Source organism: Atheta coriaria, unplaced genomic scaffold, assembly GCF_025399875.1.
Source record: "Atheta coriaria isolate IRGN ID8LTWV9N9 unplaced genomic scaffold, Caltech_Dcor_3.1 hic_scaffold_7_pilon, whole genome shotgun sequence".
Taxonomy (NCBI): Eukaryota; Metazoa; Arthropoda; class Insecta; order Coleoptera; family Staphylinidae; genus Dalotia; species Dalotia coriaria.
In genome coordinates, this window is record NW_027045449.1 from 197,979 (window position 1) to 260,435 (window position 62,457).

Genomic DNA, 62,457 nt, shown 5'->3' on the forward strand with positions numbered 1-62,457 from the left:
GGAATGCATCTTGCAAAATAACGCCATAAACATCTACCAACAATATTACACTGATGTAGAACCTACTCCTTTGGTAGAACCCTCCACAGCACGCACAGTAAACGTCTTCAGTGATCAATTAGCAGGCAATCCCCGTCCGATAACCCACATCTCATGGTACCCAGAAGATTGCAGTAAATTGGTCATCACCCACTGCAACATGGTCTTCCATGCAAAAATCCCACCAGGAGGAACATGTTCCTACATCTGGGAGTTAGAAAACCCAAACATGCCCCAACTAATCCTCCAACCACCTGATCAATCTGTTTGTATTGAATACAACCCTCGCGATCCCAATACTCTCGCCAGTGGACAATTCAACGGACAAGTTGCAATATGGGACGTGCGTACCAGCAATGAACCCGTCGACTTCACTCTCATGGAGGAGTCCCATCGTGACCCTATCACTGACCTTATCTGGACCCATTCAAAAACCGGCACCGAGTTCTTCACAGGTTCCACAGATGGAATGGTAAAATGGTGGGACACGCGTAAACTCAACGCTTCCTTAGAATCACTGATAGTAGACATGACTAAAGATGAACAGATCTTATCCCGGGCAATGGGTTGCTCAGTCTTGGAATATGAACCGACTATCCCAACAAGATTCATGATAGGTACCGAAACCGGGCATGTAATAGGAGGAAACAAGAAGGGTAAACTCCCACAAGAGAAAATGATTGCAAAATATCAAGCGCATTTAGGACCTGTGCTTGCACTGGAAAGAAATCCTGCTTTTGTTAAGAATTTCTTAACTGTTGGTGATTGGACAGCGAAAATATGGTCAGAAGATTGTAAGGAAAGTCCAATCATGTGGACGTGTTACCATCAAGCGAGATTATTAGCAGCTACTTGGAGCCCGACAAGATTCTCGGTGTTTTTCACATGTCGCTCTGATGGTATTATTGATGTGTGGGATGTTCTACAAAATCAGGAACATGCAACGTTGAGTATCAAAGTATGCGATGTACCATTAACAAGCGTGCGTGCCAATGAACTAGGCCGATTGACAGCTGTGGGATCCCAGAAAGGCACTGCGTATGTCGTTGAGATGTGTGAACATTTATCATATTCAGCTAAAAATGATAAAGCATTACTCACGGCGGTAAGTTGTCATCAAATGATTGTACAATCATACATAACCTTACTCAATCATAATGTTTTTTTGTGTTTTATAGATGTTTGAAAGGGAAAATCGACGTGAAAAGATCCTCGAGGCACGTAATCGTGAATTACGACTCAAACAAAAGGTCGGTGGTTCTGCTATTTTGGGCACTAGTCGAATGATGCTTGATAAATACAGTGATGAAACCGATTTCTTCGATGACATCTATATAAAATCCGCTGAAATAGATTTCTACGCGTACGTTGATAAAATGACCAAGAAGGATGAACGTAATGCCTTGACGCTCTTTAAAAACTTTTTATCTCGAATTGTTTATATTATTTGTAGCCGATGAAGAAGAAGAGGAGGAAATAGTCGAAGATTACGACGCCGCTAAAGATTAACTTAAAGATGATTGATTACAATATCTTTAAATTCAGTAATTTATTCATTCGGTGAGAAAGAACGAAACGTACGCTTTTATATAATATATATACACAAACATTTCTCCTCTTGAAAAATCTCTCTTGTAAATGTTAATATTAATAGTTAATATGTATGGTAGCATATGTGTATTTGTTTGCATGACTTACTGGTTGCCTACCTTAGATAACCCCCTGGTGTATAAATATGGCGTTTAGTTGACTTCGTCATTCTGCAATGGCAATAAACCATCTTCGGAAAGATTCTTTCCGTTTGTTAGCGGGCTGCCGGCGATGTTATTCAGCGACGGCGCTTTCGATTTGTTTCTGAGCTCAAATACTTGCTGGATTGCTTTGCGAAAGCACAGGAAGTTATAGTCAATTATACCTAAAACAAATATTATGCTCATAAATGCCACCATTTTGTTTTTGAAACAAAATATTAACCTTTATGTTCAAAGTTATCCTCGCGTAGGATGCACACAAGTGCTAGAAATTTGTTTACTTCCCGCAGGTATAAAACGGTACCGTTGTTAAGTTTAATCAGAGATGAACTTTGCTCGTCGAATGCGGCTGGTTCTTGATCTTCTCGCACACTGAAAATGAAACAATTCAAACAAATATTTGCAGAAGTATTATGTACATATTAACATTCCGTACGGAGATAAATATACATAGTGCAAATTTGCATAGAATTTAACCTAGATAACATAAAAGTTTCCACTCACCCATAAATCCACGACACATCTATAACCACATCGATCATATCACAACACAATTCATAACTTTGCATATCTACCGGTGTGGAATCAGTAGCAATGTAGATTTTTGAGACAACATCAAACAGAAAACTTTTTTCAATCGCTGAATTCTATTGAAATAAAAAACAAAGCTTTATTTTATGTTTTACTAATAAAAAACATTAAATTTTTTAACTTACCGTATTCAAAATGTTTAATAAATTTTCTAACGCGGGTAGTTGTGGTATAAGTTTCTGTACAACCTTAGAAAACGCCTCGAAAATGGAATGATCATAAATCGACGTGAGATGAAAACTAAGATGAATCTGATCGTAGCCTGCGTCCGTCAAATCATCCGTAGCACGTTGATGAATATCCCTTTGCGATTCCATCTTGTAATCATCACCCAGCCCATCCACTTTGTGAATAAACACCTCAAATTTGATATTTTGATTTACTTTATACGCCTCTGTCACTGTGTGATTCAATTTGTTCAGCGCTTCTCTATAATCATCCTGCGCGTCAATCACAAAGACCAAAGCTGCACATCCTCCACAAATCAACTCTTTATCGAATGTATCATCGAAGAAATCAATCTGGCCAGGGAAGTCCCAGATTTGAAACTGTACAAATGATGAGTTGTTGATGTCATCTTTGACTATCTTGTTGGTGCTTTCTAGGAAAAGTGTCTCATTGGGAGACATTTTGTGAAAGACAACTTTTTGAATTGATGACTTCCCAGATCTAGAATATATTTTGTTTATTTTTATTATTTTAATAAAGAAATGAATGATTTATTCTGTTACCTTCTGAGACCCATGAGAAGTATCCTTGGTTTCTGCTCCCCTGTGGGTGTGAGAGGTGCATCTGCATCTCCATCAAATGGGCCGTACCCAAACTCTTTGGGAAAAGAACTTGGCTGGCCATCGAAGGGGCCACCGTCGTCATCATCCTGGTAAGACTAGAAAGACGCAAACAAACGAATAACGCTAGGAAATAGTGAAACGTGCATGCAATTCGAGGTTAGTTTACTGCGTTTTGATGATATTTACCATTCTTTTGGTTGAATGTGGGAACCTCGGTGGATTGTGGCGATTGACAACGGAATTATTTGTATGAATACAACGACCAGTTGTTTGCACTGCGTTCGTCTGCACGTCTGGTTATCATTTATCTATTTTATTGTGATTGTTGCGCGCTGGCGTACACATCATATGATTGCTGCTTCTGCTGCTTATTTAGGTTGGCGCAAGGGGCGATTCAAATGTTGTCATCAGCAATTTTTGCAGAAATAAAATCATTTTCTTCAATCATTTCATCAATAAAACATTTATCATAGGAAATTGTTATATTCGGGTATTAATACGACGTAATTAGGAATAAAATACATAAATGTAATCTAATTTTGACAGTATTAACACTACATCTACATGATCTACATGATGTTTACTATATTTATTTTATGTAATTTGAGTAATAATCATTATTGACGGTCATTTTATGTCGGATAGGGTTGAGGTGACAAAAAATGGACGGAATATTTCGTGGAAATGTGTGAATATTAATCGAATTCATCAAAAATCATAACACATTACTCACTGTTGCAAGTTTTTATAAAATGATTGTGCAATCATTCATACATAACCTTACTCAATCAATCATTTGTCATAGAAAAATGCAATTTGCGCATATTAAATACAACGTAATTAGCAACAAAATACACAAATGTCATCCATTTCGATAAAATCCTAATTTTTCTGACTTTCTTCGCCTAGAATTAAGTTTTGTAATCAACCAGGGCCGAAATAATCATCTTTAACAGTCATTTTATGTCTGATTTGGATGATGCACCAAACTGGATCATATATATCTATACAATATTCATCCAAACAATCTTTTCACATATATATTACTAAGTAATAAATTTGTATGATACTATACCAACAATAACAAAGTTTAAACATTAACTTTATAATAAAAACAAGATAACTAAGTCTACAACCCGAGAAAAATATGAAATTATTCGTTGAAGAGTTTAAACTGATAAAAATAATCAATTTTTTAACCTTTCTGGTTGCGCTTAGATTTACTTGAACTTCGATCCGCATAACTCTCAGATGGTTTTACTCGAGCCAATTGTAAATACTGCCCAGCCATGAGTTTCAATTGTGTACGCTCACGAATCTCAGCATCAAACTCCTTACACACCTCCATTACCAACGGATGCAAATACTTCAACATTCCGTGGTCCAAAGTCGGGAACAAATGATGTAGTGAATGTTCTCCGAAATTCGTAATCACCAAATAATGCGACCAGTTGATATCTGAGCGCTCAGCAACTGTATCTAGTTCATGTAATCCCCAATCCAATGTTTCACTTCTAAGAAAACAAAGCAAGACCCAATAAGATGCGATTATAATACTTTAAAGTTGTTAATATTACCTGGGTTTATCCCCGTCGTGGAATATCTTCGGATGGTGATGAGCTGCATTAATTCCAACGGTGCTGAAATGCGTCCCGCCGGCAATTGCGATAATCCCGAACAAGATGGCGACCTCAATTACCGTTCTATTCGATGTTAAGTACATTAGAATGGGGATTATAAATGGTAACAACGCTTCTTTACGAAATGTATGCAAGCCATCTTCGTGTACCTGCAGCAGCCTGTAACAAGAAAACAAAAGCGTCATTATACGTTCAATAAAACTGGTATTGTAAAGAAAATTGCACTCACATGCGAATATACGATGCAATAAACGTCAGCGCAAAAACAACAGGACCATAAAACCATGATCCGTAGCGTACCAAAAGTGGTTTCTCCATCGGTAGGTATTGAAAGAACGGCTCAACGAATGATATTTCGTAATCATACACAGTATTCGTGTAGATGTGATGACTGAGCGCATGCGTAATACGCCACGATCTAACAAAACATTAAAATTTAATAATTTACACATTTAATGTATAAAAATGAATAATACCTGGACGACATCAAGCTTAAATCGAAGTAATACATGCGGAAGTTGTCTTTGCGGTGGAAATAATTGTGTGCGATGATCGTAGTCATACTTAAGAAGAGTCCAGCAATGGCGGCGATGATATAACTGTCTGTTTGCGCCGCCATCATGGCGAAAACAACATATGCAGCCAGTGTACCATCCGCGTACTTATCACTGATTTTCGAGGCTTCTTGAGGGACATCTTTCAATACTTTCCTCACACGACGCTTCAATGTTTTATAAAAACCGTCCTCATGGAAAGTAAACGGAGAATTGCGTGGAGTTGTTGCTTGTTCAACAAAGTATATCTTCAGGAGTGTTTCAGGATATGCACGGATGTGATGCGCTTCGAATGCTTCAGTAATATCAGTTCCCTGAACAGAAAAATATAAAAAATTAGTTTAAGTATATTAAAAATGTGAAATTATATAAACTCTTACTCTTGTCAGGTCAATCCAGTCTTGCCCACCTGGATGTATCGATGCAAATTCGCTGAAGTCGTACAACCCGTCGTGAATCCGCCATAAATTACCAAGCTCATCGTCGATGCGTTTACCTTTCAACCAAATGTCGCCGGTGTGCCGCGGATGATCCCGCAGCGCGGGGAATTTCAGAAACGCCAAACTCGACTTTACCTCCGCATCGCTCTTGAAAAGCGACTCCATTATCCACTCAACGCGGCGCAGTTAATTTCGGTCAACAAAACCCACTCACGAATTAAACCGTAGCACGCCGAGCAGCGGCTTATAAACATCAACCAATTCTCGTTATCGTTTAATCTGGAATACTTTGACCCGACGGAATGACTCGCAACATGTTACTAAACATCATTCGATCGCGTTCGTAATCAAATTATAAAAAAATCCACTCCCAATTGAATAATATATGTGCATTCGCAGTGCGCATGTTTTTATTACTTAATGATCAGCAGCGACGAAACCGCCGAAACCTTGAAATCAATCCACAGACAAACTGTAATTAGGCAGGTAGGTTGATATTCAACTTTTGCATCGTTTCGAGCAAAACTTTCTAGGCCAATCAAATCGTTATGAATTTTTATGTTTTTTGTACAGTTACATATTGAGAGTTACAACTAGAGTTACAACCGCTTACTACTGAATTACAAGTAAAACAAACAGAATTCAATGGTTTTGGTGCAACAAATAAGATTTATCTAGTTTACAAAATATTTATACATTTGATAAATCAGAATAATGCTTGTAAAGTTTCAGTTTTCTTGTTTTTTTCGTGCGCGTCTTCATTTTGTTTGCTTGTACAAGCAAACTGTTCAATCAGCATGCAACAATCTTAAGGTATATCTAAAACAAATTGTTTCGCATGATTTGTCGCACTTTGCATTATTAAATAATAGGTACTAAACGTTCCTAGAAGTAATTCACATTCATTTTCATGTCGCTAAAGTTAATTGTTTGCTAGTTGGAATAAAAGTTAGTTACTGTTGCGCATCTTGCACTCGGTGATGGCCTCGTTGAAGCCTTGGCAAAGATTGAGATCGCTCTGGGAGGCGGCGCAGTCGAGGAACTTCTTGATTTCATACGCGCATGGACCGCTCGGTTCGGTGTTGCGATAGTTCGAGTATTGCTCTTGGACTGGTGGGGCGGCTGCCTGCGCACTTCCACCACTTCCAGTCATCATACCTAAAAAAAGTTAAAAATTAATTCATGTGATTGATGAATGTTGTTTTGAAGCTTACTTCCAACGGCGTGTCCAACAGCTGAACCGACTGCAACGCCACCAGCGGTGGCTGCCATCTGTGCGAAAAGGCCAGGTTGTTTTGGCTGGGCTGCTGCTGCTGCTGGAGGATGAGCCGGCACAGAACTGTAAATAATGTAATTTTTAATAAAAATACATAAATATATACTTAATTTATTAATATAATTTGCGTTTTTATGATTTTTATGCAAATGAACTCAAATATTGCGTTCTAAATTTTAAAAATTCTAGAATTTTCTCTTCCGTTAGGCAACCCGTTATACATCAAGAGACTTTGTACCTTGCAATAAATTGCACAATATATTAACTTCTAGATATCCGCTAATTAAATTTTCACGTCTTTAAGCCTAATTTTTGTTATTTAAAAAATACCTAGGAGTTGGTGCTGGTGCCGGAGCCGGTTGCCTTGCCGGTACATATGTAGATTGCTGGCGAGCCATTGGGGCCGCACGTGGCGTTGGCGACGGAGATCGTCCGCGTCGAGGCATGATGTCGATTAAATAATTCACAGAAACGGACAAGAATCAGTTCGATCACAGTGTACGCTTCACAGGTACACGTCGCACAACAAAAAAGCGTTACGTAAATTCGCTGACGGTCAGCGCGATCGCTACAGCACGAGTGGATTTGACAAACTGAATGCTCGCGCACGGCACGAGGCGAGAAAAATGTCTAGGTTTTGACAATCGATCCACGACGTGTACCAACTACGTTTAAATCAATTCGCAAACATCTAGAAGTTTCTCTAGCGAGAGTTCCAAATACGCATTGTTGACTCATTGTCACGAGCCAAAAAATTATTTTTAACTAATTCGCGTATTTTTCTAAACTACATCTGCGTATACCATTTAGAAACGCATATATAACACGCAGAGCTGTATATTGGGTTGCATATATTACAAGCGTTAGTTGAATTAATTCCAACTGAATTTATATTTTCGAATGCGTCATGAAAAATAAGTCTGGATCTCACTCGATCTATAAATGCGCATTTAAATAATGTTGCGCGTAAACAACGGTTTTTGCATCATTCGGAAATATATGGTTTGTTGTTGTTTTCAAACCTGTATTGTCGTCTGGGCGGCGGGGGCGGGGATGCCGGTCTTGGAGATCTCACCGGCGGCGGTCTTGGAGGCGGTGAAGCTCTACCACCGCGCATTGCACCGCCACCTCCTCCTCCACCTCTTTTCGGCATTGTTCTTATTCGATAACAAAAAATTTACAAACGAATTTTGAATGCGAATGAAATGAAAAATGAAAATGATTAACAAATATTACAAAATGTGACAAATGTCATAGTTTATTTAAATGTAAACATAACATTCTTGATATTTTACAATATAAAATATTGATTTACATCAACTTAACCTAACCTAACCATAAATAAATGAAAACAGGTCAAATAAGAAGTTTATAAATAAAATAAGCAGTTGTCGAGTATATTACAGTAAAAATAAATGTTGTTAACTTGTCTACATGTCCTTAAATAGCAGATAATGTCTTTATTGCACCTATTTCGGCAACAATTTGCCCACCGCGCACGCGCAATCGCGTAAACAAACAGAAACGTGAATAATGCATGTTTATAAATACACCCGATTGTTTATTTACGAATGTAGGCGAGCACGTAGAAAAATTGTTTACTCATGAATATCGTAAAAAGATTAATGCGTCGTTTTTAAGTTTTAATCGGCTGTTATCTGTGCAAACGTGCCCGACGTCGTCGTCCAGGCAAGCGCACGCACAATGGCCGCCAGTCAGTTACCTCTCCAAAGCGCATCATTAAGCGCATCGCAGCCCCTTTGTCTAAAGTTCCTCGAATACGCCCGTGCGGCTAATGCTTTAAAATGCAACCCCCGTTAGCAAATCGGGCAATAAAAACGCCGGCGCGTCTCGTGGACAATGTCAGTCGGTGTAACAAGTTTGCAGAGTGCGCAAAAACGTTTTCGGATAGATATACACTCGTGTGGTAAGTTTGACAATAATTTCATCAATGTTTACACCTACGAAAAGCGCTGATAACGGCGCAAAACACCATTATTTGTTTATTTATTTGCGTTGCGCAACCGTGACACATTCAGACGTGTTGGCACAATCGCTTCTTGGTAATAATCGATGTTTTTCTTCAATGCCAGCATTGATAAGTCGGCGTCGAGGCAGTGGTCCGCCGTGAGTTCGATAATATAACCTACGGCAAATAAAATCAAAACATTCACCTTCACTTTCGTTTTGATTTTTTTTTTATTTTTATTTACTTGGTATGAGTCCTAGGTTGATCACGGTGACCACCAGCGTCCACATGATCAGCCTCTGGAGGAGTAACATTTCGATCACTTTCTCGATCTGACACAATCGACGTAACACGCGCTCGGATGAAAGTTGTTCGAAAGTTTTGCGCGCCGAATAATTTATTCGCGCATTCAAACAACGCGGTGTTTCGGTATTGTCGCGTGCGCAACGCCGTTCGTCTGCAGTCGTCGGTGAGCATCCGTCAAGTACGCATCAAATGTAACAACGCGCTGGTAGGCAACCAAAAAGCCACCACTAATAAATAATAAATACGTTTTTATTATTATTAATACTTCAAAATGGATTCGGGCCGTCCGGATGTTTTAATCGCGGTGTTTGCGTGCGTTCTGTGTTTCATTATTGCCGTGGTGAAAATTTACACGAAAAATGATGCATCGCGCGGCGGTGGTGGTGATCGAGAAGTCAAACAACGCGCTGGCAATTCCAACGGAAATTCAGCGAAAAAACGTAATGAGTCATCTATTACCGCTTGTATTTTAGCATACGACTGTCGATGAAGTGATTCATTCGCCGTTCGCACGCGTGCTTGAGCGAACGTAACTGTAACCTCACTTTCAACTTACCGTACACATGTTTTCGCAGATGCGCACGGAGAAAAACCCAAAGAAAAGCCCAAATCGAACCAGCCGAAGACGAAGAAACAGCCGGAAAAGGATAAGGAGAAAGAGGTGAAAGATCCTTGGTTATTCACCACCTTGAAAGGTCATACAGGCATCATCAACAGCATGGATTATTCAACCAATGGGAAATACCTTGCAACATGCGCAGGCGGTAAGATTATTCTTATTTTTTTCTATTGCGCAAGCGCAAAACAACTGTCATTCTTCCAAAATTACAATTCAGCATAAAATTCGATTTAAACTTGCTAATTTTTTGAGCAAATTAGTATTAGAAAGTTGCTAAAACTCAATAAATACATAAATTACATGTTATTATTTAATTATACAAAAAACACGTTGAGAAATTTATTCTGGATTGTTCTTTTGAATGATTTTATAAAAGTAAGGCCCACTTGTTACAAAAAAGCAACAAATACACACTCACAGGTGATAGGGATAGAAAAACAGACGATTATATGCTTGGTGATAGTGTTGAGAGTGTGAAATTTGAAGAAAGAGAGTTATCTTCACCACTTTTCTTTAGTTGTCCATCGTCATCGCAAGCCACCGCCCCTGGAGACACTTCTACGACCCTATGTGCTGACCCCATCACAACTCTGCACATTCGGCTACCCGATAGAAAGCGGCCTGCATCCTGGACAAGTAATCATCTACCGCCATGCTCGCCGCCAGAGGAATTTAGTCACCTACAACGTCAAAGCCCAACTGAATTCATCCGGTGGATCAAGCGCCAGTAGCGGTAGCGGCAGTGGAAGTGATTCCGACGATGGATTCACCAGCATCCCAACCATTCCTAACTTCATCCAAGGAATGACCACCGAAAGAAAATGCACGCGGTGTTTCCGCGGGTTTTTCATCACCAACAACGAGTATCTAACACAGGAAAAGTGTGTTTATCACTGGGGCAAGTTGCAATCGCATGGATACACATGCTGTGGATCAATGCAGTCTGCTGGATGCACCGCAGCAACTTCCCACGTCTGGCAGGGTGTTACTTCTGGATGTAACGGCCCGTACGGAGATTATATCCGCATGCCACCGCCGTATCCACTGCAGCCAGGTCATCAGTCTGTGGTTGCGCTCGATTGTGAAATGTGCTTCACCGTCGAGGGTCTTGAACTATCCAAGGTGACGTTTATCGCCGCTGACGGTAGTGTGCTGTACGATAGCTACGTGCGTCCGGAGAATCGAATCGTTGACTTTAATACTCGCTTCTCGGGCATTACAAGTGATGATATCTACGGGCCGACTTCATGTGCGAAGTCGTTGAGTGATGTGCACGCGGACATGGCGCGGTTTATCACCTCGGCGACGATTCTCGTCGGCCACGGGCTGGAAAATGATCTCAGAGCACTCAAACTCATCCATGAGTGTTGTATTGATACGGCGATTGTGTTCCCGCATAAATTTGGTGTGCATTGTCGCAGGAGTTTGAAGAGTTTAGCTGCCAGTATCCTCGGATGGGATATACAGACATTATCATCAGGACATGATAGTCATGAGGATGCTTTTGTTGCGATGGAACTGATTTTGTGGCGTGTGCGTAAAGATCTTCAACAGATGCAAGTGAATGTGCATCATGGACCGCAACTGATCGCGTTTAAAACTTTGTAATTCTGCTTAGTGATTGATTGACTATGTGATGATTTTGACAATTGACAATTTTTTTAATTTAATTTTTAACTTATTTATATTGTGATTTGTTTGCGCAACAAGTTGGGCCTTACGAAAAAGACAATAATTTTTATACACTCAAACACAAAATGGCTCACTGTTTATTTGTAGATCGTACTGTGCTGCTGTGGGATGTGCGCGAAGTCGCCGAGAAGCAGCACACATCCTGTAAATCCTTTCGTGTTAACCTCGACGGTGATTCCGGTGATTTGATTCGTTGGTCGCCGGATTCACGCGCGTTTGTTATTCATCGCAGCATGGACAATTCCTGCCAAGTGCATCGTGTCGAGAAAAAAGATGGCGGTGGATTCAGTACAACACCGACGAAAACATTCGCAAAAAGCGGTGAGAATGAAATCATTGCGATTAGTATTGCTCCGGATGGGAAATTCATCCTCACTGCGACTGGTTGTAATGAATTAACCCTGTGGGATTTGAAAGGACCCAATGAAATCACAAAGATTGACACTGGATTGAATCAGATGGCGTTTGCGATGATTTCTCCATGCGGGCAGTTTATTGCTGCTTGCGGATCGGATGCAAGTGTTTGGACGGTTTCTCGGAAGGATATTTCAACGTTGAAGAAAGCTTTTGATTTGAAAGATGTTTGTTATTTGAGTTTTAATCAAACAGGGACCAAATTAGCCACCATATCACCATCAGGCGCATGGAAACTTTATGATATTCCACCGGAGATTCACGCTAGGAATCCCATCCTACAAGCATCCGGAAATGTTGTTGTTAATAATGGAAAACAACCAAGAATTGCTCTTTCTCCGCAAGGTGATACACTTGTCATTTCATCAATGGAAATGATTTCTTTTTATAAAATCTACCGTCCGAATGAACCAGCTGAACTTCATCGCAGTATCAATCTTGGTGCGACTGTTACGCAATTACTTTTTGATCCGCAAGGGAAATTTTTGTTTTGTATTTGTAAGGATCGTCATATCAGGGTGTTTACCAACGCTACGAAGTTTGCATGTGAATTGGATCTTGCAAATGCTAAGTTGAAGGAACCGCAGACTTCTGCAACGCGTGAAAGGCTTACAAAAGTTGTTCAGGAGGCACGCACACGACTGAATGAATTGTGCGCTTAGGATATTTCATGTAGGCAGTGAAAAATCAGGAATCTTTACATGATTTTGATACGTAATGTTTGTACAATGCATTTAAACACAATATATTTGAAATTTTTTGATATTTCGTTCAGGAAATGAGCGAATTTCATAGATTTTATAATATTTTAAATTTTTTGTCTTTTTAAAATGTGTTAAATGAGCTCAAAATAGTTTTTAATACGTTTTTTTATATTTTAGGTGAGTTTTTGTGATAATTTTTGTTCCGTTTCTCTACTACGTTGAACGATAAGCGCTTCTGCGCAGAATAGTGATACATTTCGATAAGAATTTTTTGCATTTGTTACATAAAATTAAAAAACACCTTATAAGGTGACACCGTTTTAAATTTTGCGTCGAATCGGGAAACAAGTTATTGCGAACAAGTGTTTTTATAATTAGATATTGTATTTCATGCTGTGCTAAATTTTCCAACTTGAAAGTCTCAAGTTTTTAATGTTTTAATGGCGTTAAATGGCTTTTCGCGAGTTTTTTTCGTGCGCTAAACGGTAATGTAAGGTCATGAGTGTTAATATCAGTTAATATTGATTCGCCCTACTTGACCTACTCGAATCGATTTCACATATTTCACATTCAACTTTACTACATCAAATCTTATTCCGTTACAATGTGCGGTCTGCGGCTTTCATTTCCTCTTTGCGGAGAATCACACGCATCTTATTAGAGGTGCATACCTTGAAAATTTCAAATATTTAACTAAAGCAATCGAAACTAAACCGGTACATTTTCCACGAAATTTATCACCTAATTAACGTGGACATTAGGATTTTATTTAAGTAATAATGCAGTTTTTGTGAGTGCTGAGTCATTTTGAAAATCGGAGCAGAGCCTACTTTGACAAAGCGGTGGATTAAACAAAAGCAAACAATTACATTAAAGTTTACTATTAGTCATAAAGCGCATTACTGGCGACATGAGTTTAAGCATAAGCAGATGGTTTACAGCGTTGTTAAATTTTACGTGTTTGCAGTGAAGACAGGTACGTGAAATGTTAATCTATGGGTTTTTGTGCAGCACGGTTTAATAAATGGGCCATTAAACATGAAATTTAGGTGGTCGTTTACTCAGGTAAGCGAAGAATTCATTGTTAATCCGTTGATTTTCTACGAATTTTAATGTTATTTATTTTTGGATTGCTTGGATGTACCGTTGGTTGCCTACGTTACACATCAAACATTTTTATTTATTTTTTATGATAAATGTTTTTATTAAGCATAAAATAAATATTAAACCGATATCAGTTGTAAATTTAGTGATTATTGGTTAATGACTGCATGCAGAATTAATTAATTTACTCAATATGACTGATTACAAAAATAAATATTATTTTTGTATGTGTATATATTATCCAGACGAAATGCTATTTTTAGTGCGTTGAACTGGCAATAAATTACAATAAATTTGTTGTAAATACATGTGATGAAAACATAAAGCAAGTTTATTAATATAATTTATTTCATTCATTGAATGTCGATGTTTTATGCTGTGGTAACGCGTTAAAATCATGCGGTGAATAACCGTTAATCGAACTGCAATGTTTTGATTGCGAATGTATTTTTCGAGTTTGATTTGAAAGCATTAAATGGATGATTGCCCTTGCAGGAGAGTTGCAGGACTCAACCTTAATGATTAATGTGAAAGAAGTGATCGTATAGATGTCAAAACAGAAAGTTCAATTTGTTTTAACGCACGAAAGGAATAATTACATTGATTGTGCATTAAAACTTACTTAAAAACATTAATTACGAAGATTTTAACAGCATAGATCATATAAATTTTGATTATTATTAGAAAAGTCGTAATTTTTACATTATTTGAAGAAATTTTTGCTTTTATGTTTGAATTTACATGATATTTTCACATTGTGCTAAATAAAAACAGTTTAGATGTAGCCAAACATAGCGGTGTCATCCAAAACGGAATAAATTAATAAATCCCAATATGTATATGATTAGTTAAACTTGTTTCAGTTTCAAATTTCAAACCAAGCCAAGTTTCGGAACCAAGTTTTGTGCCGCTGACCAGAAGCTTTGATTTACTAACACGTTATGTGTGTCGCATCCCAGGAGGAGCGCAACAACCGTTAATTTCAACTTAATTTTTTCCACATATTTATATTAAACATATGCGCGGCGTTTGTAAATAAATTCGAGTCGAAATTTTTTACGCAAACGTATTTCATGCGATTATCTTGCAATATTAAACCTATATTTACATTATTTACGTGCACTTTCGAATAATAAACATATTGCATATTGAATAAAGTAACGAAAACCAAGCAAACATTACACAGCTTTATTTTATTTATATTTTGATTGACAGTATATTGAGCAGATGGCACAGCATGAAATCTTTTGTTGTGATACTTCTATATTGCATTGCAATTGCTACTCGTTCTCATAAAATGCTCATTAAGTGAAGTTTAAGTATGTAGCTGAGTGACTTGCGACTCTTCTACGAGGTTGATGTTATTATTACTATCTATTGGAAGGTAAGTGGTGAATGGCAAACTGGGGCGCATTACGGTCCAGTTGTTGGAAGAAAATGCGATTTGATTTGGAGCAGCAAAGATTCGATATTGGCGAGAGGTCAGCGACCAAAAACGCCAACGAGAAGTCAATTCAAGGACTATCTATCATACTCGTAGAAGCGGTAAATCCGATGATGATTTATTGAGAGCAGTCACTGGTAATTACAGAATTAAATTTAATGAACAGAAATAAAATCAGTTATGTTAGGTTTTATTTTAGTATGGTAGGCAACTTGATATACACCATAACAAATACTGTCATAAAACATCCAGGTTGACAGACATTTAGTGTTTTAATATACTCGTCATGTGTGACAACGAAAAATATTTTCATTTCTAGTGATTATGAGCTAGAATATTTTTTCCAAAGACATGACATTGATGGTAAGATTTGAAATATTGAAATGCATATTACTATAACCTAAACATGATTTTTCAGCTAATTTGTTGGCGTACACAAGCAGTTACAAGAAAATCATTTAAACATAACACAAGTGAATACAACTGAACGACGTGGAATTCATATTTAGACTTCAGGAAATATTAACCGGCATTTTTACAAGAATAATTGAGTTTAAAACCAGCTAACAAAAGATTAAACAGATGTCAATCCCTGTAAAATCTCAATATCTCCATATAGGCAACCCAAAATACAACATAACCAATATTCTCATAAATTACAAATCTTTGACACATTGAGAACCAGTACATATTTCTTATCGTACTTTCACGCCCGTCTTTCCATCGACATCCGGCACGAGTGGGTGAGGTGAGTCTGAACGCCACGGACAATTTCGTGCTATCAATTATACTCGGCGGTTTTGTGAAGCGTGCATAATCTGAGTGTTTGCACATTTTCTCGTACCACTTTTTGTCCCCACAGTTGTCCGCCGATGAGATTGGAGTAGGCGAAATTATTATTATGCACGAAAGTGGGAAGCGGCAGGGCATCACCGCGAATGCTTTACTTATTCTCGCATGTTGTGGCTCAGTTCTTCGCGAGTCGTTGACGTGCCGTGTGCGCTGCCGAAGAAATCAAATCATCACTCACACTCACACTCATAAATAACTTAAGTCTTCTTTGAGGTTTGATGGCGGCGCGACGCGACTATTCCACTTTCGAGCGTCGAGCCACTAACTAGTGTGTGTATAATGAGACTTACCGGTACCGTTAATCCGCGATCGCTCGCTGGAATTACAGCATCACAATATTAATAATAATAAAACCAAATAACAACGTTATCAATACGAGTTTCAACGCGCGCACGTGTTTACATTCAGATTGATTTACAATTGTAAATAGATGTCGCAGTCAAGGTGAAATTAATCGTCGATTTGCATTCGATTTGCATCCGATTACGACATTCGTTCAACAGAGAAATAACAATAATAAATAAGTTCAAGACATTGTCAAGTTCAAGATCAGCACGCCGGTATGGATAGCTACAAACGACGAATTGTGATTCCGAGAAGGTGAGAGAGTTTTTATGATTGGAGAATTTTTCTAGTTGATTTCCGGTCTTGACTTAAGTGGTTAACTGGTAGAGTTGAGTTGACTTCCATTCGGGCGACCGGCCGGCGCGCGCGGCCTTCCATTTACCTACTTGTGGACGCGATTCTGGTTTCTTGTTCTTGTTCATCTTCCGCTACGCTCGCCGATGAGGAGATTTGGGTCAGCGTGTGCGATCGTATTAATGCAGATCGAAGCGCATGTGAACTCGCGGTGAATAAAGCACGAAACGCGCACGTAATTTTAATTTAGCCGGATGGATTCTTTCTGTAACAAAGAGGATTGTTACCGAATTCATGGTTACGTGTCGAACAAATGAAGTACAAAAGAATTACAGAGTTTAGAATAAATTAGGATTTCGGCTTTTTATCATTTTTTGTTTTTGTGTTGTATTCACAGAATATTACAGTTTGTTTCTTAATTCACTTCATGTTTTACTTGATTTACCGACAAACTCAGGATAATGGCGTATTTGTTTTACTTGATGGGTTTACCTTTAAAGCTACATCTCAATTTGCTCGATATAGTGTTACAATTCTTTTGTGTAACGACGAAAAATATTTCATTTTTAGCATTTCTGATATAGAAAATTTTTTTAAAGACATGACATCGATGGTAACATTTGAAATATTGTTGTTATTATAATCCCAACATCCCTACAAATTGCAATGCAAATTTCTATAACTTAAGCACGATTTTTCAGCTAATTTGTTGGGGTGCATGTTGCGTTACTAGAAAATCATTTAAACATAACACAAGTGAATACAACTGAGCGACGCGGAATTCATATTTAGACTTCAAGAAATATTTTCCGGCATTTTTACTAAAGTTATTGAATAATCAGCTTACAAATGATTAAAAAGTTGCCTATCCTCTTAAAATCTCGATACTTGGCAATTTTTCAAAAATCCGAGCCGAAATAATCATTTTTGAGCGTCATTTTTGCTTCAAAAGAAATTATCTTGTAAAACTTTTAAAAATTATTATTGTTTCGTTTGACCTCAGACATTTGTGCGTGAAATAATAAGCCATATAAATTACCAAAATATCCTACACGAAATGAATAGAAAGTGAACATAATTACTGCTGTAAATTGCTGTCCCGTTTGTAGATGCTTTATTTTAACTTAGCTCTAACAACCGAAATAAATCTCAGTAGCAGAAAGTGTTTTTTAATGACAGCGATTGCTCTGTTGCTGATGCCGATGCGAGATGTCAATGGCCACAACCCACGCTCGTAAAACTCTAAAATTGGTCCGTTTGGCAAATTTCATTTAGCATTTACTCCAAAAACAAATTAAAATGTTCTCACTATTCTTTTCTTACCATACGCAATTTACGCAAGTTCATATAAGTACATTCCTAATGTACCTACGTCCACTGCGCATGCGTGGATGACATAAGTGCAAACAAAACATGGTTAAGTTGTTTATAATCTTTGTTGTTGTGTCACACGACGTGTGAATCTGGCGAGAGATTTCAGATTTCCGCATCTTTTTCCAAATTAATTTCATAAACAAACCTTTTGTTTTCGTTGGTGTAAATAATGCACCGAAAAATCCAATTACTACACTATAACACAATGTAAAATTTACATTCGATAAAAAGCGCAATAATTTAATTTTTGTTACCGATAAGAATTCAATTAAATCTGAAGTAAATCACTAATATTACTATTATCAACAACAGTATGGTTAATATGCATACAAACGTCCAATGAGCGAGTTATCAATTTAACGCTTGTTACCTGCAATCATGCTCATTGTTTTATTTATATTTACCTTTCAGAATTAATTACTTGCCGAATATTTGCGCGTCGTCTGTGGTGAGTTGTGAAAATGCAAATAAAATGATTTTTTTTTCTTGAGTTTTCGATCGTAATTTGAGTCGGTCGTGGCTATCAACAGTTTGTTTTTCCACTTTTGTGAATAAGTGAATGTGTGCCTCGTGACGATCATGGTGTTTGATGTGCTCGTGCGGCGTTTCAGCTTCGTTAGGTAATTGAATTGCGTTCGATTGGCTTTCTGTTGGTTGCGCGCGTGCCACTAGAAGACACAGCGAAGAGAAATGAACGGGAAGTTGATAAAAATGCACTGATTGTGACTTGTGACAAGAATTTATTAAGATGGCGGTACCTTTACCACAATTTACTTGTCGGTGCATTATTGAAATGCAACGATAAAGACTTTCCAACCCGTATATAGATGCACACGTAATGATTGTTGCTAAAAGCATGCCATTCATATGCATTTTAAAAATGAATATATTACTTGATTGTTTTGCCAGTCAAAGAAATTCATATTTGGTTTTATTAATCAATTTTATTTTATGAGTAATATTTTATACGTCGTTACAACGAGGAACAAAAAATAATAAAATTTTGGGATTTTGCATCTGTTTAATCATTTTTAATCTGGTTATAAACTCAATTACTCTTGTTAAAATGCCGGTAAATATTTCCAGAAGTCTAAATATGAATTCCGCGTTGCTCAGTTGTATTCACTTGTGTTATGTTTAAATGATTTTCTAGTAACGCAACGTGCACCCCAACAAATTAGCTGAAAAATCGTGCTTAAGTTATAGAAATTTGCATTGCAATTTGTAGGGATGTTGGGATCATAATTACAACAAAACTTCAAATGTTACCATCAATGTCATGTCTTTAAAAAAATATTCTAGCTCATAATTGCTAGAAATAAAAATATTTTTCGTCGTTACACAGTTTTTATTTATTTATCGTTAAAATGAGGTTTTAATGTGTTTAGTTTTATTGTAGACATAAATAGTGAGTTTGATGTATAGTTGGTTGCATAAATCAATCTAGCCGTCACTTAGTTTGAGCGTGACTCGTAAAGTGTCGTCACTGTCGCCTGTTTTTCGCTCTCGTTTGATTTGCGATGCGAGAAAAGTGAACGCGTTGAAGATGTTCTTCTCCACGTGAAGGGTTAGCGCTACTTTCATCATTTAAGAACCCATTGCGCATTACATACCCGCACATTTATCGCATTTCACTTTTACTATAACCTAATAGTCATACATGTCTGAATCTTCCTCCGCTTTGGACAATCACCGGCGTGCAATGTGTAAATTTCTGCGTAACTAAACACACACACAGCGTTGAGTAAATAATTTATAATTTGAGATTAACTCGGTTTTACTTTCACTTAACTCGAGTGTCGGTACATCAACGTTTAGCAGATTGTAAAAAATCTTTTAATTTTCGGACGCAGCTATTCATTATGTGCGGATTGTAAATAAAAGGCGTTCAATTATGACGGACTGGGAAAAGAAAGTGACCGTTTCTCATATTCAATTAGCGTCCGAGCTGTATTCATCTGTTAAGTCGAGCAGAAGACAATTGTTCGTCTGTTTATATGCTAAGTGCTTGCTGTCTTGAATGACAAGCGCAGTGAGTCGTGGATTATTACCTACGCGCCTCAACCGGCATGACAATGTAATTTTATTCTTTGGAGCGGCGTATCCTTGTGAGTCGAGTGCACTGGAGCGCTGAAACATCTGCGCAATCGCATTAAACTGCCTCGCCACGCGAAAAATCGTCAATTTTCTTCGCATCAAGATAATATCTTCTCGATCGTAAGTAAGTACTTACAGCAGCGCGGTGCATTGACGCAATTTTTTTGCAATGTGCGCTGAAATGTTGACTTTGTTAGTCAATCATTTCTAGAACTCATGATTTACATTAAAATTTCTCATTAATTTTACTTGGGTTGATAATTGCTTATTCTTGGACTGGGATCACTTGTATTTAAAAATTGTAATATTTATACTAGTGCAAAATTTGAATGACATTGATACATTCAAATATATCGCATTTTTTTTGTCGCACAAACTTGCAAACAATTTTAAACACTCTGTAAGTTATATTTTTGCAACATACAGTAGCCTATGTTATTCGCCTAGGTCCAAAATATCTCCAAACAAAAATTTATTAAAATTGTTTCATTGGTTTTTGTGTAGCAGCATTACAAACATACAAATTTTAAATAAAGTTACTTATAGGATAGCAGCTACTTGGGTAACGGTCAAATGTGTTTTCACATGCGTCATACGATGAAGGCGAGGTATTTGCCGTGGAATAATATAATCAAACTCGCATTTATATTGCTTTGCAGTTACTGAAACGAGTGCAGATAATGAAGCCGCTTCGCGAGCTCCACTCGGTAAAAGATGAGAAAGAAGCCGACATTAGAGCAGAAGAAAGTGCCAGGCGCAACTTTCTTCAATTTAATATTTTCTGCGCTCATAATGCTTTTATTACGCCGACGAATATTATTCGGCGCTGGACGGTTGCAGCGCCGCAAATGTCAAAACGTTTTCAGCACGCTTCAATTGCGGGAAAATCCAATCTAAAGGAAAACAATTGAATAAAGTGTAAAGTGCGGAAGTGAATGGTCGATAATTAGCCTTGCAGAAAGTCTCCGGAGCGTTTAGATTTATTTCTTACACGCCTAACCTTAAACTTACAATCGACGAAAACGAATCGTTTTCATTCTGCGAATGTATGACGAATGACGAATTGATTGATGCTTCTTATTGTAGTATTTCAATGTTGGCGGCGTGAATACTTTTCTTTATCCGCGGGGAATGGATCGAGGATATCTAATGATATGTTTAGTGATTTGAGGAAAGACGGGCGACATCGTAATAAAGTGAAAGACGCGAGATGAATGCACTGAAAAAAAGAATATGCAGCTAATACGTATTAGAAAGTAAAATGTTTTTTTTTTCATTCTCTTCATAAGCAGCGTTTTTCTTTGTGTTTGCGCATTGTTTTTGCAAAACCGCGGACCTCAACCGCGAGGATGTTCTAAGGTTTTATTAAAACGCCTATTGCTCCGCCATTGTCATGTCTAGTTAATATTTTTATCTTTCAATTTCCGCTATGGAAAAATATAAAAAATATGTGTAACGACGAAAAATATTTTCATTTCTAGCAATTATAAGCTAGAATATTTTTTTAAAGACATGACATCGATGGTAACATTTGAAATATTGTTGTAATTATGATCCCAACATCCTTACTAATTGCAATGCAAATTTCTATAACTTAAGCACGATTTTTCAGCTAATTTGTTGGGATGCACGTTGCGTTACTAGAAAATCATTTAAACATATCACAAGTGAATACAACTGAGCGACGCGGAATTCATATTTAGACTTCAGGAAATATTTACCGGCATTTTTACTAAAATAATTGAGTTTTTAATCAGCTTATAAAAGATTAAACTGATTTTAATACGCGTAAAATTCCAATATTTGTTTATTTTATGGTTTTTTGATACAACGACAGTGAATTGATTGTATTCATTGTAAACATTAATTGTATTCGATATTTTCGATAAATTTATAAAATATTTATGAGCCGTGAATTAAGTATTCTACAGATTTCAATACACAATAAAATAAAAAATAATTGCCGTGTTGAAATTTATATTACAATACTTATTCACAACATATCATTGAATTTAACTCAAAAAATTTATTACTTTTTGGTGATATATACTTATTGATTTCAATAATCATAATAACAAGCTTCATGTTTCAACGAAATCACTAAAACCAATTAGAAAGTAAATCTGTAAGTGTTAAATAATCGTAATCATTGCGATGGGTGAAAATGATTCGGTAATATTCATAACATTCTAATATTTATCATAAATATTTTTTTATTCCTTTTGCAGGACGAGTGAATTGATCGCGCTGGTGGCCATCTCGACGACGCTGTTTCTGTTCTTGCACACGCGCGACTTAAGTACGCGACTGCGCGAGATGGAAGTCAGACTGCAGCCGGGCGACGATGGCGTTTCCGCTAATCAAATTATTTCAGGTAAGTAGTGAGTGACTGATGAGTGCCTGAGTATTCATTCCGCGCTGCGTTGCAAATGTTTTACTTACGCTCATTGCACGTAACAGTTTTGTTCAGTTAACAAGTTTATGCAATAGATGGGCAATAAATACTCGTTACACATACGAGAATACGCGTTACACTTGCATGAAATTAGTGGGTAATATCAACAGACGAGAACATTTCGAAAATAAACCTAGTAAAGTAAAAAGAGCGCACTTACACAACATTTAGTGGAACTAGTTTTATTTTAATTTCTATGTTAAGCAAAACACATTAAAATTTTTATTTTTTATTTTTGCCGAAATAGTTGTAGAAACCTTGGAAATTTTAGGTTGTGACAAGCTAGGTGTTGAATTTTATGACTTGATCTTGTCACTTGTTAGTTGTTATTGTTTTGCAACTGTTAATCGTCGAGATGGCTGTCTAATCTGTATGATCTAGTTTTATTTTTGCTGCGCATGTTTAAAATTATAAGGTGTTTGCATCTTGATAGCGTGTTGTTGTTTTTTTGTGTGGTGTTGTTGGAGTTTGCATTGTTTTACTATGTCAATGCCAATTACGGTAGTGTCTTTGCAGTTATTTTTGCAACTGTTAATTGTATAATTGGTTCGTGAATTGCAGGCGATAGCGCACCGGAAAATCACAGCAACAACGGCAACAAGGCGTCGATGAAGTTCATTCAAAGTGCTGGCGAAGTAAGTAAAATTTATTTACTCATACAAATGAAATTAACCGCTAAAATTTATCGAAATTTACAAACAAAACCATCAAAAACATTATTGTACCCAGTTCTAATATTTATTGAGATTCTCTTATAGCTTATCAATGTATAACCTTTTGAATTGCGTGTAGATGTCGCTAGGATGCATTTATTTGCATTAAATTCCGATCGCAGTTTTCGCAGCGCAAGATTTATGTTTTTATCAGAGAGTTGCTTGTTTGTTGACTTGTTTCAAGGTGTCCCGAGTTACGAATACAAATACCCTCATTGATTTCAATTAAATTTAACTTTTAATGTTAACAATATCTCTTAATGCGCTTATTTGTATTCAAATGTAGCTAACTAAAGTATTTATTGAATAATTTAAAACTTTTACATTCTACATAATCTTCAAATGCCCAATTTTCTATTTAGCAAATACGTAAAACTTTAAATTAACAAATTAAACGAATTAAACACGATGTTTAATTGCGAGTTATTTTTAGTGAACTTGAAATGGCCCGTTTTAGTTTACTTTTTTCGTCTTTACATCGCGATTCAATTGCCTGAAGCCAAACAATGAATGGAGAGTACTCATACAAGCTTTTACAACTCCAACGTTTACGACCCACACGCGGCCGGTAATTAACTTCGATTTATTACAGCGTGTGTTCCACTCTTGCGATTCCAGTGATGGCAAACAACAATTATCACACGCTTCCAACACAAAATAACAAATAACGCTTCTAATTCAATTTGCTATTTTCGACACGTTTCGAGCCGAAAAATGCACTTTCTCCAAACACACCACCAAATCCGAACCAGTAGTGAGTAACTACTAACCAGTGAGCAAATATTGACGTGCGTATTCTGTCGCCATCATCATTGTTCGGCTCGTTTTCACGTTTTCAGCGTTCGAATTTATTTCGTTCGCTATTTTTTTCAAACTATTTATTAACCGTTATGCCTTAAATTGCACACACACGCTTATAATAGATGATCGAATTGTGGCTGGGTATAGAAATGAGGTTATGTTCGCACGTACGAATTCGGAGCTGGATAATCTCGCGAAGATTGCGCTCGCACGTCTTATTTTTTTCATCCGAGTCGTTGTGTTGTTCTTTCTGATCGAAATTGATCCTTCATTTTCATCGCGGTCGTCTCTACGCTCGCTTCTTCGTTAATTTATCCCATCTGTAACGGTACAATGAAGTAACCGTTTTGTTTATGTTGAACAAATAAGCGACGTTTTGCAATAGAGACGTGCGGATCGCTGGTGGGTAATAGATACACGCGGCTTGCTTTTGTTGAACGCACATTATGCAAAATGGAAATAATGATCGGCTCGCGGTGTTTTGCCCGACTTCATTATCTTTATGGTTCTTCGATGAATTTTAATTTCGCGCGTTTCGATTTACGACTTATCGACTTAATACGTTTATCTTCGTAATGGGTTAGCTATATTTGGTATGAGTTTGGTATATTAAACTGTGGAATGTCTGAAAGTACATAAATTATAATGTGTAGATGAAGCAGAAAATTAAAAAGTATTTTGATGATAATCGTTTTTTTTTTAATGCTCATAAAAGTGAATAGGTATTTGTGCTAATTATTTTGTTTAGCATTGATTTTTAAATTAGAATTTAAAAACCACTTGGTATAAAAATGTTTCTATGGGTCAGTGAGGCTCATCCGTGTCAGTATGAGTTAAATATGTGAATTTTGAGTTCATTACTAGTATTTCGAGGTTAATTCAGTATTATTCGGTATTTTTTGGCGCCAAATATCCATATACTGATAATACCGGTATTTATAAAATAATTAAATTAAATAATTAAAAATATTTTTAATTTTGTAAGTATGCTAAATAAAAACAATAAAAGATAATTGATTAACTGCAGATTAATTCTTAAATTGGTAAATGAGTCAATCTTGCAGTTAATTGCTAGTGTCGAAGTATTTATTTGCTATTTTTGGATTTGATGAATGTTTAGCATAATAGAAAACATTATTTCCCAAACTACCCAAGTTGAACTTGTTTGTTGTTCTTTATAGTTTAAAGTGACTACTGTGTTGCAGATTTTTAAAGTTTTCACAATTACGAAATTTGTTTTTAACTCATCGATATTTATCGATATTGCAATTGAGATATCGGTATACCGGTATATATCACAAACCTTATCTAAATATCACTACATTCTTTGTACATAGATGTCACTACCATACACATATTTGCATTAAATTCAGAACTATTGTAGCAATACTATATTTGTGTATTGACCAGAGTTCATAGAATGTAGCGGTAGTCTTTTATCCTTCAGTTTTTTGCTTGTATAAGCAAAGCATGTTTACATGTTTTACAAGCATGTTCGAATAACTAGCCAGTTTAATAAATTTTATATGTTTGTATTATATTTATGGTATGGCAATTAATTTTAAAACTAAATAAACCTTATCATCATAAATATTAAACTGTAAATTATCAGGAAACCACATAAAATAAAATCAGTTGAACCAGAAAATTATAATCAACAAAAAATGGCCAATAGGAATATTCGGATGTAATTTTACTGGTGCAAACTGACATGAGTAGTAATGGGTGACCGCAGTTTCAATTCCTTCGAGGTACGCGCATGAAGCATTGAAGCTGTTTGCTCTGGTTTTCGCATGTTTCAAAACGTGTTCACTTTGCGGCAGTAGAGTGCCAATTGTACAGCACAGCTAACACAAAGAGACGCCATGTTGTTGTTTTGATTTTAAGATTTCAACATTCCAACACTATTCGGCACTGCTGATAACACACACAATGTTATTTTTTATTTTCAATCGTTTCACTCTATCTGCATTTATTCTTTAGTTTGTATTCACTGTAATTTCTATTTTAGTTTAGTTTCTGCTAGCACCCCCATGCTACGAGTATTACTGTTGACGTTGAAGGTGTGTTGTACCTTCCGTTTCCATGCGGCTTCAAAATACGTTCCAGTTATCCATCGCAGGAGTGTATACTGAGTATTTACTGTTCTTATATATTTTATTCTTTGTACTTAAATTTTCCTGCTGTTGCCAGAGATGACATTCTTAAGGTCAAATGACAAGATGTCCAGGATTAGCCATACTTGCCCAAGAATAGGAAACAGGTTTCAACATTGCTTTATAAAGCTTTTACCTTGTCTTCACAATTTTTAATTTTCTGTTACCACTGTTCTTTCTTTCTGCTTTGTCTTCAGGTACATATTCGATTAATTTGCATTTTTGTAATTCAAGCAAGTTCAAGTCGGTTTATTTACTTTTTGTGTTTACTAACACCTCACACCTTCAACTAGTTACTTCTTCATATTTTAATTATTCAATTCAAGGTCAACGAATATATTCATTTAGACTTACTTTGTTTAATTTTTCTAATCCTACAAAATTTAAAACATTACTAGTTTTTTCTTGAGGGTTTACTTATTTGTTTTTAAATATTTTTCTAATTATGCTTTTCTAGCTTATTCTTTAAAATGTTTTTGTAGTTCCGATTATCTACCTAATCATCCTTACCCTTTGTATTTAATCTTTGTTTTTATTCACAGCTATAAGTGATAAACGTTATTCGCGAGATACCTGGAGAGGTGTAACGAAATACTCATCGAGTGCGGGTCGCGACGCGGTTGGCTATTTTAACCATTTTATAGAATCACGATTAATTAGCTACCGAAGGAGGGTCGTGCCATGTCCCCTTTCACCTGTTAGGGAAAGTACGCGGTGTTTATAAATATTTATCCGAATATTCGACATATCGAATGCAATTCCAATTCCATGAGAGTTTATACGGGGCCTCAACGGACTTCAAGCATTCTACCAGCGGTTTGGACTCAAGATTGTATTATAATATCAACGCCTTAAGTAGTGAGTACACCTGACACCAAACTGGCTGTCTTGTATCTGTATCTGTCTATGCGCCAACATATGCACGTGCATGCAATCGTCGGTATAGCGCCGCTTTAAGCAAATACCTAAAGAGAGAGATATAGGCAGGAGACTGACCCCAGGGAGCTGCGACTGACTGCTGGACGACTTAGGCACGACTGAGCACTTGGCCCTCTGCGCGCACCCCTTCTATACCTGCGGCTGACCTTCTCAAAAAGTGGAGGGGAAGTGTTCGCGAGGGTGCGAGCTGCAGGGACCGGTTCTAGGGTCGAAGGAACCGCGGGCCTTCCCCCACTTCTTTTCTGTGCCCCACCACAACACTCTGAGTACTTTGCAGGTATAAAGGGCAGCGTACAGTACGTTTTGCGTTCCATCGGTCCTGTGGTGTTCTCTCTTCCTCTCTTGGCTCGTATTGAATCGTTTCCCTGCGTGTCGCGTGAGCACAATCGTCGGTAACGTCTACTTTAGTTCCGCGTATAGGCAGGGCAAAATTTCAATTTTATTTCATAAAATGCAGCTGGGCATAACTCAAACTTATAGTTTTAGTTTTTTTTAATAAGTTGAGCTCAGCATGCAGTTCTGAGTGTCAATATTTTATTTTTCATAACTTTTTTATTACTTTTACAATAGTTGCGACTATAATACCATAAAATATAATATAAAAATAAATGAAATGTTTCTATAATAATACAATTAAAGTTTCTATTTTCTTCGATGATGCATCCATTTTAATTAATTAATTGGATATATAACTATATTTATCGATAAAATTAAGTAGTTTTTAGTATTAGTATCTGTATTAGTATATTAGTAGTAATTAGTAATTTTTAAGTAGTTACTGAATTCAGTCACTGAAGATGCCTTCAGGGCGAAACATATCTAACTCACCAAAATTTTAAATCTAAAATCACGATCTTTTATCAATAAATATATTTATATATACAATAAATTAATTAAAGTTTCTAGAATTTACGTTGAAAACATAAAATGAATCGAAATAAATATTCAATGCATTTATTTTCGTGTTTATCAGTTTATCTCTCAAGCTGATACTACACACTACGGGTTGCGGGGTGAGACGGGGAAAGTCGCGCAGAATAAAATAACAACTCACACTATCTCCTAACATTCCAAGAGACTTGGACTGGAATCATGTCATGCAATATGCGATCTTAAAGTAATATAAAATACGTGCATTGTTTGTGTGTTTTTGTTTTCGGCTTTATCAATATCACCTCAACGTTGAACTTTTTGTGCGCAAGTCCGGCGCAGGAAGCGACGCAGGGAACCAAGTTAACGTTCTTCCGCAACGCACGCTCAGCAACATCATTCAGTGTGCGAGATTCTCTGCAGTTATAGCTCCGCTAATAAAATCTTTAAAAACTTAGCAAATCAGTAAAAAAGTGTTGCCACCAAGTGAAAATCATTTTTCGAGGCATCCACAAGTAAGTTTCTTGCATTATTTTTATTTGCGCCTTTTTATTAAATTTGTAATTCGTAAAATTTGCACGCTACATTGTTTCATACGCCGTTAGACGCGATTTTGCAATAAGGCCGCGATTCAAACATCGTGTTCACGATCGCAACCACCAAGTTGCCTCATCACATAAATGAAATCATGTACTTGCAATGCGTCTAATTAGAATATTCGAATGTAATTTTATTGTACAATCGACATGAGCTACGGGGGACCACAGTTTCAGCTTCGCGAGGTGTGCGCGGCGGCCTTATCAGTTGTTTGTCTGCTTTTCACATATTTCAAACGTTCACTTTGCGGCAGTAGAGTGCCAATTTTACAGCACTGCTAACACAAGGAGACGCCATGTTGTTGTTTTGATTTTAACATTCCAACACAATTCGCCACTGCTGATAACGCACTCTTATTTTTATTTTCAAGCGTTGCACATTTATCATTTAGTTATTCTTTAGTATTTGTTACATTTTAATTCTGTTTTATTTTCTGTTTCTTGTGTGCGACGTCGTTGATGGTGCATTCCGATCGGATTATCCACCGACTTCTTGAAAACGTTCCTGTTTCTCATCGCAGACATGTATATTAAAAAAATAACTGTTCTTTCTATTATTTCTCCTTGTGCTTAAAATTTCCTGCTGTTTCTAGATGACATTCCCCGGTCCGCCACAAGATGTCAAGGAGTAGTCATGCTTTCCCAGGAATGGGAACAGGTTTGAACATTGCTACAAAGTTTTTACATTGTCTCTAATAATTTTGATATTTTCTGTTACTAATTGTTCTTTCTGCTTGTCTTTCAGGTACATATTCGATTAATTTGGGCATTTTTGTAATTCGGGCGCGTTCGTTATCGGTTTTGTACTTTTTGTGTTTACTAATACCTCACACCTTCAAGTTTTAACTAATTACCTCTTAATATTTTTTAAATTATTCAATTCAAGGTCAATTTATAGATAAATTAAAAGACTTATCCTGTTCAAATTTAACAATCCTACAAAATTTAAATCATTTGCTTTTCTTGATGAGTTTATTTATTTGTTTTTAAATATTTTTCTAATTAAGCTTTTCTAGTTTATTCTTTTAAAAGTTTTTGTAGTTTAGAATAACCACCCAATCCTCCCATTCTTGTTAATAATTGTTTACATTCACAGGTAAAAGTGATAAACGTTATTCGCGAGATACCTGGAGAGGTGTAACGAAATACTCATCGAGTGCGGGTCGCGACGCGGTTGACTATTTCAACCATTTTATAGAATTACGATCAATTAGCTATCGAAGGAGGGTCGTGCCATGTCCCCTTTCACCTGTTAGGGAAAGTACGCGGTGTTTATAAATATTTATCCGAATATTCGACAAATCGAGTGCGGGACGCGATTAAAAAGCCCGAAAATATCGTGTAATCCGTATCGCTACTGTAATGGAGCGGTAAAAACGTTCAATTCCATGAGGGTTTGTACGGGGCCTCAACGGACTTCAAGCATCCTACCAGCGGTTTGGACACAAGATTGTATTGAAATATCATCGCCTTAAGTAGTGAGTACACCTGACACCAAACAGGCTGTCTTGTATCGTTATGCGTCATAAATGCACGTGCATACAATCGTCGGTTTAGCGCCGCGCGAATTAAAGACCTAAAGAGAAGGAAAGAGCTCCGGGAGATGCCTCTCGCCATTCCGGTCGTACTCGTAATTACAGGTCCTCGCCATTTTTAGTCCTGTTTACTAAGTAGGGTTTCTTTAAGTCGGTTCTTAAAAATCCCACTCTTCTATCGTTTAGGAACTTTAGGAAAGTGTAAACTATCAGCGAATCATTTCTGCTTTCAAATTCTTGCCTTTATTCATGATAAGGTATTGAAGGTTATTACATATAAGGCTTAGTAATTAACAAAGTCGAATTCCCGGTCCATTACTAAGGTGACATTTAGAATATCCGTATCACTATCAAACTTAGCATCGCCCAACTGCGGGTTTACAGGGTGCGGCAGCGACAGTTTTAGAAAATACTTCGATGAATTCAGCTTCAAGACAGTTTCCTCAATCTTTAGATCAATGCTCTGACGTTTCTCCTCTGGTAAATTGATAGCAATTACCATATTCTCACAACTTGAAGTAGAATTTGTTTTGTTTCCCATCTAAACAAAATATCAATAGAAATTAAGGTATTTTTATGCTACAATAAATAATAATTACTTGTAGAAACACATCGGAAGCAGTAACTGCTTGCCGATAACTTATTTCGTACGTAGGACAGGTTTTCCATGTACTTTCATCCGTCAATTCATTGATTTTCTGCATGTACTCATCTTCGTAATCAAGCTCAGTTTTCTTCTTAGCCTCTTCAGTCTTTTCATATGGAGATTTTTTAATTTCTTGCGTGGATGTTGATTCAGCAGAATCAGTGGTGACTTTATTCCTTGCAATATCAGTAGGATTCAAATCTGAATAAAATAATTAGGTTTATATTAATTGAATAACTAAGGAGTTATTTTATACTCACAAGTATTTGTTGCTTTCTTAGTGACGTGTTCTTCATCATCAGATGAGTCATTATCCCTGCGAGGGAACAACAATTCACTTAATAGTTTAATATCATTCGGAGATGAATAAAAATCAGACATTTTGGTAAAACGACTAGAAATTCTAGTAAAAACCTGACTGATATTGATCAAACATCAAATAAACAAGTTGTCATGGAAACAATTTCAACACGCGCTTTAATTTTTAAAACATTTATTGAAACATAGTTGTCACTACAATAAATAAATACTTCCAACATAAGTATGTGATGAGCAGATGAACTATATACATTCATTTCATTTAATTATCATTCAGAATCGCTCTCTTGCTGCGCCTTCAAATGCTTATCCTGGTACGCTGCCTTTGCGACAGCGAACAAAGTTTTAGTCATGCCAGCGCCTGTCTTTTCAACCATTTTCAAAAAGTGCCCATTTTCCTTTTGCAACAAATTATGCGGATGATCAAATTCAATTAGTCTTCCAGCATCTAATACCATCACCTTGTCAGAGTCCATAATTGTATTCAATCGATGCGCTATTGTCAAAACTGTGCATTTGTTAAACTTTCTACGAATTGTCTTTTGAATTAACGCATCAGTCCTTTAAAAACATAAAAATAAATAATTTTAGTATATTATTTAAATAATTACGAGTATTATTACTTAGGATCAATATTTGCTGTTGCCTCATCCAAAACCAAAATGGTATTGTTTCGTAGAATAGCCCTAGCTAAACAAATAAGTTGCCTTTGCCCCACGCTGAAATTCGAACCACCTTCATCCACAATAAAGTCCAAAGAGTTGATGGATTCTTTAAGTTCAACTTCTTCCAAAGCACTCCACATAGCATCATCGTGATATTCACCGAACGGGTCTAAATTATAACGAAGTGTAGCAGAGAATAAAATAGGTTCTTGTGGAATAATTGAAATTTTGCGTCTGAGTTGAGATAAACCAATATTTTGTGTGTTAACTGCATCTACTTCAATGATGCCTTCAATCGGGGCTAAGCGGAAGAGAGCTGTCATTAGGGAGGATTTACCTGCACCTGTACGACCCACAATTCCTATCTAAAAATAAAAATTAAATTATAATAATTTTAAGCCTAGATAAATACTAATAATAATAATCATTACCTTTTGCCCCGATAATATTTGAACATTCAAATCATTCAAAACAGGAGCATCATAGGGGTTGTACCTTAAGTACATATGATGAAAAGTAATATTTCCGGTACTGGGCCAGTTAGATTTAATGTTATAAGTACGTCTTTCCTTTGGCAGTTCAAAAGGCCCTTCTTTATCCAACATAGTATACTGTAGAATTCTCTCTACACTTGTCATCTGATTAACCACTTCTGCAGTTTGCCTCATACCATGTTGTAACATACCAGTTAAAATCAACGATTGTGAAATAGCAAGACCCACAGCACTACCCGAAACAGTCCCCGCTTCATTCAAAACAATAAAACTAAACGTAACCACCGCAGTGAAACACACACACAAAATATCAATCCATAACCCAAAAGATTCCGTGCATGCAATAGTCAAAAACCATGCAGAAGTATGCACATTCTGATGGTGATCAAATTCTTTCACCAGAATCATTTCGGCATGTGATGCTCTGATAGTTGTGATCCCATTTAGAGATGAATTCATATGTGAGAACACAGGACTTTTTGTTGATCCTTCAATGTGTTTGAGCACTCTGACAGTGTCTAGGTACCATTTTCTTAGTAGAATAAACAAAACCGCGAAGAAAGCTATAGCTGCTACCATGTAATAATTAGATACGCAGATCATAACTAGAATACCAGTCATAACCAACATGATTTGCATTGCTTCCATTGCCATCCTTGGCAGGAGTTCATCAATAGCTCCCATATCTTTAGAAAATCTGTTTAGAATACGCCCACTTGGGTTGGTATCAAAAAATCGCATCGGGGCTTCCAGGAGAGCAGCAAACATGACAGCATGTAAACGTTTGGCTGCTACCATTGTTACTTTGAAGAAGGCAAATGATCTCATTAGCGTAAACACGATCAGACCCACTATGAATCCTGTGTAGATGTAGATAGCCATGTCTGTGGATATTGTTGGTTTTTCGTGGACTCGAGGTGTGCGATATTCAAACTCATCACCGGTGTATCTCTCGCGTTGTAGGGAGACATAGATTACTTCTTCATGTGGGACGATTGGGCCAATTATTCTTTCTATTAGAGTTGGATTGTAGGTGCGGTTGGTGTTGTATGCATATCGGATTGCTTCCTGGTCAGTCCTAAGAGGTAGAAAATGTTAGTTTTATTGTTATGGGAATTCAGGTCTTAGAATTGAGGAATAATATTGGGGTACTTACCAATAACTTGACCAATAATCACAAGCGCTACTAAAAACTTGTCCCATAATGATAATCACAGTGACTATGAAGATAACACAGCAGTTACCAGCCGCGGCTATGTATTGTCGAATGGCGGAACGTCCGGTCCAACCAATTTCTTCTTCGTTTTTAGCTGCTTCTTCTTCTACTGATTGTATAGTCTAAATAGATAAAAATAACATAACTTATCTTTTTTATTTTAAATTTATTATAACTTACATTAGTTGATTCTTTTCTTTCTAATTTCGTCTTTTTATCTTCTTCGGGCACTTCTGTTTCCTCTACGGTCTCATCAGCAGCTACCACCATCTTAACAAAGTCCAACTCAGATTTTTGTAGGTCCGCGAAAGTCCCCTGAGCTTCTATTTTACCCTAAATATTAAAAATCATTTAATTCACGTACTAAACATACTAAAAATACAATTTTTGACTTACATCATTAATAACCACAATCAAATCAGCTTTCTTCAAATACTGCAATTGATGCGTAACCAAAATACGTGTTTTCCCTGCTAGATAATTACATATACACTCTTCGAATAAATGTTTTCCCACGTGGGTATCCACAGCACTCAAAGGATCATCCATTAGATAAATATCAGCATCCCGGTAAACAGCTCTTGCTAAATTGATCCTAGCACGTTGTCCACCACTCAGGGACACTCCTCGCTCCCCGACTATAGTTTTATCTCTATTTGGCATTTGATCAAAATCAGGCAGCAGCGCACATACTTTGGTTACTTTTTTATAAAGCAGTTTGTTATACTCCTGTCCAAATAGGATATTATTTCGTACTGTAGCTTGAAACAACCAAGGTTCCTGTGAGGAATAAGATATAGTCCCACAGACTGATACCCTTCCATTTTCAATCGGTAACTCTCCAAGTAATAAATTCAAAATTGACGATTTTCCGGATCCCACAGGTCCTACTATAGCACACAGTTTACCCGCGGGTACTTCAAAGTTGATATTTTTGAGTACTTGTTGATTATCCACCCAAGAAGCGTTGATATTCTTCAGAGAAATTTTATTATCTTCCGCTGCTTCAATTTGTGTATCAGTTCGTTCTTCTAACAGTAAAAATTCTTGAATACGTCGTACGGATACCACAGATTCTGCTCCCATTTGTATAGCCATCGGGATAAAAATAGCCAACGCGAGTTGCAGACTGTTGAAAAACTGCGATAGCGAAAATACTTTATCAGCGGTGATTTCATTCCCGAGGAGGACATAAGTGATGACTGTTAGGTATGATGTGGTACGTTCAATGAACACCATACAGGAGAGGAAAACACCTCGAATGTAGGCTGCTTTTGTGAGTACGTCAACTTCACGCGCGCGTAGTTCTTTGACCAGTATTTGAAAGGGTTTCTCCCATGCGTACATTTTGATTACTTGAATACCGGAAACTATTTCGTTCATTAGGCGGACTCTGGAGTCTGTACAAATTGCGATTCTTCCACGAAGGATTGTTACGTATTTTCCAAGGGCAGCTGAAATTTTTATTTATTTATTTTTTTAATTGTTTTTTAAATATTAAAAAATACCTTGTAGAGGTAGAGTAAATAGTATCATAGAAAGCACACCAGCTAGCGTAGCTAGCTGCACTTCATTCCAGATGAAGTAAGTAACAATGGCGACTTGAAAAGGTGATATCCAGATGTAATGAATGGCTAGGGCGACATAATCAAAACGAGACACATCGTTTGATAACAGGTTTACAACTTGACCGGAAGCTGTCTGACCCAAAGCTTTTTTGTTCAGTTTTAATAACTACAGAGAAAAAAATAATTTTTTAAAATATTTCTTAAAATTTTTCTTGAATTTCTTACTTTTCGGTACATAAGTGAGCAAACAGCAACTCTGATCCGCATTCCGACTCTCGCCATACCAAAATTAGTATGATGTTGTAAAAATATTGTTCCGATACTGAAAGCGATCAGAACGGATGCTGAAACATACATCTTCACAGTCTGATCCTCCAGTTGTGCTTCTGGTGAAAACAAAGCAATCAGATAGGCCAAGACCAGAGGTTGACATGACCTAGAAATGTTTTTATCGTTATCATTTTTTTATTTTATGACGCCTGTTGAGTTAAGTAGAGTAGTAGCGTTGCAGTAATTGTCCTTTTTTATTTCGTTTTTTTTTTATTGCTGAGTTTAAGCTCGTTAATATTTAAAGTGAGTTGATAACTTTTACTCACCGTAAAAATACGAATTGTATGAATAGGAATATGCCGTATATCATGTAATTCCAAAAGAATACTTTTGTGATGGCTGAGAGTAAACTTGGTTTTTTCTTCTTCTTCTTGCCTTTTTCTTTTGTTTCTTTGGATTTTTCTATTTGTTTCATCCACACACTTTCTAATTTATCTCCTAACATTTCTGACTTGTCTGGATCTAGTGTTTTGTAGATGTCTAAAACTTCTAGACCCTGTCGTACTCCTCTATAAAATAATTTTACCATCCATCTACAACGCAAAAAGTTTTAAAAAATTTGTTTGGAGTAAATTAATTTATATTACGTAAAAAATAGTTTTGAAACAATATTAGCCTTCCGCACAGGATTTTCCCACTTAAGTTGTATGCCAGCATCCATTTTGATTCACTTTTAATTACACTATATAAAAAAGTTTTTAAAATATTTAATTTTTAATGCGTAAGTCACTATTTGAAGATAGAAACACGACTGAGTCTAGTCCGGTGCACGCAGTACTCATATTTATACACACACTCGCTTATCACATCGCTGAACATAAGTTATGAAACCGTTTTTCCACTTTGTTCAAAGTGTCGTAGCGTTATGCGCGCATCGATTGGCTCTTTGCGCTTTTAATGGGACCTTCGACGATGGCGTACCCTTCGAACTCGTAACTAAACGTGTAATTGCGGCGCGTCTAATGTGTTAAAATTAAGTAAGTAGAATTTTGTGCCAAATTCATTCACATGCACGCAAATACAAACATTACGATAATGAAAAGTCATTGTGTCGATTAAAAATACGATTTAATATTCAACTAGATAAGAATAGATAAGTATTTTGCTGCACGTGAAGGAGAGAATGACTTATCATTATTTTATCAGTGAATTCCGGCACGATGCTGCGTTGATTTTATTTGCATTTGATGATTTACGGATTATAATACACTAGATACTTGAGATAATGAATTTTTATATTATGTTTGACGATAAAATTAATTTTTTTGTAGCGATAATTGTTTGAAAATCGATTGAAGTAGTTTTTCTTGTTTGCCAGTGTAATTTTGATAGCGCATGTAGTCGTATTCCGGTAGATATAATTTAGTGTCGACTTTAATGATTGATAGATAGCAAAAATTGCTGTTTTGATGGTTCATAAATCGCACGGTCTTCGGAATAACAATATTTCTGGCGTTATCTGATATATTGCCGATGCCACAGTCGAGTATTGCGACATTTTCCGCATTCGTTGCGTTTTAATACAGTAATGCGCAATGCATTACAAAATTCTTTCGCATTCGAAAGTTCATTTGCATTCGAAAGGAAAAAAACAATTTTTATTAATCTTTTTTTCCAAAATTCACAGAAATTCTCATTTATTTTGCTAACAAAACACATTTATGCGCCTGATGAAATTTAAAAATAAATGTAATAACTTAGGAATTTAAGAAACAACATTAAATAATGTTTTTCATTGGATTTAATCATTATAATACGTATAATACAACTTTAAGTACTTGCAGAAAGTACATCATTTCAACAACACTCTTAGAAAATAGACTTAGTGCAAAATAAATAAATTTCTTTCTTTCTTTTTCTTATATAATCAATAAAAAAACTTATCGCGCACAAATTACAAAATTGAATGTATTTATATTTATATATACGTGGCTATAAAAATATCTTAATCTTAATCATTAATATTCAGGCACATGTTGAGGCATCAATAAGTAATTGCTGGCATTGTGACATTATTGTGTGGCTTCATCGGCTTCGGGTACACCCTGTCTCTTGAGGTAACAGTTTCTAGCGATTTTCTTGAGTTGTTCCGACATGTGTGTACCTGTACTTTGTACCATTTGATAGAATATACCCTGACTGTTGTTGAGTAGAATGTGGGGATGATTGAATTCGACTATGGTGCCTTGATCCATGACTACCACTTTGTCGGAGTCCATGATGGTGTTGAGGCGATGCGCGACAGTTAACACAGTGCAATCGGCGAATTTGTGACGGATTGTTTTCTGGATTAATGCATCAGTTCTAAAAAGAGAAAACGAAATTGTTTAATCATTGCAAATAGTCATAGTAGTCATATCTTTCATAATCTATCGAAAATTGTTCGAAAAACATGCAGTCTTACCCATTTATTTCTTATGAATTAAATTACCCCTCATCTCTTCATCTCTTAAATTAACAATTTAACTAGCTTATTGTATAGAAAATTGTCCGTAGATTAAGACGCTGCCATTCGTTCCTTTTATCCCTTTTAGTTTACGAGATATTCGCGATAGAATAAAATGGGCAAAAATTGCAAAATGTCACTTTTTAGCACTTTTAGTCGTGTTTTTCGACCTTTTACTGTAGGAAATATAATTATTTTATATTTTTATCTGATAGAGAATTTTCCAATCTTTCATAATCAAAAATTCGTTGGTAGCTATCTCGTTTAGTTTAAGAGATATGAATTTTTGAAAATCGTCGAAAAAAAGTATCAAGCACCCCCCCTTGGCAATTTTTTTCTTAACATTGAAAATTTCATCTCTCAGATTTCCCTTTTAACTATCCTATCTGATAGAGATTAGTCCGTAGATTAAGACGCTGCGATCAGATCTTAATTATCTCTCTTAGTTTACGAGATATTCGCGATTGAATAAAATGGGCAAAAATTGCAAAATGTCACTTTTTAGCACTTTTAGACGCGTTTTTCGACCATTTACCGTAGGAAATATAATTATTGTATATTTTTATCTGATTGAGAATTTTCCAATCTTTCATAATCAACAATTCATTGGTCGGTATCTCTTTTAGTTTAAGAGATATGAATTTTTGAAAATCGTCGAAAAAAAGTATCAAGCACCCCCCCTTGGCAATTTTTTTCTTAAGATTGAAAATTTCATCTCTCTGATTTCCCTTTTAACTATCCTATCTGATAGAGATTAGTCCGTAGATTAAGACGCTGCGATCAGATCCTATTTATCTCTTTTAGTTTACGAGATACTTTCAATTGAAAATTTAATGATAATCCGTGATTCGAAGTTCGACGTTAAACCGAGGCAACTGTATTCGCAAAAAATAACACTTACTGTGGATCAACATTGGCAGTGGCTTCATCCAACATTAATACTTTATTTTTACGTATGATGGCCCTTGCTAAACAAATTAACTGGCGTTGACCGACACTGTAATTTGCTCCGCGGTCCATCACTCTATTTTCCAGGTTATTAATAATATTGGAACTGTCCTTTAATTCCACCTAAATTTAAAATATATTTTATAAAATAGTAAACACACTGTGTATAAACAAGAATACTTACGTCTTCTAATGCTTTATACAAAACATCGTCGGCATATTCCTCAAAAGGATCAAGATTGTATCTAAGAGTCCCGGAAAATAACACGGGATCTTGCGGAATAATCGAAATCTTAGACCGGAGTTCCTGTAAAGTGATAGTTTCCGTGTCTACATTATCAATTTCTATCTCGCCTTCGATAAAGGCCAGTCGGAAGATAGCGGCGATTAACGAGGATTTACCAGCGCCGGTTCTCCCAACAATGCCAACTTTTTCTTTGGGTTGGATTTGAATGTTTAAATTTTTCAAAACTAGATTCATTTCTGGGGAGTATCTTAGGCCCATTTTTTTGAATTGTACTTTTCCGTATTCAGGCCATTGCGCCGGTGGTTGTTTTGGGACGAGTGGTTGTCGTTCTTCTTCGAGACTGCTATATTCGAGAACTCTTTCGACTGACATTAACTGATTGGTCACCTCAGCGCTTTGGCGCATTCCCCACTGCACAAAACCAGTGAGAGCGGAAGCTTGGGTTATGGCCAAGCCCACTTCACCACCAAGTGCATCTAAATATAAAAAATGTACATTAATTTCCCAATTGCAACTCATAGACCGTTACTTTAAAAATATACATACTTTCTGCAAACGTTAAGAAACTAAACGTAACAAATCCAATGAAAATGAAACAAAGCGCATCCAAATAGAAACCAAAAGCTGAACTAGCAGCAATATACATGAACCATGCGCTGGTATGTAGATCTTGATGTTTATCAAATTCATTTGTAAGAATTTGTTGAGCTCCATAAGCTCGAATTGTGGTAAGACCTTGAATGCTCGCATTTAAATGAGTAAACACCGGACTCCTCACTAAAGAAAAATGCATATTAATAAGAGTAAAATCTCAAACAACCTAAACTTACCTCCTCCTTCAAGTCTTTTAATATTCTTACTGCTCCTCAAGAAGATAATCCTCATCCCCTGGAAGACTAAACTTATCACAGCTAATGGAACAAGTAGATATGGATTGACCACAGCAACCAATATTAGGGATCCAACCATTAACAACATAATCTGTCCTGCATCCAACACAGCTTTTGGTAGTAGTTCATCAATTGATCCTATATCTTTTGAGAACCTATTCAGGATCCTCCCACTTGGATTCGTATCAAAGAACCGCATGGTTGTATAAATCACACTTTTAAACATATTATCGTGCAGCTTTTGTGAACTTAACATGGCCAACTTATAGAATAACATAGATCTAGCCAGGGCAGTTATTGCCAGTGCTACGATCAATCCAGCATAGATATAAACACAAGTGTAAGTTGATAATGCCTGGTATTCTATGACAACTTCATTTCCCTCCTCTAAAACATTTTCGGTGTTGTTCAATATGGCAGCACGACGTTTCTCTTCAATATCTGTCCAGATACTGACGAAATAATCCACACCACTCGCGGATAGTTGTGCTAGAATGTATAGAACTAAGACAGTCATCACAAAGAAGCAGTTTCCGCCTGCGTATAAATATTTCATGAATAGAGAACCGTGGACTTTTCCTTTTGAAGTCTCTTCTATCATATCAATGGGTTTCTCTTCTTTTTCATCGTCTAGTGTACAACTTAGATCACTATGAAGGCTGGAAACAGATAGAGATTTACTGCGGGATATCTGGCGGATGGTTTTACGCTCTGGTTGATCTTCAACTTCAGATTCCTCTTCTTGAGTTAGGAGTTTAGCATAGACAACGTCTTGGTTATTACTAAGGTTTTGAATGATCCCTCTGTTTCAACCTTTCCCTCATTCAAGATAACAATGTGTTCGGCTCCTTTCAAATGATCAACTTGATGTGTTACTAATATCCTAGTTTTTCCCTTGAGGAAACCATCAATGCACTCTCTGAATAAGTGTTTTCCTACGTGGACATCAACAGCACTCAGTGGGTCATCCAATAGATAGATATCTGCATTCCGGTAGACTGCTCTTGCTAAATTGATTCTAGCTTTTTGACCTCCGGATAGTGAAGCACCTCGGTCCCCAACTATTGTTTTATCGCCATCATCGAATTGTTTGAAGTCTTTGTCCAAGGCGCATGCTTTAATTACTTCGTTGTATCTCTTTTTGTGGTATTCTTCTCCAAAGAGGATGTTTTGTCTGATTGTTGCTGCGAATACCCAAGGTTCCTGTGATGCATATGAGAGTTTTCCGTTGATGATGACATCTCCGTTCATTACATCTAATTCTCCTAGTAATGTTTGTAAAAATGAGGATTTTCCAGAACCCACTGGTCCTATTATACCCAAAAGACTTCCTTTATCCACTGATACAGAGATATCACTCAAGGCATTTTCGGATTTTGTTTTGTTCCACTTTGCAGTGATATTTTGTAATTCAACTGAGATATTCTCGTTTACTTTATGACCTTTGTTGCCTTTATCATCGTTGAGGTCGTTGTTATTATCTGATTTGCTGGTATCTTCGAATTCTTCGTTCATTAGAAATTCTTGTAAGCGTTTAATGGCGACGAATAACTCTGCCATTTCGGAGATTCCTCTAACAAACATGGAAGACATTGTTTGTGATAGAATATTGAAGTATGACATGAAAACGAAGACTGTTTTGGCTGTGATTGGTTGATCTGAGAGTACCATGGTCAACATGGCGGAGAAGAGTGCCACACGAGTGGTGAAGAGATTAAAAGTCATAAATAAACCACGTACGTACGATAATTTAGTAACTTTTTTAAGTTCATTGATGCGCGAGATACGAATTAGTTTTTCAAATGGTTTCTCCCAGGCGTACATTTTGATGACTTGAATTCCATTGATGATTTCGTCCATCAAACGCACACGTTCATCGGTTTTGTATGCGGTTTCACGTCGGAATTTAGAAGAAAGTTTTCCGGTATAACTTTGTAACGGTACAACTAAAAATACAGGAATAATACCAATTATTCCCGCGTATCCTGCCTCCCTCCAGAGGAAATACATCACAATACAAGTACTTGTAGGTGAAACCCACATGTGATGAATAAAAACAGACACAATATCGAATCGGCTCACATCATTCGATAATAGATTAACAACTTTGCCACTTGCTGTATCGCCCAGAGCAGTCCTGCTCAATTTTAAGGCTTTTCGGTAAATTAATGAGCATACAGCTGCGCGTACACGCATTCCATAATGGAAAGCTCGGAAAATGTACTGATTGATCAGTAGAGCGCTGCCAGCGTTGATTGCGACCAAGATGGCCGCGTTAAACATGGCGTCTTCGCGTAACATTTCGGAATCGGGACGGAAGTATTCCAATAGATTGCCTAAGAAGATAGGTTGTGCTAAACGTAGACAAGATCCATAAGTACTAGAATTATAGCGAGTAGCAGGTATTCGGGCCAGAAGGTTTTTACCAGGACCCGTGCCAGTGATGGGTTTTTATTCTTTCTTTGGCGGGACTTTAAATGTGTGTCCCATTTACTAAACAGAAAAATAACATTAAAATAATGCACCATTCGGTTTATTTCGGGTTTTACCTTTCAAGACGATCTCCTAGACGTTTACTTCGATCTTCTTTGAGTGGATTGTAGAGATCTGCAACTTCCAGGGTCTTTTGATATCCTTTTCGGAACATTCCGATTGTATATCTATAAAAACATTAAAATTTATCAGTTTTTCTGCAACACTCTGTGTAATATATTATTGGGATCATTTCAAGAGCAGTAAATCAAATTTTAAATCAGAACTTCTGTTTAACTTTTGTAAATTTACTTTTACAATGATTCCATTGACAGAAATCTCAATGAATGGATGTTTACGACTTTCTTAATTACTTCATTTTGGACTGCTGTTTTTTAAACGTGTTGAGCAATAAACCGACCATAATGCCTAATAATATCCAGACTATACAAGTGCATATTTCGACGCATTTTAGCTTTAACGTTCGTGATGCGTTTCACTTTTTATAATCTCTGATGCGCTTTGGTGCGCGGCGTGGCTATAAATAAATTGCAAACGGGCGTAATTTAAGCCTCTTGAAGTGTTTCCGTCGGTTCGGACGGAATAAATGTCTCGTTGCATGAAATTAAAAAATAACTAATTTGGTACGGCAGCTGGTACAGCCTTTCAATAATTTAAACTTGTTTACTATGATTGCTATAAGAAAATGGCGTGAAGTTAGCTTTATTACGCGGTATGGTAACTACTAACGCTTTACTTATATGTTAAAAGATCCCTGCAGAATCATTTTACTAATTATTCTCAAGGAATATAATTAAATTTACTTTAAAATTAGTAGGTTTTAATTTATTTATGTTTATTTCGCCTGTTTGTTGGTTTTATCTAAGTGATGCATGAATAGGGTGAAGTTAGCTTTACAAAGTTAGGTGAGACTGGTGGCGCCCTCATAGATATGTGACTATTTTGTTAACTACAATTTGATTTTCTGATATATTTGTTGTTTAAAAACTGCGGAAAATAACTTTACTGATTACATTTCAAAAAAAGGAAACAATCAAGTTAACTTTAAAATTAGCTGGTTCCTATTTATTTAAGTCCATTTTGCTTGTTAAGATTTTCTGAGTAATGCACAAGTTACATGAAGTGTGAAGTTAGCTCTACTACGTATCAGCTGTGACTTTCGGAGCTTCACTTATTTGTTGTTTAAAGACCTAGTAGAATATCTCTACAAATTATTTCAACAAAAATAATCAAGTTAAGTCTAAAATGAGCAGATTTTAATTTATTTAAGTTTATTTCACGTGTTTGGTTTTTCCTGGATAATAATGTGATCATAGTGTGAAGTTAGCTTTACTACGCGAGGTAACCAGTGGCGCCCTCAATTCGAAATGACAATTTTGCGAACTACATTTGTTATTTACTCCGTAGTAAATAACTTTTCTGTATGTATAGTCCCCGTGGTAAATAACTTTTCTCTACGTAGAGTTATGTGGTAATGTATTTCAACAAAAAAATATCAAGTTAACTTTCAAATTAGCTTTACTTTAAACTTAATTTATTTAAGTGTATTTCGTTTATTTGTTAGCTTGTGTACGTTTCAGCATTGCCTTTGTCTGCTTGCCGCGTGCACACGTTCTCTTCATCTTTTTCTTTCTATTGAACCTCTGCAGACGGCGCGTCGGAGGGTGCATCCTCCCATTTATTCATAGAATTCACGCCTGTTGTGATCCGTCCACGGACGGCCTCTAATAGACTAAACGCAGCAAACATAAACATCCAAACTTGACACCGGAGAAGCGAGCAAATAATGCGATTTACTCCTCGTGTGTGCACCCACAGCAATTTGGCAGTTGCACATGTTCCACATGTTGCAGCCGGCTGATATTTACACAGAATTAGACAACTAGACAAGCGTGACATTCCGCGCACAACCGGATTTCGTTTCATTTCAATTCGTCTGTCGACGCGCATAATTTAGTCATCACTGGGATGCGTAAATCTATTCTCGCGATTTCCAGACTACGTGCAGCAGGTTTTAATTTTAATCTATGCATCGCTTCGCAATCGGAATCAATGGTTGTTGTTGGTTTTGTGTATTGTTGTGTCTAATTCATGGTCCAAAGAGTAATCTGTGGCTCTGTTGTGTATATTTAATATTCCCACAACTTCACAGTCGTTAATTTTCCATTGTCAAAACAAAACTGAAGAATAAAAATGCTGAATAGATTTATTGTCGAATTGTTTACAAAACAATTTAATTAATCCGGTTATAAAACAAAATTGTCGTCGTTTTTTTACGGTGTTATCAAGTGTTAAATGTATTTATTAATATTATCTTGACATTTAGCACACAATCAACAACTCCGTCTGCTGCGTAACTTAAGAAATCAATTAAGGAATTTAAATTAAAACAGTTGTAAGCTATAAATCTGCCAGAGGCATTTAAAGTGTCACTTTTTTTTCGTTTAGGGTAACATTTTAAGGGGTCATGATACACAAGTGTCAAACCGATTATTTTTATCTGCATTTTAAAGATTTCTGTTCCCAAAAGTCGAATCTTTTGGGGTGGCTTTCTTAATCTCTCCTAAAACCACTTCCTGTGTCAGATTATTTTAATTTTGGAAGTTTGTCATTTGTTATGCCTTGTAAAATATAGAATTTCACTTAGTGTGCCTGTCACATTGCTTTTCTTTGGTGTTTATATAAGCTGTGACACTCTACAAAAGATTATGCATGCTTTTCAAAGTTAAGGGATGGCCCAGATGGGTTTTTAGCTAGTTGGTGGTCTTTTACCAGTTGTAGACTTTAAAAAAGTCACGTTTTGCGTAAGATTCGTAACTTTCTGAATAGTGAAATGGTGAAAATGCAATAATTGTTTCCGCTGCAAGTATTATTTGGGTTTATTGCTTGTAACCGAAATTGTACAGTTATTGCGGACGTGCCTACGAATTTCTCGACGGATTTATGACCAACTGCTATTAGTGAAATAATGAAAAATAGCAAATTACGTGCTATTTCCGCACATTCCACACATTTCTCTTATTAGAATTCAATAACTTACGTGAAAAATAGTATTGAAAGAGGATTTGCGCCCTCTTTTGGGTTAGGGTTGTGATTTTCATCGCTTGCATCCATTTTTCACTGTTTTTTTACACTTGATTCTTACACAATATCACAAATCACTTTATCAGTCTGTAAATTGTTGATTTTAGCGAGTTACTTCTTGTAGTTTTGTATTGTTGTGACTTCACTTGGTTTGGTCAACGCCTGAAACAAATACAATATTATTTTACGTTACTTTTGTGGTGCTATAAAAATATTTCAATAGTACTCAAAACAATGCGCGATAAAATTGTCGTAAACTCGTGCACAAATACATTGCATTTCTTTCCTCAATGTCAATGTCATCGAGTTTTATTTAACTTTATCGAAAACGTATTTATAATGCATATAAACAATCGGTTGTTTATAAAAGTAGCAAAAATAACTATTTTATCAAGTGTATTTGCATGAATAGTATGTGTGTGGAATATACCTCGTGGGAAAATGAATTTCAGTAGATTTTTCGCATTTTAACGCGTGTGTTATGACTATTTCCGTGCGCATTTTGTGTTGTGCCTTGCAACTTATTGTTTACGGTCGTTTTGGCGACGATTACAATGTTCGCAGAAACCGTGAGTTTTAATGTCGCGTTAAATTTATTATTTCGCTGGTGGTGGCGTACGCATCTGCGTTCGAAAGCAATAAAATGCTTTAGTTTCACTTTCGATGCATCGGAACAAGCTGTATTTGCTCGCGGTGCTATTTTTAGTTTTTTTTTAACATTTTTTCGCGAATATGACGTTATTTATCATTTCCTTTCACATCTCGTGAGTGGAAAGCGTGGTATATACAATCGTCCGTTTATCACGTTATAGCGAATAAAATAATCAAATTTTGTGATTTTACAAGGACCGGCAACAGTCTCATAATTTGTAAGGTGGTTATAAACTCAATTACTTAAGTAAAAATGCCGGTAAATATTTCAAGAAGTCTAAATTTCAAGTCCACGTCGCTTAGTTGTATTCACTTGTGTTTTGTTTAAATAAATTTGTAGTAACGCAACGTGGACCTCAATAAATTAGCTGAAAAATCGTGCTTAAGTTATAGAATCATAATTACAACAATATTTAAGATTTTACCATCGATATCAAGGCTTTAAAAAATATCCTAGCTCATAATTGCTACAAATGAAAATATTTAAATGCAATGTGGTTATCTATATATATAAAAATGAATTGCTGTTCGTTAGTCTCGCTAAAACTCGAGAACGGCTGAACGGATTTATCTTATCTTGGTCTTGAATTATTCGTGGAGGTCGAGGGAAGGTATAAAAGGTGAGAAAAATTCGAATAGTTGCCGGGAAAATCCTCAAAACAGCTCTTTTCTATAGAATAAAATTTGACATTGAGATTCAATCATAGTTATAGTTAAATAGTTGAATTCGAGATGGCGCGCTGAAGTGCATTATTGCCAAAACTTTATATGCATAATTTCTTTAAATTAAAATTGCTAATCTTATTGATAGAGTTGACTCTTACTACGAGTATGTCTAGAACAAGAGAGTAAAAACGAATTACATTTTTATTAAACACTGCCGGAACGAAGTCGCAGGCAACAGCTAGTACTATATATTAATTTAATTTTTATATTCGGATGTTAGCTAAATTTATTCTATAGCATGACATGTGATACGCGTTATCATGAATTCATAGAGTAATCATAATGCAAATACATAATTTCCATTTGTGATATGTGATGTAACTCTGCGGTTTGAATTGTTTACATTTCTTTTAATTTTCGTTTCATTTGGTCACCGATTCAAATTTTAGTTTTGGTTTACCACAAGCTACAAGTTGTAACTACAGCGAGAAGATGCTCGTAATGAGTTTGTTGGTGTAGTACACATTTAAATTTAACTCGTCCCGTTTGTGACACTTTTTCGCACGCAGCGCACAACGCAATCATTTATCCTGCTAGCAAAATATAATTTAACACACACGAAACGTAATCGTTCTGTTTGCCAACTTTGTTGCCTTGCGCAATATGGTTAAATATCACAATAATTGTAACTGGTAACGGTGAAAGAATTTAAAACTCGTGTAAGTGCCTATCTATGCGTAAATTACTTAAATATTAATTTAAAATTATTGCCGAACCAATCAAAATTTCGTGTCTTTTTTTTATGTTTTGTCGATCAATGGGTACACGTGCCGCCCTCCTGTAACAAATATTTGGTCTGGAAGTGTTTAAGTGTTACTGGATATATTAAGGCTTGTGCAAATTTGTAAATATTTAAAAGATTACAGATGCTGCGCTAACATGCTGTAGATTTATGTGGCATAGATATGTAGCATCACTAGCCTAGTTTTTTTAAGACATAAACACATCACGATAAACATTTGAAATCATTAACAACTTAACACCTTCAAATTTAATCTGTAGAATTCGTAAAATATGCTGGAACATTATTTTTTCTGTAATTTTAATTTTGTCCTTCATAAATTATTAACATCACGCATAACTTGAGTGTTTTGAGTGCACGCGGAGAGTTAATTGAAGGAAATTGTCTTTAATCAAAGTGCCATCCACACAATTCAATATTTTATCCAGTCACGAAGTGAAATGACACGTCGGACACGCGTTTTTATTTTTATTCGCTTAATTAATCAATACGCTTGCTAATAACTAATCGATCTCTATTAAAACTAAATTGATGATTCAGAAGTTCACAAACCTTGAGTGAAATATAAAATTTGTTCATACATAAAATATTCACTGTAGTTTATTTGTTGCACAAGTTAAAAATTTAAAAACTTATCACATCAACTTAACAACAACACGTTTTTATAACTTTAAATTAATATACACTTAAAAACTTAATATTCGAGTGAAATTCGAGAAATTAAAAGTACACCGTGAATTTATTTTAGTTTTACATCATTTTTGAGTGTTTTTGAGCACTGGCGATGAAAATGTCGGTAAATTTACGATGATTTTGAGTTGGTGGTAGGCGGAGGGACCGCGACGATAGTGCTGCCGGTTCGTGCCGCACACGACTGAGCGGTTTTCCAACTCGCGCGCACTTTTTGCTTGGTCTGAGCTGAGCCACAAGTCAGAATCGGAGTAGTTGGGTACATTTTTGAACAGCACACACCACCCAACTTAAATCCATTCTATTTTCATTCTATTTTTGGTATTATTTCATCGCGAAAAATAAAGATATTACAATGCTAAAATTCGTATAAATATTGAGACACATGGAAACTTACATAGGTATTTATATATAAGTTGCAATATCATTTGTGTAAATTGTAAATAGTATAAACTGTTATAACAAACAAGCACAATTTGTGACCTTTGTAATCATCATACCAGAATGAATCGGCAGAAACGTATTCAAATCGAGCTGAGTTGAGATAAATCGTAATGAGTGTTGTAAATAGTGTGAATAATTTAAATACATAAAACGCGTCTCATAAAAACACTCAATTCGGCTAACAATTAACACTTTTGGGGTCATATAATATTCTTTTTTTGTCTATAACTTTTGTTTCTATTTTTCAAATCACGGCTTCCAAATGAATTTTGAGCTTTGCAAAAACTCCGTTTTTGAGTTGCTACTCAGCTATTTAAAGCCCGTAATTTACAATACGTCAAGGTCACTTTTAAACGATTTGTACTTGCCACTACATGACCACATGCCGGGCACAGGATCCGTATTTAATTCGGAAATTCACTACGCGTAAAAATATACTACACACTACTTATTTTTAGTTTTTAGTGGTTTTTCCATTGTCAAAATTATCATAGTGCGTGTAATTTCATGTCAATGTACGTAAATTCATTCAACTCTTCAGCTACCAACCGTCATTATTTTTTAAACATCAGTCACGCGTCGTTAAAGCCAATTTGCCAACAACAAATCTCTTTTTTTCGCTTTGCTTGACATTCAGACAGGAATTATATTAGTTTTAGTTTGAGTAGTTGTTGTTGGTTGACTAGTTCTTACATAATTAATTAGACATTAGTTGGTTTTGCAATGACTTGGCAATAACTTGAACTTGATCGTGAAGAATTGAATTCAATGCGAAGGAGTAACACAAGCAAAACAACGTCAATGATCGCAGATATTGTACGGGTATGGCGGGCATATGGCGGCATGTTTGCAACAAATGAACTTGAACCGAATCGCATCAGTGCTGTGTATATGTGTGTGTGTGCTATTATAATCTTTAGGTAATCGTTTTCTGTACACACACAAAGCACGCGATGCGAGACAATGCGATAGGATATAATTGGCGTGTGTTTAAATTTGACTCGTATGTAATTTTAATTTTTGCTTGCATAATAGAATATTTGACCTTAAAATTGTTAATATTTCGTCATATGATGAAATAATTCAGATTGAGTGTAATCTTTTACGGATATGCAATTATTTTGAGGTTGGATAAAGTTATTATTGTAGTAAAATTACCATCAAACTAAAATCGTCGAAAATTTTACGAAATTTTCGTCTCTAATGCTCAAAATCAGTCAAAAACTATGTAAAACTAAAACAAATTCTTAATTTTGCTCGAATATTAATTTTCTTAAGTGTATATTAAATCAAATATTATAAAAAGTTGATGTGATGAATTTTTAAATTTATAACTTGTGCCACAATAGTTTATTTTATATAACAAATTTGATATTTCACTCAAGGTTTGTGAACTAATGAATCAGCAATTTGTTTTAATCGAAATTTATTATTTATTAGTTAACGCATTGATTAATTAAAAGAATAAAAACGGATATACGTTAACATAATAAAAAACAAATAAAATTATGAATAAATGAAGCGTAGATTATATGAATATGGAAATATTTAGAGTTGTTTTGTTCGTTAGAATCATAACTTGCATGCATGCATTACTCGGCGTTAGTAGAGCTCGCTGGCGCAAATTACAGAGATAAGTTGATAACGCAAACAAATGTTTATTGTTCAACTAGCACTGCGTTTCGTTTAATGGCGCGCTGCGCTATTTGATACCAGCATTTTATTCTTTGTTTTCGTAAACCGCACCGCATTTCGTTCGCATTGGCAAATTATGATAGGAATTTTACTATGTACATAATCTTTTTATTGCTTTGATTTGTCTCGCTGCAATCATACGAGTTAAAACAGCATGTAATTTGAATTGTTCTCTTGCTCAACGGAAACTTCGTTAAGAACCAGTTAAACACCCACGGATTTTAAGAGAACTCGCTGTAAATAAAATAACATTTAGTCTATGTAAACAACTGGTTAATAAATTAAATAACAAACTTGTAGAAAATCGCTACAAATTGCTAAACTAAACTAAACTGTTTCTTGTTTTAACTTAAACTGCAGCCGGAAGAAATATTTTGCGCTGTTTCTCGGGCGCAAATCACGTTTGCAGCTGTAAGTGGTTTCTATATTACTGGAAAGTTACATAAATAACGCGCAAGGTTTTATTTTAAAATAAACCACTACTAATATTTCAAGTTAGTGTTGAGTTGCGTCGGTTATTGAAGATGAAAGATGTTATAATAATTTATCTTACCTACCTACGTTTAATTAGGAATTGATTCACATTCCCGGCACGTTTCATTCAACTCCCAGCACGCAACAGATGGCTGAAAAGCTAAAAAAAAAATGAAAACGAACATCACCGACGTTGTGATACTCGAAACAGGTAATTTCAAGTTGATTCCCCGCGTGGTCACAGCGTAAGATGAAGTAGTTGGGAAGATGTAGTTGGAGAAGGTAAAGTGTAACCGCTAATAGGTTAAATGGGCTAATGGCTCGGGTGGATCTAATGGCATTATGAATGGCAATGGGGAACGAGCCGTGGAGGATCCACTTTATCTCTTGCCACTCGAAAATAAATAAAATAAAAAGGGTCGTGGTACAAGAATGTTGGAAAGGCACATAGAAGTTAATCTTTCGAGGAAGTTAAGATGGAAACTAACAAGATTTATTTATAAGTGTGGAGGTGTAACCCATATCGAAAGTGGGCGTAACTATTGACACGTTGACGGGTGATTCCAATTAAAATTTAATCACATCAAAAATAAAAATTCAACATGCATATTGAAATCGTCATAAATTTAGATCTTCCTTCGACGTTTAGAAGTGCTCATCGTGTTTAGTCTGGCACTTAACATCCATAGAGTTGTACCATCTTCAAATGGGCGATAATTTAACTCTTTAAAGTTATTATGCAGTAAAACCAAATCGCGTCGAACGACTTCGAACGGAAAATGACTCAGAATAAACAGTAGCTTGAATGCATGCAACGGGACAAACACTTTTAAAGCAAATATTGTTTACTAAACCGTGCATTGGTGGAATTGTAAACTTATATCGTTTTATTCTTGGTATATTCTTGTCATAATATAAGTGTTCTAGAATTCAGAGCTTTAAGTGAAGAGAATTGCATTTAGTAGGCATTTAGTACTATCTGGTTTGTATACCAACACCGCACATGGCTGCAGTAATAATAATTTATCGTCTGCTAGTGTTTATTAGATTTAGTTTCATTAACGTGTTATCTGGCACGTGTCGTGCCATTTTCACGGACGGATAGGCACGCGAACAGGACACCGACATGGGTATTAAAAACATAAATCACTTATTTTGTAATTTCACGATGACAAAGTGATTTTTTTAGTGAAAAACTGTTAAATAAAGCTTGAAAATGTTATATTTTTACAGAAATTGTTGATTCTGTAGGAAAAATATTAAATTTTAGTTTGAAATTTTAAATTTACCGCTATTACGCTTGAATTATCCATACTCTGGATGGGGAGTGACGTCAGAGTTGAGGTTATGTTGTCTCTTTATTAATATAAACATTAAACAAGCAAATAATAATAAAAAATGCGTGTTTTGTATTCCATGTCGCATGTTTCATTAAATAAACATGCTTCTCATTTGTTTTAAATAATACTCTGATAATTATTATTTATTAGCGGTGCATACCATGCATACGTAGCTGAAAACCGTTAGATTATTACATACGACACAATCAATAGTCGTAATATAAGCATAATGAGCAAATGATCATCGCTTTTGCATGCTGCTTGTCCTCTCAACGTCCCAACGTCATGCGTTGTTTCTAGTTGTATATTCATATTTCATTTCGTTTCGTATGCAGTACGCTTAGAGGCTTACACACGCTTTACACGTAACGCCTACGCGTAAATATCCAGAAAGCATTATCCGCGGCTTCGTGTTGCTGACTTTAATATTCAAATATTTACATGCTCGCGTGCGTGAGTTGCAATAAAGCGCGTCGCAGGTCGCGCAGCACAAAGAACACAACGCTGATAAATTCATAATCGGCGCGTGGGCAAACATCTTAATACAGTTTAGAACATCAATTATTTTATTGTTAACATTAAACGGAATATTATACGAGTGGATGGAATTTATTTAGACATAAAGTTGTTCTCACTTCGCGTTTTTTGTTTGATTTTATTTTATTTTTATTTTGCTGCTGACCTTATCTGTCTTGTTTTTTTTGTGTTGGGAACAGCTTGTCATCTCAATTAACATGCATGCTGAGTGTGGACTTGTTTTGCTTACGGTAATCATCTTTGAGTTTCGTCTGCGCTTCGGACGAAGTTGTTACCTTGAAGAACAGGCAACAACCCTAAATTGCTTGGGGCTTTCGGGGTGATTTGTTTTCTGGAAAACAACGCGACTATTAGAATTTTAAATGTTTTCGCTGGGTCAAATCATTCATTGATTAGGATCTCATTTGACTACCTGTCGTTTACCTGCTTTTCCAAGTAGGTATCTTAATATTATCATAAAAATTAATAAGTTAAATTTATTTTATTGGAAAGAGTAGAAAAGAAACAACTTAAGGTTTTTAGTATTCATATTATTGAAGTGAAAACTTATTTAGAAGGGTTTTGTTTACGGTTTATATGTATGTTAGTTACATTTTAAAATAAATAACATAAGTAAATAAAATTTTTTATTTACTTAGGTCGTCGGTTACGCTCATTCGTGAAAGCTCGGCTGGTAAGGCTCGCTTTACACTGAAAATGTTTCATGTAATATAGGCAACTTCTTATACAACTTTTCTTTAATGTACAACATTTTGTCAACAATAATAATTTCTTTTTAATTAAGAAAAATATGTTTTCAAAATAACATTGAACTAGTTAAACCCTAAAACAGACCAAATTTGAAAGGAACACGGAATTAACGTTTAAAAATATTTCTAAACGTATAATTGAATGAATCTCAGAGTACCACTATGCAAATATAAAATAGGCAAAAATTATTTCTTAATTAGTTAATAATATTTTATAAACAATAAATAATTTATTCTTAAACCTATATACAACGGTAGATGGCAGAACTGATGAGAAAACTAACCAGTAATGTCGCGGTGTCGCCTCCCCAGCTCTACTTCTTTCGTTTTACTCTAAATTTCCAAAATGTTTCAACAAGAAACCGATAACATACACACTCTAAGTCATGAAGATATTACAATGCAATTAAAACAAGAGGTTGATTGTGCAAATGAGGAATATGGTATGCATAATTTTGACGAAGAAGTTGAAGAACTTCAAGTGGAGATTATGCCTGAACATGCTCCAGCACCTGTAAGCTTAACAACAATATCAACGCCTGAAAAGCCTCTGACAATAGATAAACCATCTGACAAAAGCGTCTCTGTACATAAACAACGAATGTTTGCTTGTAAACTATGCGGTCTTACGTTTTCACGTTTGTATCTCATCAAACGCCACTTGCTAGCTCATGTTAAAAACTACACTCCTCAATTTCAATGCACAAAATGCCATCATTCCTATAGAAGAAAAGAGAGTCTATTGCGACATTATCGCTCATGTGACGGTACAACCAATCTTTCTTGTGAATTTTGCAATATGGCATTCAAATGTGTTGAGAAACTGACCAGACACAAGTCATTACGACATTCAGAAGCACCAGCTGCAATTCCAAGTAAAACAATAAATGAAGAAGATCTTAATGATGAGAATATGAGTCAGTATTATGATTGTTTCTTTGAGTCTGTTGAAAGGCATGTGGCTGATAAACCTGTAAGACTCAAAAGAGTAAAAGAAAAGCCTAAACCAGACAATAGTAAATTATTTGGATGTAAACTTTGTACATTTACTGGTAAACGATTTGCGGATGTTAAGAGCCATTTGTTTTTGCATTTGAAAACACGACCGTTTGCATGTGATAAATGCAATCGATCATTTGGCAGAGGTGATAAACTAAAGAGGCATATGAAGACCTGTAATGGTAAAATTGTGTTGTCATGTGATATTTGTAACAATGCATTTCAGACTGAAGAAAAACTAGCTGAGCATGCAAAAGTACATGAAGGGAAAAGCTTAAAAAAGACTTATGCATTAGTAAAAACCTTAGAACTAAAAGATCTCGAACCAAGTAATTTGCATCAATACTGTACAACTGTTGCTGAGAATATCCCTGATAATGATGAGAGTGGGACTGAAAGTGATGCATCAGTTAAAAGAATCAAAAACGAAGACTCCGAACAGTTTGTTTGTCCGATTTGTTACGAGAGTTTCGAACAAATCACTCTCCTTGAATGGCATGGCAGACAATATCATGAGAATTGCCAAGTTTTAAGGTGTAATCAATGCGATGCTCGCTTTTCACGTGTTTATGCCTTGAATCAACACATGCAGTTCCACAATATCGACGCGGATGCGATCAAAGTCAAAGATCATGAGTGTGAAAAATGTTTATCACGGTTTAAAACTAGACAATCTATGTTAGCGCACAAGAAAAAGCATCATGGCGATGAGAATTTTGCGTGTCTAAAATGTGCAGAGACGTTTTTAACAAAAGATAAATTAGTTGAGCATTTGAAAATGCATGAAAAGTCAAAGTTTATATGCTCGGAATGCGGTAGTAGCTTCTTAAGAAACGAATATTTGATTATTCACATCAAAAAACATCGTGGTGAGAAGCCTTACACATGCAAATTTTGTAATGAAGGTACCAGGTTGCATTTTGAATTGAAATTCAATTGTAAACCGTTTATTTTTTAAGGATTTGCAAGAGTAAGTGATTTAACAGTTCACGAACGTGTTCATACTGGAGATAAAGCGCATTTGTGTCTTATATGTAATCATACATTCAGCAGGTATGTTCATTTATCAAATTCGACCTTGATAAACGAAACAAATCAAAATTTACTTCCAGGGCGGATAGTTTAACAGTTCATATGCGTACACATACCGGCGAGAAACGTTTTAAATGTCATTTTTGTGATTCGGCGTTCGCGCATCAGCACGCGCTGAAAAATCATCTAAGTCGACACACCGGAATCGGTTTCCAGTGCGATTTGTGCCCGTTGAACTTTATAAAAGGAATTAAACTTATTCAACACAAACGTAAAGTTCATGGTAAGGTATAATTAATGAATTAAATAGAATATTGTTTCGGGGATCGATTTTTTTCCTCGTGTCAGGTTTGAGCGATGTGAAACACTCCACAACACCTTCAGAAACTGTTGCACTGCAAGAAGGAGAGCTAACTTCGAGTGTAAAAGAAGAAGAGTCTGAGATTGTTTATGGTTATTAATTTAATTATCAAAATGATTGGATATTATAGTGAAATAACATAAAAAAATTAAATTCTAGGATAAAATTCTTACAGCATTGATTCTATGGTGTATTAAAATGTGTTAGACTTCTACATGACTATTTTTTTGATAGATTTTAAGCGATCTTGTGCCTGCGTCGATAGGGTATTCTTTTTCTTCGCTGCACCATTTTCCGCTGTTTTCACTGGGGAAGTGATGCCGAAACGCGCCTTGCGTTTCTCTAGTTTTTCTTGATTTTCTAGTTTGGTTAGAGTTGTGGAGACTTTAATGCCGAAACGTTCTGCGCGTCGTTTTAACACATCTGCGGATGCCGCTGTCGCTGCCTGCTCAAATAAGATAAATAAAATATGTGAATTTTCGTAAAATCATGTTAACACTTACAGATATTGGTGCAGTTTTAATTTTTCCACCAACTGCAGGTTTTGTTGTAGTATCTATGCCAAATCTTTCTGCTCTGACTGCCTTTTTAGCATACTCTGATACACCACCAGCAAACTTTTTAGTTCGCATTGCTACTCTTTCTTGAACAGTAAGATCTGTTAGTTTAATTACTTTCTTCTCTGGTTTTTCTTTCTTTGTGCGTCCAGTAATAACTGATTTCGTCCAGTCTGTATCATTAGTGATAATAACATTGGCTTTTTTTACAGCAGAATCATTTGTTGTTCCTTCATCACTCTTTCTTTTTGTACCTTGGGCTGGCTTTTCTGCAGCTGGGGGGCTTTCCTCTATAGTGGCGTCAAGATCTTGCAGAGCTGAATAACTATCTTCGATGTGAGACTCATCGTCGTCTTCGTTGAGCAAATCTTCGTCCAACTCGTCACCGGATGCAGTTTCTACCGCATCGTCTGCAGTTTCTACAGCATCGTTTGCTTTCTCGTTTTTATTCGCAGACTGCAAACGTTCAAGTAAATCGTTTTTATTACCCGCGGTGCTCAAGCCTCGATTTTTCAACTCTTTACGCAACTCAGGTACCTAATAAAATAAAAGAAAACTTTAGAAATAATATCGCTTGCTAACGAAACAAATGCTATATAAAGTTAACCTAACTGTGTATTTACAGTCGATTTTGTTAGGAAATTTACGTGTAATTGTGAAAATTTGACTTACTTTTAGTTTGCTTAAATCCATGTCGACTGTTAGCGAAGTATCCATGTAAAAGAATGTTGTATATAAGAGTAAACAACAACTAATGATGCTTTAGTATAGTATTGAGCGTCTCGGAAGGTTTCGGTAGTTTTAAGGGTTAACTTCATTAAACTGCTTCCACCACTTCTTATTTTTCTGAGAATTGGGTTTGCCTATTTAAAATTACATTATTTCCTAGAAAAATATAAACGTTTTTCAATTTGAACAATATTTATTCCACAGGCAAAATTAAAAGTTTCAATTTAAAAAGCAGATGTTGAGCTTTATTGAAACTTGCCTTTCGAGATAGGCAACTTTATATATACATATGACTCTCAACAACTTCGTAGTAAATTTTTGGTTAACTTGAATTTCTTTTAAATTACGATGGTACCACGGCCGCACAATCATGGTGCAGGACATTCCTGCGAAGGGGATCACGACCATCATGACACTCCTGAAATGGGCCTGCAGTACAGTCTGTACTCTAAAATCGACAAAGATAACCTGGAGTGTTTGAATGAAAGCACTGAGGGATCTGGTAAACTGGTTTTTAAACCTTGGGAAGAAAGATTGAATTTTGGCACAGTATGTATTTAATATTATATTCATTTAAAGTACATCTGCTTCATTATCTCTGTGTTTATTTAGTATGTTGAATCTGATGCTGATGAAGAACTTCTTTTCAATATTCCTTTCACTGGCAATATCAAGTTAAAAGGAATTGTTTTAATAGGCAGTGAAGATGATTCACATCCAGCAAAAATGCGTCTGTATGTATAATTTATCTAATTATAACAATATATTGTTTCGAATTTATTCTAGGTTTAAGAATAGACCTCATATGACCTTTGATGATGTCACTGTTCCGGCAGATCAGGAATTTGAAATGCAGCCAGACATAAATGGAAGTTTAGAGTATTCAACAAAGTATGTTTGTGTATTTATGTTTTATTATTGTAGGTAATGTTTCTTGCTTTACAGAGTAGTAACTTTCAACAATGTGCACCACCTATCAATTCATATACCTTCAAATTTTGGTTCTGATCAAACAAGAATATATTACATTGGTTTGAGAGGAGAGTTCTTTGAATCCCATCATCATGGTGTGACGATATGCACTTACGAAGCGAAGCCAAACATGTCCGATCATAAAAATCCTCTGTCAGATACTGTTTCACATGGAATTCAGTAAAAATTGATTTGATAGCAGAAATGTTCATTGATTTTATATAATTTTCGCTTCTCCTTAATCCACAGTAAGAAGCAGTTGTTTCTTCTGCGGTCTCCTTTTGGTAAGTGATCAGTTCATTAATATTAATAATATTGATTGTTGTATTTTATTGTTTGGTGTAACTTGTTTCTTTTCTTTCACGTCTAGGTTACAACTCCCAGAATTCGCCAAGGCAACGAACAGATTGGTAGAAGATTGGTATTGTAACGAAAGAAATATTCAAAGTATTAAATTTTTATTCATTTTCATTCCAGCTGAATAAAGTTTTGTTTCTCCGGTTTTAACGGTTTAACGCAACGAGTACAAGTGCGTATACGCACAACTATCACTATAACTCGCGTCACGGAATTTTCTCGCAATAACTTTTGATATAGGGAAATGAAGAATTAAATTCCGCATCTGGGAAAATTATTCCGAACTTAGTTCAAGACCGCGTTCGCGAGTTATAATAAAAAAACTACAATTTCTAGCGCAACGAGTACAAGTGCGTATACGCACAACTATCACTATAACTCGCGTCACGGAATTTTCTCGCAATAACTTTTGATATAGGGAAATGAAGAATTAAATTCCGCATCTGGGAAAATTATTCCGAACTTAGTTCAAGACCGCGTTCGCGAGTTATAATAAAAAAACTACAATTTCTAGCGCAACGAGTACAAGTGCGTATACGCACAACTATCACTATAACTCGCGTCACGGAATTTTCTCGCAATAACTTTTGATATAGGGAAATGAAGAATTAAATTCCGCATCTGGGAAAATTATTCCGAACTTAGTTCAAGACCGCGTTCGCGAGTTATAATAAAAAAACTACAATTCATAGCGCAACGAGTACAAGTGCAAGTGCGTATACGCACAACTATCACTATAACTCGCGTCACGGAATTTTCTCGCAATAACTTTTGATATAGGGAAATGAAGAATTAAATTCCGCATCTGGGAAAATTATTCCGAACTTAGTTCAAGACCGCGTTCGCGAGTTATAATAAAAAAACCACAATTCCTAGCGCAACGCGTACAGGTGCGTATACACACAACTATAACTTTAACTCGCGTCACGGAATTTTCTCACCATAACTTTTAATATAGGGAAATGAAGAATTAAATTCCGCATCTGGGAAAATTATTCCGAACTTAGTTCAAGACCGCGTTCGCGAGTTATAATAAAAAAACTACAATTTCTAGCGCAACGAGTACAAGTGCGTATACGCACAACTATCACTATAACTCGCGTCACGGAATTTTCTCGCAATAACTTTTGATATAGGGAAATGAAGAATTAAATTCCGCATCTGGGAAAATTATTCCGAACTTAGTTCAAGACCGCGTTCGCGAGTTATAATAAAAAAACTACAATTCATAGCGCAACGAGTACAAGTGCAAGTGCGTATACGCACAACTATCACTATAACTCGCGTCACGGAATTTTCTCGCAATAACTTTTGATATAGGGAAATGAAGAATTAAATTCCGCATCTGGGAAAATTATTCCGAACTTAGTTCAAGACCGCGTTCGCGATTTATAATAAAAAAACTACAATTTCTAGCGCAACGAGTACAAGTGCGTATACGCACAACTATCACTATAACTCGCGTCACGGAATTTTCTCGCAATAACTTTTGATATAGGGAAATGAAGAATTAAATTCCGCATCTGGGAAAATTATTCCGAACTTAGTTCAAGACCGCGTTCGCGAGTTATAATAAAAAAACCACAATTCCTAGCGCAACGCGTACAGGTGCGTATACGCACAACTATCACTTTAACTCGCGTCAGGGAATTTTCTCGCAATAACTTTTGATATAGGGAAATGAAGAATTAAATTCCGCATCTGGGAAAATTATTCCGAACTTAGTTCAAGACCGCGTTCGCGAGTTATAATTTAGCGCAACGAGTACAAGTGCGTATACGCACAACTATCACTATAACTCGCGTCACGGAATCGCAATACTTTTGGGAAATGAAGAATTAAATTCCGCATCTGGGAAAATTATTCCGAACTTAGTTCAAGACCGCGTTCGCGAGTTATAATAAAAAAACTACAATTCCTAGCGCAACGAGTACATGTACAAGTGCGTATACACCCAACTATCATTATAACTCGCGTTACGGAATTTTCTCGCAATAAATTTTGATACAGGGAGATGCAGAATTAAATTGTGCATCTAGGAAAATTATTCCGAACTTACAGTAGAACCGCGTTCGCGTGTTGCGATATAAGAAACTACAACGAATACGAAAAACCGGTCAAGTGCGAGTCGGCGCCCGTTAAAGTCCGGCGCCTCTGGGCGGTCGCCCAACCGCGCCATGCCCCAACGCCGTTACTGATCGCGTGTATGCTGCGCACAGTTCTATTCCGTTCACCGAATGAATTGCGCGTGTTTATCGCGACTAGCTTTGTTTGAGTATTAATATAATTAAGTAAATCAATTTTTATTCAATAAACTGTCGATCTAATATACCGGACACGGGTGTGAACGGGGTTTTGCTAGTGTGATATCATGCGCGGAATGTTCTTAAGTCGCGGATTCGTTAGTAACGTGTGTTCCGTCGGCAGTCGGTTTTCTTCTCACGTATATGAATAATATGGATTTCTGATTAATTTCTGTATATAGACAACACTGGTGTCCAGGAAAGAAGTTTGTGAGTGCAGGAGCCATAGAGTTTACAAGATCCACGGCGCAAGTGTTGGAGATGCGCATATTTCCAGGCAAGTCTTTACTGTAACGGGAATTGATAGTCGCAAATTGTTTTCATGTTTAAAGAACATGTATGTATTTTTAAAAGTTGTTAATAAACGATTTATTACACTTATAATATCATTCACATTTCAATTTGGTACCCTCTTTGTCGTTTTCAGTATTAAATAGTATGGCATATATAAATCTTAGGTGCGTGCCGCAGGTATAACATAACACTGTTGCTTAAATTGTGTTGTTGTTTTTAAAAACATGATAAAAGTAGAAACATAAATAGAAGAATCAAATATTAATAACGAAAACACTCGGTGGTCGAGTGGAGACGTGCACCTGCTGGCATGCTAGCAGACACGGATCGAATCTCAGGTATGGAAGGCATTTTTCTCAAATATAAAAATATATGAATTGCAACGAAATATATGAGAAATTGAAATACAAGTGAAGGCAAAATAAGAGAAGTAAGAAAGTAAATGGAGAACGGGAGATCAGAGAAATAGAGGAATGAGTAGTAGAGAATGTGAGAATAGGAGAAGATAGGAGGAAGAGAACAGAGAGTAGAGTAGAGAAGAGGAGGAGATAGAAGAAAGAGCACAGGAGAGGATCAGATTTTTAAATTTTTTGGCACGTGTCGTTATAAGACAGTCATAGGTCGATCTCCCAGAGCGCCTCCGGCGCTCTGGTCGATCGCCCACTGCTTCGATCCGTCCATTGCTCCCGGCCCACCCTACAGCTACGATGTCTCTGCGCTTCATCCCCGGAATTATCAGGCATATCAACAATTTTTATGGTGGGGGATCACCCCCAGAGAGGGGAATTTCCTTATAAGGACAATCCTTATAAGGTCTTGTAAAAATATTTCTAAGTTTTAAGTCGTCTCAAGAGAGGTGACACTAAGAAATATTCTTACAAGTTCTGACCTGTAGCTGGAATGAAAGAAGGAGTACACAAGTCATACAGGTTACCTTAACAATTTTTATAGAGGGGATCATCCCCTGAGAGAGGGAACTCTCTTAGAGATCTGTACCTGAAATGATAGAAGGGGTACATTCAAAGCATAAGACATACTATTTCTTAACATTTCTTTATTCATAAACACAATGTAATATAATACAAGTTTAGATTTTACA

General features: G+C 36.1%; 11 protein-coding genes across 15 annotated transcripts in view; 5 read left to right on the forward strand and 6 right to left on the reverse strand.

Moving 5' to 3' along the window:
• Dnai2 (dynein, axonemal, intermediate chain 2) overlaps window positions 1-1,650 on the forward strand; it is a 2,236-nt gene extending 586 nt beyond the window's left edge. Inside the window, exons 3-5 of one of the 2 annotated variants that reach the window (XM_065308407.1) lie at window positions 1-1,144; window positions 1,218-1,434; window positions 1,493-1,650. The exon at window positions 1-1,144 is cut by the window's left edge and continues 8 nt beyond it. In XM_065308407.1, coding sequence (XP_065164479.1) covers window positions 1-1,144; window positions 1,218-1,434; window positions 1,493-1,548 — 1,417 coding nt within the window. In that variant the 3' untranslated portion in view covers window positions 1,549-1,650. Of the gene's footprint in view, window positions 1,145-1,217 lie in introns of both variants that reach the window. The other variant, XM_065308406.1, reaches the window with a different exon arrangement.
• Window positions 1,574-3,583, reverse strand: RagC-D (Ras-related GTP binding C/D). The gene is made up of 6 exons (XM_065308413.1): window positions 3,359-3,583; window positions 3,113-3,267; window positions 2,507-3,050; window positions 2,295-2,437; window positions 2,014-2,162; window positions 1,574-1,954 (listed from the first exon to the last, which is right to left on the reverse strand). Exons 1-6 carry the CDS (start codon window positions 3,359-3,361, stop codon window positions 1,782-1,784), a joined length of 1,167 nt encoding a protein of 388 aa, XP_065164485.1. The 5' UTR covers window positions 3,362-3,583; the 3' UTR covers window positions 1,574-1,781.
• A 318-nt stretch (window positions 3,584-3,901) lies between these two features.
• LOC135796398 (cytochrome b5-related protein-like) lies at window positions 3,902-6,119 on the reverse strand. The gene is made up of 5 exons (XM_065308412.1): window positions 5,747-6,119; window positions 5,289-5,680; window positions 5,042-5,230; window positions 4,750-4,971; window positions 3,902-4,686 (listed from the first exon to the last, which is right to left on the reverse strand). The coding sequence occupies exons 1-5, from the start codon at window positions 5,969-5,971 to the stop codon at window positions 4,368-4,370; spliced, it is 1,347 nt and encodes a 448-aa protein (XP_065164484.1). The 5' UTR covers window positions 5,972-6,119; the 3' UTR covers window positions 3,902-4,367.
• A 230-nt stretch (window positions 6,120-6,349) lies between these two features.
• On the reverse strand, window positions 6,350-8,295 carry LOC135796401 (coiled-coil-helix-coiled-coil-helix domain-containing protein 10, mitochondrial-like). Of its 2 annotated transcripts, none has more exons than XM_065308416.1 (4): window positions 8,105-8,295; window positions 7,021-7,145; window positions 6,764-6,964; window positions 6,350-6,625 (listed from the first exon to the last, which is right to left on the reverse strand). In XM_065308416.1, the coding sequence occupies exons 1-4, from the start codon at window positions 8,233-8,235 to the stop codon at window positions 6,615-6,617; spliced, it is 468 nt and encodes a 155-aa protein (XP_065164488.1). In that variant the 5' UTR covers window positions 8,236-8,295; the 3' UTR covers window positions 6,350-6,614. The 2 variants fall into 2 exon arrangements, with proteins under 2 accessions (XP_065164488.1, XP_065164489.1); XM_065308417.1 differs by lacking the exon at window positions 8,105-8,295 and adding an exon at window positions 7,413-7,742.
• Window positions 8,296-8,744: 449 nt separating this feature from the next.
• Window positions 8,745-12,895, forward strand: LOC135796397 (transducin beta-like protein 2). Of its 3 annotated transcripts, none has more exons than XM_065308411.1 (3): window positions 8,745-9,009; window positions 9,933-10,121; window positions 10,494-11,734. In XM_065308411.1, the coding sequence occupies exons 1-3, from the start codon at window positions 8,943-8,945 to the stop codon at window positions 11,582-11,584; spliced, it is 1,347 nt and encodes a 448-aa protein (XP_065164483.1). In that variant the 5' UTR covers window positions 8,745-8,942; the 3' UTR covers window positions 11,585-11,734. The 3 variants fall into 3 exon arrangements, with proteins under 3 accessions (XP_065164483.1, XP_065164480.1, XP_065164481.1); XM_065308408.1 differs by lacking the exon at window positions 8,745-9,009 and adding an exon at window positions 9,286-9,797; XM_065308409.1 differs by lacking the exons at window positions 8,745-9,009; window positions 10,494-11,734 and adding exons at window positions 9,294-9,797; window positions 11,756-12,895.
• Window positions 12,896-18,470: 5,575 nt separating this feature from the next.
• LOC135796402 (heparan sulfate 2-O-sulfotransferase pipe-like) lies at window positions 18,471-25,163 on the forward strand. Its single transcript, XM_065308418.1, has 3 exons — window positions 18,471-18,819; window positions 22,525-22,670; window positions 23,313-25,163. The coding sequence occupies exons 1-3, from the start codon at window positions 18,779-18,781 to the stop codon at window positions 23,507-23,509; spliced, it is 384 nt and encodes a 127-aa protein (XP_065164490.1). The 5' UTR covers window positions 18,471-18,778; the 3' UTR covers window positions 23,510-25,163.
• Window positions 25,164-30,581: 5,418 nt separating this feature from the next.
• Window positions 30,582-31,466, reverse strand: Dnaaf6 (Dynein axonemal assembly factor 6). Its single transcript, XM_065308764.1, has 3 exons — window positions 31,268-31,466; window positions 30,961-31,208; window positions 30,582-30,902 (listed from the first exon to the last, which is right to left on the reverse strand). The coding sequence occupies exons 1-3, from the start codon at window positions 31,386-31,388 to the stop codon at window positions 30,645-30,647; spliced, it is 627 nt and encodes a 208-aa protein (XP_065164836.1). The 5' UTR covers window positions 31,389-31,466; the 3' UTR covers window positions 30,582-30,644.
• Window positions 31,467-31,483: 17 nt separating this feature from the next.
• LOC135795393 (uncharacterized) lies at window positions 31,484-48,715 on the reverse strand. Its single transcript, XM_065307070.1, is given in 20 exon segments — window positions 31,484-31,886; window positions 31,949-32,355; window positions 32,422-33,562; window positions 33,641-33,822; window positions 33,881-34,033; window positions 34,097-35,154; window positions 35,209-35,434; window positions 35,494-35,704; window positions 35,865-36,131; window positions 36,186-36,266; window positions 37,615-37,902; window positions 38,946-39,115; window positions 39,177-39,715; window positions 39,786-40,016; window positions 40,070-40,921; window positions 40,924-42,495; window positions 42,498-42,622; window positions 42,679-42,789; window positions 45,663-45,868; window positions 48,378-48,715. Coding segments are annotated over 19 exon segments (7,980 nt in total). The 5' UTR covers window positions 45,737-45,868; window positions 48,378-48,715; the 3' UTR covers window positions 31,484-31,594.
• A 4,798-nt stretch (window positions 48,716-53,513) lies between these two features.
• On the forward strand, window positions 53,514-56,358 carry LOC135796648 (zinc finger protein ZFP2-like). The gene is made up of 4 exons (XM_065308761.1): window positions 53,514-55,658; window positions 55,713-55,806; window positions 55,866-56,068; window positions 56,134-56,358. The coding sequence occupies exons 1-4, from the start codon at window positions 54,101-54,103 to the stop codon at window positions 56,244-56,246; spliced, it is 1,968 nt and encodes a 655-aa protein (XP_065164833.1). The 5' UTR covers window positions 53,514-54,100; the 3' UTR covers window positions 56,247-56,358.
• On the reverse strand, window positions 56,230-57,588 carry LOC135796649 (SAP domain-containing ribonucleoprotein). The gene is made up of 3 exons (XM_065308762.1): window positions 57,376-57,588; window positions 56,650-57,240; window positions 56,230-56,591 (listed from the first exon to the last, which is right to left on the reverse strand). The coding sequence occupies exons 1-3, from the start codon at window positions 57,418-57,420 to the stop codon at window positions 56,358-56,360; spliced, it is 870 nt and encodes a 289-aa protein (XP_065164834.1). The 5' UTR covers window positions 57,421-57,588; the 3' UTR covers window positions 56,230-56,357.
• Window positions 57,589-57,642: 54 nt separating this feature from the next.
• LOC135796650 (PITH domain-containing protein GA19395) lies at window positions 57,643-58,609 on the forward strand. The gene is made up of 4 exons (XM_065308763.1): window positions 57,643-57,981; window positions 58,045-58,166; window positions 58,219-58,323; window positions 58,378-58,609. The coding sequence occupies exons 1-4, from the start codon at window positions 57,781-57,783 to the stop codon at window positions 58,586-58,588; spliced, it is 639 nt and encodes a 212-aa protein (XP_065164835.1). The 5' UTR covers window positions 57,643-57,780; the 3' UTR covers window positions 58,589-58,609.
• Window positions 58,610-62,457: the final 3,848 nt, after the last annotated feature.

Excerpts from the sequence above, each read along its gene's own strand:
- RagC-D (XM_065308413.1), bottom strand. Across the intron at positions 2,163-2,294 it reads GATGTGTCGTGGATTTATGG|TGTGCGAGAAGATCAAGAAC; the intron begins GTGAGTGGAAAC and ends TTTCATTTTCAG. Across the intron at positions 1,955-2,013 it reads GGATAACTTTGAACATAAAG|GTATAATTGACTATAACTTC; the intron begins GTTAATATTTTG and ends TATTTGTTTTAG.
- LOC135796398 (XM_065308412.1), bottom strand. The coding sequence starts at position 5,971 with ATGGAGTCGCTTTTCAAGAGCGATGCGGAGGTAAAGTCGAGTTTGGCG. Across the intron at positions 4,972-5,041 it reads ATTGCATCGTATATTCGCAT|GCTGCTGCAGGTACACGAAG; the intron begins GTGAGTGCAATT and ends TTCTTGTTACAG. Across the intron at positions 4,687-4,749 it reads CACGACGGGGATAAACCCAG|AAGTGAAACATTGGATTGGG; the intron begins GTAATATTAACA and ends TTGTTTTCTTAG.
- LOC135796401 (XM_065308416.1), bottom strand. The coding sequence starts at position 8,235 with ATGCCGAAAAGAGGTGGAGGAGGAGGTGGCGGTGCAATGCGCGGTGGT. Across the intron at positions 7,146-8,104 it reads CCGCCCAGACGACAATACAG|TTCTGTGCCGGCTCATCCTC; the intron begins GTTTGAAAACAA and ends CATTATTTACAG. Across the intron at positions 6,965-7,020 it reads TGTTGGACACGCCGTTGGAA|GTATGATGACTGGAAGTGGT; the intron begins GTAAGCTTCAAA and ends AACTTTTTTTAG.
- LOC135796397 (XM_065308408.1), top strand. The coding sequence starts at position 9,629 with ATGGATTCGGGCCGTCCGGATGTTTTAATCGCGGTGTTTGCGTGCGTT. Across the intron at positions 9,798-9,932 it reads CGGAAATTCAGCGAAAAAAC|ATGCGCACGGAGAAAAACCC; the intron begins GTAATGAGTCAT and ends ATGTTTTCGCAG. Across the intron at positions 10,122-10,493 it reads CCTTGCAACATGCGCAGGCG|TTGTCCATCGTCATCGCAAG; the intron begins GTAAGATTATTC and ends ACTTTTCTTTAG.
- LOC135796402 (XM_065308418.1), top strand. The coding sequence starts at position 18,779 with ATGGTGTTTGATGTGCTCGTGCGGCGTTTCAGCTTCGTTAG. Across the intron at positions 18,820-22,524 it reads CGGCGTTTCAGCTTCGTTAG|GACGAGTGAATTGATCGCGC; the intron begins GTAATTGAATTG and ends TTCCTTTTGCAG. Across the intron at positions 22,671-23,312 it reads CGCTAATCAAATTATTTCAG|GCGATAGCGCACCGGAAAAT; the intron begins GTAAGTAGTGAG and ends CGTGAATTGCAG.
- Dnaaf6 (XM_065308764.1), bottom strand. The coding sequence starts at position 31,388 with ATGTCTGATTTTTATTCATCTCCGAATGATATTAAACTATTAAGTGAA. Across the intron at positions 31,209-31,267 it reads TAAGAAAGCAACAAATACTT|ATTTGAATCCTACTGATATT; the intron begins GTGAGTATAAAA and ends TATTTTATTCAG. Across the intron at positions 30,903-30,960 it reads CTTCCGATGTGTTTCTACAA|ATGGGAAACAAAACAAATTC; the intron begins GTAATTATTATT and ends TATTTTGTTTAG.
- LOC135796648 (XM_065308761.1), top strand. The coding sequence starts at position 54,101 with ATGTTTCAACAAGAAACCGATAACATACACACTCTAAGTCATGAAGAT. Across the intron at positions 55,659-55,712 it reads ATGCAAATTTTGTAATGAAG|GATTTGCAAGAGTAAGTGAT; the intron begins GTACCAGGTTGC and ends TTATTTTTTAAG. Across the intron at positions 56,069-56,133 it reads ACACAAACGTAAAGTTCATG|GTTTGAGCGATGTGAAACAC; the intron begins GTAAGGTATAAT and ends TCCTCGTGTCAG.
- LOC135796649 (XM_065308762.1), bottom strand. The coding sequence starts at position 57,420 with ATGGATACTTCGCTAACAGTCGACATGGATTTAAGCAAACTAAAA. Across the intron at positions 57,241-57,375 it reads TGGATTTAAGCAAACTAAAA|GTACCTGAGTTGCGTAAAGA; the intron begins GTAAGTCAAATT and ends TTATTTTATTAG. Across the intron at positions 56,592-56,649 it reads TTAAAACTGCACCAATATCT|GCAGCGACAGCGGCATCCGC; the intron begins GTAAGTGTTAAC and ends TTATTTGAGCAG.
- LOC135796650 (XM_065308763.1), top strand. The coding sequence starts at position 57,781 with ATGGTACCACGGCCGCACAATCATGGTGCAGGACATTCCTGCGAAGGG. Across the intron at positions 58,167-58,218 it reads CATCCAGCAAAAATGCGTCT|GTTTAAGAATAGACCTCATA; the intron begins GTATGTATAATT and ends AATTTATTCTAG. Across the intron at positions 58,324-58,377 it reads AGTTTAGAGTATTCAACAAA|AGTAGTAACTTTCAACAATG; the intron begins GTATGTTTGTGT and ends CTTGCTTTACAG.